Raw genomic sequence first — 70033 nt, 5'->3', positions numbered from 1 at the left:
CTAGCATGAGCTTAGCCTAGGTAGGTCACTTCTACCCCAAAGGAAAATGTAGACCTCGTAAGCATGAAGGTATGTGTGTAGAGCTGTACGCACCCTTGTACATGCACCATGAGAACAACCTGACAGTGCACTTCCAGGACAAATGAAATAACTCCCCACAATCCTGGTCACATAGCAAAATAACTACAGACCTTAGCCTGTGGCTGCTGCCCTTGGCAGAAGATGAGGAAGGAAAAAAACCTGGTGGACATTTGAGAGCCCAATCCCCCCTAACTCCTTTCCTTTGTTTGTTCCCTGCTGTTGCCCTGGGTTTCATATCACCTCTCTTCCCATAGGGGAGCAAGTGGGTGAGTCAGTGCTGGCCTGCTGGGTGAGCTGTTAATGTAATTTCCTGGCTGATGTATGAGTGTGTGCATCTGGGTTTCTGACAGTGGCATCAATCACTAGCTATTCCTCTGGGAAGCGGGTGCTTCAAAAGTAAAATTGCAATCATACTCCAGATTTTGTAAGAAGGTTCTATTCCTCTGTGAATACAGATTCCCCCAGGGTTGGAATGGAAGTCAGGTAACAGTATTCACTGAGTGGACAGCAATGTATTAGGCAGCACAAAAAGCAGTCATCCTCTGTCATGTGTCTGCAAGGGAGAGAGTTTTAGTACAAAGAGAAAGCACACCCAACCACCAAACACAGACACACACTCAAACACACACACACATGTCCCTCGGCTGAACAAAGCAAATAATTAGACCTACCTCAATTTTGAGAGAATATTAAGGGCTTGATAGGGTAAGTCCTTAGTGGTTTGGTTGACCAAAACCATTTTTAAAAAAGGTATAAATCAAAGGTCATCACAACTGTAAGACACAACTGAATCTAACCTTTCTGCTTCTTCCCAAGTATCTGAGTGCTCTCAGTGTCTTGTACTAGGCAGAATCTAATGTGCTCATGAAAGATGACCGGGTCTGTGCCCTCCCAGACCAGCTTATCTGAGCATAGAACTGAGCTTTCAGTTCGCCACGTTGGGGAAGGGGGATCTGGAGACTGAGGTCTGATGGGGAAACTGTGGAATGGGAGGTGGGAGGCCCCTGAGTTGGGCAGGGGGGAGTGGAGTGGTGTAAAGTTCACAATGAGGACTTTCTGTATGATTCAAGAGGTTTGTGTGGGTCTTTGCAAACAAGCTGCAACTGAAATGACTTTCTTTTCTGTGGATATGATTTTCTTTTGCAGGATAAATGACACAAAGGATGCTTTTTTTTAAGGAGGAGATATTAGACAATGTCACAGGGTTCCAGTAGAGAGAGATACAACTTCTGCTGATGTGAAAGGACAGAAATGGAAGGGAGGGGCAAGGTGGCTGAGGCCAGAGGCCAGGGAGACTGTCTAAGGAGGAGTTAGGAGCAGGGCCAGGTCTGCAGAGTGAGTGATAAGGAAGACTAGACGGGAACAGGAAGGGACTCAGCGTGGAGAACTGGGCATCTGGGAGAGGGAAGCCAACAGGCTCAGTTTACACGACGGGAAGAGAGTGGAGTCAGTTTTGACCTAAGCTGATTATCAGGTAGAGGAGGAACAGCGCCAGGAGGTGTGGAGTGGGAAAGGGGGAGACTGAGGACCGGGCTGGCCTCGGTCAGTGGTGGCTCAGCCTGGAAGCAGCTGCAGAGAGAGGACCAGACCCTGGCACATCCCCACAAGGCTGCCCAGAGGGGCCCCTCGTCTCCCCAGAAGCAGGCCTCTCCCACTGACGCTTCAGATCTGGGAGAGAGGGAAGTGCCAAGACTGGGGGTAGAAAGGCAGGGAAGAAGCAGCAGAGGAAAGTGAAGAAGGGAAAAGAGAAACAAGAGACAAAGAGGTTGTTTCCCCCCAATTTTAAAAACTTTGTGCAGATAGCAAAGTCTCTTCTATATACTGGTACAGCTGCAGGACCCTCATAATAACGGGGGTAACCAGAGGTTCCCTCAGGCTGGCCCTGGGCTAGTTTGCTTTACATAAATAGCCGCCCCTTAGGGAGTTACTATTCTTAGCTCCATTTTTCCTATGAGGCCTGGAGAGGGTCTGTAACTTGCTCAGGGTCATCCAGGGGAATGGGTTGCTGAGATCAGAATAGTCCAGAGCCTGTTCATTTAACCGCCCAGCTCAGTGGCTGCCCAATTCACAGACTCACCTCTTTACCTCTTCATAGGTTCTGCTAATTCAGTACAGCCAGGACCTCCGGAGCTCCATTCAGACACACTTTCTCTAAATAAGTGTTGACTCTTCACTAAGCCTCTAGACTTGCAGAGTATAGGCAGTCCCTGCTTCTTTTGTCTTTATATCTTAAATACTGCTCCTAAGAGGTTTAAGTTTTGGGTTTTGGTTTGGGTTTTTTTTTCTTTTTTAATTAATAAAGAGGGAAGGGAATCAATGAAATTTATCTTTGGAGTCCTACAATTCTAACTTTGCAGCCGCCTCATGGAAGAAGTATTTGCATTGTTCAAAGGATACCGAGAAACTCACTATAAGATCACATTCTGTAAGGATTTTAGTACAGGGCACCTGTCCTGGCTTTCTCATTTAGGGGTGAGGGGTAATTACTCAATCAGTAGGGATCCCCCCTTATAAGGGATTGTCCTACCACACTCCCCACAAAAGACAGCTTGTGGCAAAACTCAGCATCATGCTGCACGTCAGGGGAGCAGCTTGCCAGGCTGGGCCCCAGGACAAAAGAGCTCATCAACCAGCTTCCCCCCATCAGATTTTTCCTCCCAAAACAAGACACGGCCGACATAGTCTTAAGACTTAAGAGCCACTTTATTTTAAACCAAAGAATGTGCTTGCACAAATGCTACTTTGAAAGCATAATAATGCATAATGAGAAGTTTTTGCCTTTTGTTGAGATGGTTTTCTGCTCCCCCTGCCTCTAAGAATGATTTTCTTTCTCCTTTCTTATCGCAAAGGCTCGGAACAAATGCTCATTGTTATTTGAAGAGAAAGTCTCAATCTTCCAGTGCCCTGAAAAAGCTGCAAGTGTGGGATATTAGCATTATCTCCAGCTGGAGACAAGCTTGAAAACACCAGACCTGGGCTACATTGAGCCTAAGGCTGGGGACTCCCAGAACCACAATTCCCAAAGGCCCACTTGCCCTCTGTAGTCCCTGCCCCTCCCCAGCTGTTGGGCAGTCCCTGGTCAGATGAGTCTCAGCCCTGTACCCTCCAACAGGGCAGAGGTTGTGGGCAGATTCTGCCTGAGAGGCCTCCCCCACCACAACTCTCAGCACCAGGGACCCTCAATGGCGGGGAGGACCCAGCAGGACTGAACTGCTGAGCAGCCATGTGATCCAGGCCAGGCCAAGCATCTGCAGGTGGGCCCTGCTGCCTGCACTCAAGGCCCCTGTGTTTGGGATGGATGCAGCTGCAGGATTCACTGTGGAAAGGCAGTGAGAGCTTTACTTCTGAAAACAAAACAGGAAGTGTTTCATCTCTGCAAAAGCCAAGGCAAACCAGGTGGGTCACTCGGACAATAAAAACACTGGGACAAAGAAGGACTTTAAAATTTTGAAATATCAATAGAGCAAATAAAAGTAATAAAGATATGGCTTGGAGAAGGCAAGGGAAGGGGGCCATAAACACTTCCCCCTCTCCGCAACCTCAACACCACTGCCCCAGCCTGAACACTGCCCATTGCTCTTTTCCACACCTTCTCTCCAGTTCCACAGCCTCACCTCTGCCAACCACTCTATTCCCCAACCCAGAGCCCAGGGAAATCTGCTGTACTGAAAGGGGATTAAGCTTTGATTGTAGAATAGTTCACAGTCTTTTTCTTAAGATGTGCCAGAACTGCAAATAAGATAGTAAGGAGTACTCAAAGAGAAATAGTTATTATAAAGCCCAAGAGCATGAGAATCACTGCCTCTGAGTTCCACTAACAGTTTCTGTAACTGCCTTCCTGTGCCCAGTCCTGGTGGTGGTGACTAGTTGGGGTGTTTGGAAGAACCAGAGTGGCATAACTAGAACTTGAACCCAGATCTGTCAGAGTCCAAATTCTGCTCTCATTGCACTGGGCTCACTCTTGCTGGACTGGCTGTGGCCAACGTCCTGTCACCTCTGCTGCCCACAGCTAGCTTTCGTGAGGTTCTGTCTACACAGAACCCTAGCGGTGCCTTCGCCCAGGAGAGTTGATCTCAGGGTTTGGAGGAACTGACCAGTAGCTCTGACGAGTAGTGAGTCAAGCTGTGACCAGCCTGAGCTGTAGAATTTTGAATCCAGGCTCACCTTGGCCTGCCAGTGGCCCTCCCGGTCTGCTTCTCTCCTACGTTTGTCTGGAGAACAATTTAAAGGGCCACTCCTACCGCTACCACCCACCATAGGTGATGACTCTTGGTATTTCAAAGTCCCAGAGGTAAGTGGCAGAGCCAGTCGGCACCCACACAGGCACTGCCTCTGAGCACTGCTCCTCCCCCCACCCCAGAGCTTTGGAATTTTCTCTTCACCTTCCCAGGCTAAGTAACAAATCCATTAACTACTGCCCTAGGGGTAGTATTTGCAAGTATCACTGTAAAGCAAGAAAGCCACAATACAGCAAACCAACTGCTTCGACATCCATTTCCTTCTAAACAGCAGAGCAACCCCAGGGGCCCTGGGAGCATCTGGGGGAGCAGACCAAGCTCCACATGACTGGTTGGAGAGTAAACCCCACTGTCCTGTGTGCCCAGCAGAGAAAAGGGGGGCCCTTCTTTGTAGCCCACATCAGGCACATTACTCTTCTAATTATTATTCATGAAAATAGTCTCGGATTCTTTTTCAAGTTGTAAATGTTACATAATAAATTATATTTTGGGAAGAAACACAAAGAAACCTTAGTTTTATTCATCTGGAAATTGGCAAAATGAGTGCAGGAACACCTCCCAGGGAAATGTTCTCTGTGCAGGGGATTTTAACAGGTGTTAATATTTTCTTCCAGGGAACGGATTATATTAAGGTTTATATGAGCCTGGTGATGGCAGAGAGTTCGGGTCCCTGAGGTAGTTCATATTTTGAGGTAATGTTCTGTAAGTAATAAAATGTGGATGCTCTAACTTTCTGTTCTCAGGGTGTTCTGTGGGGAGAGGGAGGCTGCTATTGTCCACACGACACCTCGACCTGAAGACTGATTGCCTGATGAACTAATATACGCCAGGGATCTTTGATTTCATGGTGTGCGATGCTCTCCCTCTACTCCCTTCCCCACAAGTGTTGCTTCAAGTACTCCACGTGGAAATTCAATTTTATTATTCAAATTAGATGTCACTATGTTAAAGTAACCGTTAGCTGCAATACCAGGTAAACACTAGTATCTCAATGGCTTAACACAATCCAAGTTTATTTCTTGCTAATAGACCATGTAAAGTTCAGTTGGTGATAATGGATAAGGTAGGCAGTGCTTCTCTTCTATGTAGTCCTTTAGGGATCCAGACTGATGTAGGCTCTCTGCCATCTTCAGCACTTGGCCTCCAAGGTTGCTATGGCCTCAACATGCAGTTGGCAGACAAGAAAAGAGAGTATGCAGATCATATGGGAGAATTGTAGGGGCCTAACCTGGCATAAATTCCTTCCCTTCAATTCCTTAGGCCCCAAGTCAGTCGCATGGTCCCTTCAAATGCTGGGGATCTAGGAAATGAAGTCCCTGGCTGGGCAGCCACTTCCCAACAACAATTATATTTCCTTCCTATAGATTGAATGTCTGTGTCCCCCCAAAATTCACATGCTGAAACCTAATCCCCACCATGATAGTAGTTGGAGGTGGGGCCTCTGGGAAGTGATTAGGTCACGAAGGTGGAGCCCTCATGAATGGGATCCTAAAGGAGACCCCGAGGGCTGCTCTGCCCCTTCCACCATGTGAGGACTCTTCCAAAAGGACACAGCCTGTGATCCAGAAAGCATGTTCTCCTCAGACACTGAGTTTGCCGGAGCCTTGATCTTGGACTTCCCAGCCTCCAGAACTGTGAGGAGTAAATTTCTGTTGTTTATAAGCCACCCAGTCTATGGTATTTTTGTTATAGCAGCCTGAATGGACTAAGACATTCATGAGAAAGGAGCACAAAACTTCGATGGACAGCTAGGAGACCAGAGAATGAGCCAATGCTACTGGGTCCCTCCAGATGATTTGCCATCAAGTGAGTGTTACACGCTATGTGTGATGATATCTAAATTCAAAGGATTTTTTTTTTTAGCATACTTCATAATGACCTAAAGGAGCTTTCTTCTCCATCTCTCCCATTCCTTAAGTCCTACCTCTCCTAGTACTTGGCTGATTTTTAGCAGAAAATAATTTCTGTGTTGTGCCACTGCTATCCAGTTAGGCTTTACCTAGCACTAGACACTATGCCCTCTACTAGACACATCAAAAATATCATCGAAAGCCTCAAATAGCAAAGTGGGTTAATGGTTCACTGGAGAATCATAGAGGCTTCAGCTACTGACCAAATGGGTGAGTTCCCATACCTGCAGATCACAAAAACACTATCCCACTGATTGAATCCATTTGAGGAGAGCAGGTAATTGAAGGAGACTGCTCTGACCAAGAGACCTTGATTCCAGTCCCAGCCCTCCACCAACTAACGGTGAGATGTCAGACAAGTCACAGCCTCTCTGGACTTAAGCGTCCCCATCTGTAAAATGAGGACTTTGGACTAAGTGAACTCTAGGGCCACCTAAAACTACCCATTGTCCATCTATGTTAGATGGTCCCTGTTCCAGGTGCTATTGCTATTGTCTTCCCATTTCCTCCTCATATATAACATGTATGTTTTATATATATATATATATAATCAACTCAGATATATCTTTTTGAGAGGTTTCAAAGTTAGCCTTAAAGTTTTTGGCACTATTTCTACATGAATGCAATGTGCTTTTCAGGATGCATGCAAGTGAAATTCAACACAAACAACACATTTTGATGGTGGTTTCTTTTTTTCTAGAGATAATGTCAATGTCATGATTTTTCTTTGAGTTAATGACATGACTCCTTCCATCCAAGTTCTTCCAAGCAGTGATTTAGTGCAAATTTAATGTAGATGAAGCATGCCCCAAGGTACACTCACCTTGTTATTAGTTTCTGAAAGAAACAGATTGACCTCAATTTTGAGAAATTAGTTAAATCAAACCTTAAGACACATACATGGGATTACTACAGAAGCGTCTGATGTAGCATAGTAGAATTTTATCAGGTGTGTACCTAATATCCTGGAATTAAACTAATTACAGGTAGAGGCAGGCAGTAGGAGATGCGAAATTGGAGGGACAATGAAAAGAAAGATGGGGGGAGCAAAAGAATGAATAATCACAAAAATGCTAAGGGAGATGCAGGAAAGAACAAAGAGCAACATAAAGGGTAAACATGTAGGAAAATCTAAATAAATAAAAACCAATAATAGTAATGTCTCATGAGATTTAATATATAGAGAGAATTTAAAATGCATTACAGCAATAGCATACATATTGAAAGCAGGTAAATGGAAAGTATTCTAACGCCCTTCCATTTCTGAGGAAGAGGTAAAAGTACCAATTTATATTAAACTTTGATAAGTCAAGGATGCATGTTTTAACCTCTAGGGTAACCACTAAAAGGATATTAAAAGAGTGCATTACTTCTAACTGAATGGTGGGGGGTGGGTGGAATCATAATAAAAAATAGTTGATCTAAAAGAAAGCAAGAAAGAAGAGAAAGACAACAAAGAACAGGTGGGACTAATAGAAAGCAAATAGTAAGATGACGAATTTAAACACATTTATTTGTAGTGTTATTGTCAATAGAACAAATGCTCCAATTAAAAGAAAAAGATTTTCAGATGAAATACAAAGAAACAAAGTCCAACTAAATGCTGTTTCAAAAAAACATCTAAAATATAAGAAGGTAAAAAGGATTAAGGAAAAGCTATGTCATGCAACGAAAGGTAATTAGCTACACTGATATGAAACAGCAAATGCTTTTGTAAAACAAAAATTAGTGTTAATAATAGAAAGGGATATTTCATAAAGAAGGAAATTTAACAGTAAAATTCTAAATTTGCATGCACCTTATGAAGTACCCTATATGTAAAGCAAAACCTCACAGAAATAAAAGGAGAAATAGGCAAATTCACAATTATAATAGGAGATCTTTAACATACTTCTCTCAGAAAATACAATAAACAAATTTCACCTAAGTAATATATATATGGAACAGCAGAGCCAACAAATGAATACAGAGCATTTTTTTCAAGGGCACATGGAAATACTTACAAAACTTGACTATATGCTGTGACATAAAAAAAGTTTCAGAAGACTTCAAAGAATGATAACATATAAAGTATTTCTCTGACAATAGTGAAATACAGGTGGAAATATTTTTAAAAAGACGACTGGAATATCTACCTATGTTTGGAAATTAAGAAACAGACGTGTAAATAATCCATGGATCAAAAAAAAATCAGAAATCACAATAAAAAGTAGAAAATATTTCAAATTCAATGAAAATTACTACATATCAAAATTTGCAAGAGGGGGGCTTCCCTGGTGGCACAGTGGTTGAGAGTCCGCCGCCAATGCAGGGAACACGGGTTCGTGCCCCGGTCCGGGAAGATCCCACATGCCGCAGAGCGGCTGGGCCCATGAGCCATGGCTGCTGAGCCTGTGTGACTGGAGCCTGTGCTCTGCAACGGGAGAGGCCACAACAGTGAGAGGCCCGCGTACAGCAAAAAAAAAAAAAAAAAAAAAAATTGCAAGAACTCCCAACTTCTGGTAATTAACATTATTTTATCAGACTGACCTTTTTGCCAACAGCAATTCTAAACTGCTGACAAGATACAAAAAAACCAAAAAACCACCCACCCACACACATAGCTCTTTGAAGGCAATAGCAAACAGCTGAACAGCTAAAAGCAGGCAGAAACTACAGGAGACGAGACCCTAGAATGACAGGAATCAAACGGGGTAAGAACCACATTTATCTGGCTTTTCCCCTGAAGGAATTCCCCCAGTTCACAACAAAAAGGGGATTGAGGTCAAGCAGAAAGCAGCTGTGTATTGGACTGTGGAGTAAGAGACTGGTTTTCAGGAATGACAGAGCAGCTGAAAATGAAAGGGGGTAGAAAAAGGAGAAACAGTGGGAGAAGCCAACAAAGCCAGTACCAAGTGCCCTCAAATATTTGGCTGACCTCTGAACTATGTATGCACAGAGTGAGACTCCAAAAACCCTGGTAGAAAGAAAGAGCCGGAAGGCTGAGAGAGCAGCAGAGATATAAATTGCTGCCGAGTGGGAGAGAGTTTGAGTTGAGGTCCTACCAAGTTAGAGGAGCTTGGTAAACACTTCAGACTTCCCACTGAAACCCCAAAAAGGCCACACCTTAACACTAAGGATCACACCCTCTTAGGATTAAGGAAGAAAACAAAATACATCCACTCCAACAAAGCCAAAAATCAAGCCTCCACAATCAAAATGAACTGCCATTAATTCAACTGCCACCTAGAACAAAACTCAGCACTTCAGTGGAAGACAACAGAATCCAGAGTCTTTTCAATGCATCACTTACAATGTCCAGTATAAAATATAAAAATTAATAGACACACAAAGAAGCAGGAATATGTGACTCACCGTCAGTAATAGTGTCATGTTGAGCTATACTGAAACCTGAGGCAAAAGGAAAAATCAGAAATAATGATCATGTTTATATTTAAAATTTTGATATTTTATTTATCATGGATTTTTACAGTAATTTTGATTTTAAAAACATTAATTCATATAGTACTTATCTTGATTACTAAGTTTTTTGACATCCCTTTAAATTTTGCATTCAAGGTAAATGTCTCATTCTCACCCCAGTCCTAGTCCTGAAGCCAACAAAGGATAGAAAACAGAATCATAAAAATACTCAATACATTTCTTGAAAACGCATTAAAAAGATGAAAGAAGGAACAAAGACAGGACAAATAGAAAACAAATAGCAAGATAACAGACTGATAAACTTAAACCAAACCATATTAATAATCACATTATATGTAAGTTGTCTTAACATACAATCTGACAATTTAGTCTGGCAGAGATTGTCAGTCCGCATAAAAAATTAGATCCAACTACATGCTGCCTACCAGAAAATGCACTATAAATATGAAGACAGAAGTAGGTTAAATATAAACGAATGGAAAATTACATATGTAGGGGAGGTAAAATTTCTCCTCAACCCTCTTAGTATTTCTGGCTAGGACTGACATAAAACAGATTAATAGGAGAAAAGCATACAAGTTTTATTTAGTACTTTTTCACATGTGCATGGGAGCTCCCACGAGAAAAATGAAGACCCAGAGAAGTGGCAGGGCCTAAGTGCGTATATACTAGGTTCAACAAATTGCGGCAATTGTGGAAAAGTAAACTGTTTGGGGAGACTAAAGAAAGATAAGAATTATTTTAACGAAGTCTATTTGTACAGATTTCTCTCCGCCTGGACTCCTCATCTCTGGTAATAAGAATGTTTCTTTTCTCCTGGTATAAGGAGGGTATCTTTCATGTGGGAGTTTCACGCCTGCTTTCAGGAAGAAAAGGGAAGGTCAGAGCACCCTTCTTGCACCTGCTGTTTTTTCAAGTGCCTTTAGTTCAAAATAATCAATATATCAAAGTGGCATGTTTTGGGGTGGCATGTCCTGAACTCCTTCACGTGCCATGTTAACACTAATCAGAAGAAAGCTGTAGTAGCTATACTATTCTCAGACAAAGTAGATTTAGTGCAACAAATATTGCCAAAGATTAAAAGATAATTTCATAGTGGTATGGGGTTAATACACTGAGAGAACATAACAATCATAAATGTTTATGCATCAAAATGAAATGAGCTTCAAAATAATATGAAGTAAAAGATGACGTAACTAAAAGGAGAAACAGACAAATCCACAATTATGATTAGAGAGTTCAATACCACTCTCTCAATATTCGATATAATAACTTCACAGAAAACCATTAAGGATATAGAAAACTTGAATGCTGCTATCAACCAACTTAACCTAATTGACATGTATAGATCCCTCAACTCAACAGAAGAAGAATCCATATTCTTTTCAAGTACATATTGAACATTCGCCAAGATAGAACATATCCTAGACCATCAATAAATGTAAAAGTATTCAAATCACACAAAGGATATTCTCTGACCAAATGGAATTGAAATAGAAACCAATAACAGAAAGATACATGGAAATCCTCCAAATGTCTGGAAATTAATAACACACTTCTAAATAACTCATGGGTCAAAAAAATCAAAACAAAAGTTAGAAAGCATTTTGAACTAATTAAAAATGAAAAGACAACACATCAAAAGTTGTGGGTGCTGAGAAGCAGTACCTTGGGGGAAATTTATAGCAGTAAACTCCTTTGTTAGAAAAGACAAGAAGTCTCAAATCAATGGGTCAGTTTCTACCTTAAGAAACTATTAAAAAAAAGAGCAAATTAAAACCAAAGTAAACGGAAGAAAAGAAAGAGTAAATATCAGGGCAGAAATTGGTGAAATAAAAACCAGGCAACCAATGAATATTGATGAAACCAACAGCTGTTTCTTTGAGAAAATCAGTAAAATCCTTGGTGTGACCTGAATCCCTCTAAATTTATTGAACAGAATAGAGTCCAGAAATATATCCACACATATATGGTCAATTGATTTGAGACAAATGTGTCAAAGTAATTCAGTGATGAAAAGATATTTTTTCAGCAAATGATGTTAGAAAAACTGCACATCTATATGCAAAAAAAAAAAAAAAAAAAAAAAAAACTTCTCTCACACCACCTACAAAAATCAACTCGAAGTGGATCACCAACCTAAATGCAAATCCTAAAACTATAAAACTTCTGGAAGAAAACACAAGATAAAATCTTTGTGACCCTGGCTTAGGTGAAGACTTTTTATCAATAGACAGTACACAAAGAAGCACAAAGATTTCTGTTTTCAAAAGTCAGCATAAAGAGAATGAAAAGACAAAGCCACAGATTGGCAAAAATAATAAAATAATAATAATGCAAAACAAATATCTGATAAAGAATTTGTATCTAAATACATAAAGAAACCATATAAATAATGAGAAAAACGATCCAATTTAAAAACGGGCAAATGATTTGAATGCTTTACCAGAGAAGAGATACAGATGGCATATAAGCACATGAAAAGAAGTTCAACATCATTAGTCCATTTTCCAGGAAAATGGAAATTAAAACCACAATGAGATGCCACCATATACCTACTTGAATGGCTAAAGTTAGAAAAGGATAATATCAAGTGCTAAGGAGGCTACAGAGCAGCTAAAACTCTTAGTATTGCTAGAGGGAATGTAAAATCGTTCATGCACTTTAGAAAACAGTTCAACAGTATAATATAAACTTAAACATACACTTACCATACAGCCCAGCCACCCCAGTCCTAGGTGCTTACCCAAGTGAAATAAAAATTTATGTTGACGCCAAAACCTGGACATAATTACAAATAGATAAACTGAATTACATCAAAATTGAAAACTTTTGTGCTACAAGCGATACCATTAAGAAAGTGAAAAGACAAACCACATAACAGGAGGACATTTTTGCAAATCTTATATCTAAAAAGGGACTTGTATGCATAATATATAACAAACACGACTCGATAATAAAAAGACAATTAATTTTAAAACAGGCAAAGAATCTGCATAAACATTTCCCCAAGAAAATGGTCAAAAATCACATGAAAAGATGTTGAACATCATTAGTCTCAGTATCAAATCAAAATCACGATGAGCTATCACTTCACACCCTAAAGTGTGAATTTTAGCTAAATTATAATAGACAATTATTAGCTAAATTATAATAGACAATATCAAGTGTTGGTGAAGATGTGGGGAAACTAAGACGTTGATGTTGCTGGCAGGAATGAAAACTACTAGTAACAGAAGTGTGTACGTAAACAGCAGCATATCCATTTGATGGAATTTATTCAACCACTGAAATTCATGCTCAGGAAATGTTTGACACAGAGAAACATGGTGAGTGAAAATAGCAGGGTAAAGAGTGCGCAGCCAGAATGATCTCAACTGTGGGCTGCAGAGATGCCTGCAGAGGGGCTGTGTGCTGTAGATGGGGAGCTGGAAGGGCTGGGGCTTAAGGTGGGCTGGGAGGGGTGGGCGGTGAAGGGGGTGGGTGGAGTGTGATAACTCGCTTTGTCTGCAGGTGGTGGAAGCATTCATTCTTGGCCCCTGCCTTGCCCCAGGTGGCGCTCAAACTGCTGTACTCCAGCCAGTCCTCGAAACTCATCCCCTGCTGGGCTGTGCTCAAAGCTCGCAGGTGGCACCAGGGCACTAAGGGGTGGCTTGGGTGGGAATTTCATCCCTTCCATTATCTTCATCAGCTTCCCCCACCTTCAGCCACTACAAAAACACATACAATTTAAGAGACTAGCAAACACAGGTTCAAAACAAAGACCCTGATGGATTTGAGAACCCAAATGGATTGAGAACCCTTATAAACAAAGTCCAGCGTTGGTACTCTGGGGGTAACTGCGTTCTTCTGCAGGTTGCATCTCCTCCCAAGGAGCTCAGGGAAACCGGTGACAGAAGGGCAGCTCCCACCCAGAACTGCAGCTCAGCAAGAAAAGCCAGAGGGTGGGGAAGAGCCCAGCGGGGCGCCGGGAAACCTGCGTTCTGATCCTAACTCGGCCCCTCAGCAAGTTATTTCTTCTCTCTGGGTGTCAGTTTCCTCTTCTGTAAATGGAGACTTTCCTAGTACCTCGGTGGGGTGTGGCTTGTGCTAAGGCAGGTTGCAGGGCCGGAAGCAGCAGGTGCCTCTGACGGCTGCCTGCAAAGTTCCCCACACTGTGGGCCTCGGTGCCCCCCTTGTTGACGGGAGGAATGTGGCCACCGCCCGGCAGGAGTCAAAGCGCAGGAGCCAGGGCTCGCTGGGCCCGGCCGCCGAGCGGAATCAAGCCGAACAACAGGCAAAGGCGTAAGCCTGGCAGAGGCGGGGCGGGCTTCCAGTCCCTCCCCCGGCGGTCACGTGGGAGGTCACGTGGTCACACCCGGAAGCGCGCCCGCGGGCTCCGGGCAGGCTGGCCGGTGTCAGGCTACTACGCGGTACGTGGGCCTCCCGCACTGTCCGAGGGCCTCGGTAGTCGGTGGGGCTTACTCCGGGACCCCGGCGCTTCCCTCCCGGAAGTGGGGGCGTCTCCACCTCCAGCCTCACCCACCCGGCGTGGGGCCGTGGGCCCGTCGCCTCACCTCTTGGAGCCAAAGTTACTGCAGCTACGAAGTGGGGCAGTAGTCACAAGCCGGGCCTTCTTCCCAGGGTATCTGTGAGGTTCGGGGGACTTGGGGGTGAAACTGCTGCATAAACTGTAAAGTGCAGGGCAAACTGGAAGGCTGCCATTCGGCGGGCGCGCCCTGCAGGTCCTCACTCCTGCGTCCTCCAGCCCATCAGGGGCAAGGACGAGGCTCTGAGGGTGTGGGCTGCTGGCAGGCAGGGGCGGCGGCCATAGGGGCAGTTTGCTGGGAGGATGGCGAATATGGGCGTGGGGGCGTTTCCCCAGGTTGCCCCGGCGCCATCTGGGGCTCCAGTGAGTCCTGTGTTCCTCAGAGCAGGATAGAGAGAACAGGGAAATCAGAAAATAACCCCGGTGAGGTTTTCTTTCCAACAACCTTGTGGAATAAAAGTAGAACCTAACGTCCACTGAAGAGCATTTCCATTTTTCTGGGAATATGGTCAATCATGCCGGTGATGTAGTGAGTCTCATGTTGCACAAGATGCTGAGCCCCTAACAGCCCTTTCTTGTGTCTTGTTTGTTTACAATGTTTGGTTTCCTCATTAAGCTAAAGCTTTATATTGTTCCTGCTTTTTATCATCAAAATATGAGTGATTCTGAAACCAGTTTAGTTCACCTGTTATTTGAGGAGGGGAAGCTGGGAAGTAAGAATAACAAGCCCCCACCCCACCTCTGTGTAAGAAAGTTTGCTAGGGGTGTGTCTGCCTGGTTACTCCCAGGCTCTCACTAGAACCCTGGAGGGAGGTGGAGCCAGAGGTTGAGGCTCAGAGAGGTTTAAGTGTCTTGGCAAAGACAAAACTGGAACCGGCTCTCCCCTGCCTGTTGTATTGCTTTACTGCCATTCATTGCATTACCCTAGGATACCTCCTCTCTTCCCCAGGACTGCTTTTCTGTCTCCCTGGGATGTGCTATGCTGTTTCCCAATAGTCATTCATAGCAGGCTTCCCGGGGCTGCTCAGGGTGGGTTTGCTAACCACACCATGGCTCAGAGTGACCCACGGGGAAGTGAGAGTGCTCAGAAGGAAACAGTAGGTGAGAATTAATGTTTGTGGACACCTGCTATGGCCAAAGGACTGTGTTTGCCGGGTTCATGTTCATTGTGGGAGGGCAGGGGTGGGCAGAATGTGGGCACTTGGACACCCTCTGGCCGAGGGGAGTATGTTCTGAGCAGAAGGCCTTAGAGCCAGAGAGAGACCTTTGACCACTCCGTCCTTCACCAGCTTGTCCACTCCTGGGAACAGGCAGCAGCTGGAACGGGAGCCTCTGCTTGCCCTCATGACCTCCCTGTTTTAAGCAGGACCTGGGATGCTATGCTGCTCTCCATGATCCGGTCACCGAGTCTGTCTACCGCAGCCCTTTCTGAATCTTTGGCTGTCTGGAAGCTCCGCTGTGCTCCTTGCCAAGGTAGATGATCCTGCCTGAGATGGAGACAGGCAGCACCCACCCTGGGGCTACTCAGGCTCTGGGAGGTGGACAGGGTGAGGTAGGCAGTAGACTGAGCTCTCGCCGGCTGTGCAGAGTCATCTCATCTCCATCCCCTATCCCAGCTCTGCATCCTGATGTCAACTTTGCCTGTTCTGTCCGTCCTCCCTTGCATCCAGGAGGTCATCATGGCCTACCAAGTCTCTAAGCTACACCTCTTGAATCAGCCCCTTCCTCCCCTGGCCTCCACCAAGGAGTGGACCCACATTACCCCACACCAGAACAATAGCCTCTGTAACCTTGACCCCACCCATCCATGATCCACACCCTTACCAGCCTACGGGGGCTCCCTGCTGTTCACAGCCTACGGGGGCTCCCTGCTGTTCACAGCCTCCATTCTACAGCCCACTGTTCTCCAGCCCATGCACTCCCTTCCCGTCAAGCCCACCTGCCCTCGTCCAGCAACCTTTCCTTCACACTCCGTCGCTCTCCCAGTCTCTGCCTAGTGTTTAGCAATTCCGTGGGGATAGGATACATTCTTTGTTTTTCACTGTGCTGGAAACACCATCAAGCTAGGTTCTCAGAGTTAAAGTTGATAAACCAACTAGAGATTTGGGAGGAATTCGGTAAGTACCACTAAGCTGGTCACGTAGGGGATCCTGAGGATGTTACTGAGTCTGAGACCTCGAGATGCTATGATCCTGTTGAGGAAACTGGACATCCACCATGGAAGAGTTAGAACAGAGCTTCCTCATCATTATCATGTCCTAGCACATGGGTGATGTGCTCATATCTGTGTGACATGCTGAGGTATAGGAGAAGGTTTGAAGCCCCTGACTGGAGCAAGCAGCTGGCCTGACAGCTCTGGCTTCACCAGGCATGGTCAGGCTTCCCTAAGCACTGAGAAGATCAATGTCTTGCTGCATCTCACAGGGCCAAGGCCCAGCTCTGGATTAAGAATCTACCAGTTGGTGAATATGAAAACACATTGTATGTAGTCAAGCATTATAATGTGTGGCACAGAGGGTACATGTGTGGGTGCTGGGGAAGGAGGTCCGGAAGGGCAGGAGATACTGGTGCAGGTGGCTGAGGAAGCAGCAGCTAAGCAGGAGTGAGAATGAGCCGTGGCCAAGGTCACATAGCCTTTGTGTTCACCAGAGCAGGAGGAACTTGTGAATCAAACTCGTGTAATACTGAACCCGCTGCCTGTGGGCTTTGAAGCTCGTCCTCTGGAACTATTTGTGACTTGAGGAGAAGCACATTTTTTCTGGACTTCCTGGAGGGAGGTGCACCAGCCGCCCTCCATTCCAGACCAGGCCCTGACTGCCTGTCCCCCTTGTACAGTTGACCCCGTGTTCAGATCAAGAGCTGGGTCCTTCCTTGCCTTTGGTCCCAATAGGCTTGTGGTGGGTCTGATGCTGTGTTTAGAGAGGCCAGATAACACAGGAAAGAGCCCCAGCCTTGGCATTAGACAGGCCTGGGTTTGGATCCCACTTCTGTCACTTAAAAATAGGAGTAACTGAAGATTCCTGCTTTGTCCAGTTGCTGTGAGGGTGCCGCAGAGTAACACCAGGAAGGCCCTCGTGGTGCCTGGCACACAGTAAAGGCCAGTGGGTGTTTGCGGGATTATGATCCTGTGTATTACTCAGGCCGAGCCTATGGATGTGGGGCTGGGAGGTGACCTTGACCTTGCTTCTCCCTGGCAGATGAAGTGCGTCTTGGTGGCCACAGAGGGCGCGGATGTCCTCTTCTACTGGACGGACGAGGAGTTTGAAGAGAGTCTGCGGCTAAAGTTTGGGCAGTCGGAGAATGAGGGAGAAGGGGTGAGTGCAGGGTAGGAGGGACGGATGGGAGGGAACAACCCAGAACTACCAGGAGGCAGGAGAGCCTGTCCACCCGTCCTGGCCCAGCCAGAGGGATGAACACGGCATTGTGTGTGGTCCAGCGCCCCTCACACCTGCGCACCCTTAGAGGTCAGCCCTTGATGCTCTCCAGGACAGTGACCCACCCCCCACCCTATGAAGAAATTTTCATTTCCTTCATGACTAATGATTTTGAGCATCTTCTCATGTGCTTATTTGCCATCTTTATGTCTTTAATGAAATGTCTGTTCAGATCTTTTGCCTAGTTTTCATTGGGTTGATTGTTTCTTATTATTCCTACTGAGTTTTGAGAGTTTCCTAGATATTATGGATGTGTCCTTTTGTAGATCTATGCTGTGCAAATATTTTCTTTCAGTTTGTGTCTTGTCGTCGCATCTACTTCACAGTACCTTTCAAAAAGCAGAAGTTTTTCATTCTGATAACTCCATGTTACCCATTTTTTGCTTTTATGGATCACACTTTTGGGTGTCATATCTAAGAAATCTTGGCCCAACCCAAGATCACAAAGAGTTTTCCCCACATATTCTTCTGGAAGTTTTATAGTTTTAGGTTTTATATTCAGTCTAATGATCCATTTTGAATTTTGATATGTGGTGTAAAGTATAAACTTTATTTTTTTCCATATGGATATCCATTTTAATGCTTTAATATCACAACTCAGAGACAGTTGTCATTTTCACCTAGATAATTTCTGCTCTACATTCTAAAGGAGTAATTTATCTTGAAATTTTTTCCAGATTAATTTTGGATTAAAAACTTTTTTATTGGGGATGCAGTAGACAGTCCTTGCATTTCTGCAGCCACACAGACTGGTTGCCTCTCAGTGCCCTTCCTGCTCCCGTGAGCCTGGTCATCAGCCGGACCAACTCCACATCAGCAAGTTAGTTCACCTCGACATCACTGATACTCTTTAGGAATGATACAGCATTTCAGAGATCATAGACATTTAAGTGGTCTTATTTAAGCTAAAAAACAGGTCTATCTGTTAGGCTCTTTTATTTTTTAGCAGTCAATATGTATAATTTTTTTAATTAAGAATTTTAAAGTATTTTAGTTCTTAAACCACTATATCAACTTGGTCAATTTAAGAGGCAAACTATTTGATAGTGTTTCTCTTCCTCTTTATTAAAAACCTCATAAAGGAACAAACTCCTGATTTTCAGTTCCTAAATGACTAAGGTAAAGGAAAAAAAGTCTTCAAAGTTTTATTTTTCAAGTATCCAATACTTTTTTTTCCTGATCCTATAGATAATGTGAACTAATTGTAGAAAATTTAGGAAATAACATAGAAATAGTTTTTAAATGACCCATAATTCTACTACCCTGAGCTATTAGCTCTTCAATATATTTTCTTTGGGTCTTTATCGTTTATAAATAGTTGGGATCCTACCACACTTACAGTTTTATTTCCTGTTGTTTTTTTTTTTCACTTCCCATTGTAGGAAAAGCATTATTCCATTTTGTTAAATATTCTCAAAAGCATAAATATTAATGGAACATTATATTCAGTCTATGAATAAATGTAGCATCATTTATTTAACCATTTCCCCAGTACTGGACATGTACATTGCTTTTAGTTTGCTATAGCTATTGCTGTAGGGAACATTTGTGCTTGAATTTTTTTTTTTAATTTATTTTATTTATTTATTTTTGGCTGCGTTAGGTCTTTGTTGCTGCGCGCAAGCTTTCTCTAGTGGTGGCGAGCGGGGGCTACTCTTCGTTGCGGTGAGCGGGCTTCTCATTGCGGTGGCTTCTCTTTTTTTTTTTTATTGGAGTATAATTGCTTCACAATGGTGTATTAGCTTCTGCTTTATAACAAAGTGAATCAGTTATACATATACATCTGTTCCCATATCCCTTCCCTCTTGCGTCTCCCTCCCTCCCACCCTCCTTATCCCACCCCTCCAGGCGGTCACAAAGCACTGAGCTGACCTCCCTGTGCTATGCGGCTGCTTCCCACTAGCTATCTACCTTACTTTTGGTAGTGTATATATGTCCATGCCTCTCTCTCGCTTTGTCACAGCTTACCCTTCCCCCTCCCCATATCCTCAAGTCCATTCTCAAGTAGGTCTGTGTCTTTATTCCTGTTTTACCCCTAGGTTCTTCATGACATTTTTTTTCTTAAATTCCATATATATGTGTTAGCATATGGTATTTGTCTTTCTCTTTCTGACTTACTTCACTGTGCTTGAATTTTATCCCACATCTCATTATTTCCTTAGGATAAATTCCTAAAAGTAGAATCATCGATTCAAAAGCCATTCAAAGATACTGTACCACTTTATAATCGCACCAAGTAATACAGGAGAATTCTCTTTACACTCTAGCTACACAAAGATTATAATTTCCCCCAACCAAAAGAATTCTTGCTACACCTATATCCCTACAGAAAAAGCTACTACTTTTTTTTTTTTTTTTTTTTGCGGTACGCGGGCCTCTCACTGCTGTGGCCTCTCCCATTGTGGAGCACGGGCTCCGGACGCGCAGGCTCAGCGGCCATGGCTCACGGGCCCAGCTGCTCCGCGGCATGTGGGATCCTCCCAGGCCGGGGCACGAACCCGTGTCCCCTGCATCGGCAGGCGGACTCTCAACCACTGCGCCACCAGGGAAGCCCAAAAGCTACTACTTTTAAAGTGAGTTGCTATACACCATCTAGGTTTTCAAGTGACACTTCTATTAATATAATTGGTTCGTGATGGTTCAAGAAAATTGTCGTACATGAATAATTCAACCAACGTTTGCCTATGTGAAGGGATATTCATTCAACGAATACTAATCGAGAATGGACTGTTTACAGTGAACATAGCAACATGACCCGGCATTTGTGGAATTCAGAGTCTAAAGAAGATGAGCCAGGTGGCAAATAAGCACCATGGGTTTATTTCACGGGTGTGGGGTGGGCAGGCTGGGGTGGTGTGGCCTGGGGGTGGTCAGGAGAGGAGCTGCCTGAGCGGGGACCTGTCACAGGTGACTGACAGCCTCCGCAGCAGTGGACACGGCGCTGGGCTCCTAAATGTTGAGTCTGTGGGAGGAAACGACACCCCTCGTGACGCGGACCCCCTTGTATTTTAAGTGCCGCACAGTACCCCTGGCTGCTTGCCTGTTCTTCTCAAGGCAAGGTCTTACTCAGCTCCTTGTGTACAAGTTAAAATTAGGACTCCGCTTTCTCCCTGTTTCAGGCTCCTGAGATCAGCATGGGGAAGGTCAGCTGTCTCCTCCTATCTTTTCATTCCAGTGTTGAGAACTTGAGTTATTACCATTCCCCTGGCTTTATCCCATTTTTATTCCCAGACCTTCAGCAAATTTGTCCAGTTTCTTTTTGGTTTTGTCTGTTTGTTCTGTTTCTTATTTGGAGGTCAGAGAGAATGGATGAGTGAAGAGATTATAAAAGTAAAAGCATACTTGTTACTGAAATAGGGAAAGTACAGAAAGATGTAAAAACTGGGGGGAGAGATCATTCCTGATCCTTCTCTTCAGAAGTAATAACTTTAATAGTGTGAATTTCTCATTGGTTTTTCAATACTTTGTTTGTTTTATCATTTGAAAATACAGAGCATTCACAACCATTTTTTTAAACATTACATCGTATCATAGGAATTTTCCATGTCACTGAAACACTCTAATATTTTACGTGCTATATATTCTCCCATCATTCAGATGTACTGTTGTTTATTTAACTCTTTCCCTGGTACTGGACATTTACATTCTTTCCAGTTGCTTCTACTATAAATTACGCTGTAGGGAACATTTTTGAGCATGTATCTCTGCCTCATCTCTGATTATTTTCCTTAGGATACATTCCCCAAAGGAAACTTAACTGCAACAAAGGGCACGGACTTTGGTACACATACTGAACTTTCTTAGAGCTGGCCAGCTCTCTATTAAATGCCCCAAACATTCCTCTGTGGAAATGTGGCCTAATTCCTTAACGTTTCCTTCTAGAATCAGAGCCTGAGCAGCACAATTAGCTGCCTGACCCTTCCCAGCTTTCCTAACTACTACCCAAGTCTCTCCCTGTCAGGACAGTGATAGCCTCCCAGGTGGGTCTAAAACTATGGAGCCCTTGATGGCAAGGCCTGGGTCTTGTCCATCCCTTTCTCCCAGGGTCTGGCACACTAAGCAGTATTGTTCTCTATCCCCTCTTGCAGCTTCCCGCCCTGGAGGACCAGCTCAGCACCCTCCTGGCCCCAGTCATTATCTCCTCTATGACGATGCTGGAGAAGCTCTCAGACACATACACGTGCTTCTCGACGGAAAATGGCAACTACCTGTACGTCCTTCACCTGGTGAGCATGCGGCCCTGGGGCTCGTGTTCCTCTTCCCTCGGCTCCTTGGGCAGTCCACACGCCTCTTCCTCATCTTGAACCTCAGACTCTTTTAGAAGGCAGCAGCTGCATCTTAACAAAATCCCCTGGGACCTGAGCCCCCCTCACTATCCCCAGCGATCAGGGGAGGTGAGGGGGTCCCCTGGGGCTGGCTGACGCCCACCGACCACTGTGCCTGCAGTTCGGAGAGGGCCTGTTCATCGCCATCAATGGCGACCACACTGAGGGCGAGGAGGACCTGCGGCAGAAGCTGTGCGTGCTCAAGTACCTTTTCGAGGTGCACTTCGGGCTGGTTACCATGGACGGCCAGCTCATCCGAAAGGAGTGAGTCCCCTGGGTGCTGTGCTGAGCCCCTCTCAAGGCCAGGCAGTGCGCGCCCAGCCTCAGTGAAGCTGCCTGTCACACTCTGCCCCTGGCCTCTTCCTGGGTCTCTCTAGCTGGCTGTTGTCACGTGTGTGTGTGTGAGAGAGGTTGAGAAGTGAGACGATCTGTTCAGGCACCCACCTTTCGGTTCCGTGCCCATCCCACTTGGCTCCACAGAGAGGGCAGAGCCCGACACGCCCCCTCTGTGCTGTGTGGGCTCCCACGGGTTTGGGCATGTCACGTGAGCTTGCCTGGCACTGGCGGTGATGTCAGGCTGCTCCTTTGGCTGAAGCTGGGGACAACCAGCTTTTTTATGGATCTCCCCTGCTCTGCCCCCAGGCTGCGGCCCCCAGACCTGGGGCAGCGTGTGCAGGTGTGGGAGCACTTCCAGAGCCTGCTGTGGACCTACGGCCGCCTGCGGCAGCAGGAGCAGTGTTTTGCTGTGGAGGTGACTGCTGGGTGCGGGAGTCCTCGGGCCACAGAGATGTCAGGTCAGAGGGGCCAGGCAGCGTTAAGACCATGTTTTGACACCACCCTCCCCTCCATGAGTGAGGGCACAGGCAACCCCTCAAGCCCATGCATTCCCGAGGGTTGCTCTTTCTGGCCACATGCTGGGCTGGGCACTGATGGGCCTCCCTATGTTAACACAGCTAGATTTTGGATAAAACGGACTTTTTAATGCAGTTTTTGGGCCCTCAGTAAATTATGGATATCTCTGAAGATAGCCCCCTCCACTCTGATCACCCCCCAAATTATATTGAGCTGAAACTAGAGTGGAAAGTAGTGAAAAATAAGCAGAGCTAAAGGCAAGATTGCCTGAGTACAGATGATGGTACCAACACTACAACCAGAAAACTAAGCCTTAGGCCAACAGCGACAGGAGAGCTGAACCTGCAACTCCTACTTAAGCCCAGACCTGAGGAGTAAGGTGGTCGTCAGCAGCACCCCCTTGCTCCTTGTATAGACAAACACAGATTCTCTCTAAATCGGTGATTCCCACACTCGTGTGCATCAGAATCATCTGGAGGACTTGTTAGATATAGGTTTCTGGGCCTCACTTTTCTCATTCACTGTGGGGGTCAAGGGTGGGAGGCTCTACAATGTGCATTTCTAACTAGCTCCCAGGTGATGCTGGTTATGCTGGTCTGGGAACTACATGTTGAAAGCCGTTGATTTTGAGGACAGATTAAGAGCAAACAAATATGAGCTCACAGTTTAATAACAGTCAGATGCACCAGAGAATAAGCCACCATGAGTAGGAGTCAGGGAAATCAATCACCAGCAGATGTAGATCCCAAGGAGCTTGATATACTAGAATTTTTAGGTACAGGACATAAAATAACCAGGAAATATTTGAAGACATAAAAGCTAGGGAGAAACCCCATATAGATGTTTTAGAAGTGAAAACATAATTGTTAAAATGAAAACCTTAAGGGGTAGGTTAAATAATAGTTGAGACATAGCTAGAAAGAGAATTAGTGAACTGGAAAATAGATCAGAAGGAATCATTTTCACACCCCACTCCTTCACTTTTCCAGTAAACATATAGTACCTCCCATATGCTAAGAGGTGTGCCAGGCTCTGGGAATACAGTGATGAATAAAGTCTCTGCCCTTGAGGAGAAATCAGCCATTCATATGTACTAAAAACAATAAAGTATACTGGGTGCTGCCAGGTTGGGTTTCTCAAAATCCATGGTGGCACAAAGGTTGGCGTGATCAACTCCTTCTGAGGCATCAGCAAAAGGCTTCTTGTAGGAGGTGACCTAATGCAGTTAAGATAAAATCCACAGTCCTTACCAAGCCTATAAGGCCCTGTATGATCCACCACTGCCTGTCTTGCCCCAGCCTCATCTCATGCCTCTGTTGTCCTTACTCACCATACACTGACCACCTGGGACTTCTTCCCATTTCAGGGGCACTCTGTGTTTAACTCTGTCCAGTGTGGTAGTCATTAGCTACATGTCTCTGTTGAATATTTGAAGTATAGTTAGTCCAAATTGAGTTATGCTATACCTGTATAATATACACTGGATATTGATGACTTAGGACAAAAAAGGAATGTCAAATGCAAAAAAAAAAAAGGGGTGGTACCAAAAAAAAAAAAGAATGTAAAATAGGATTATTAACTATCCCATTAATAATGCTTTTATACCTTATGTTGAAATGATAATATTTTAGATGTATTAGATAAAATCAATTATTAAAATTAATTTCACTTATTTCTTTTTACTTTTTAATGTAGTTACTAGAAAATTTTAAATTACGTGTAGGGGTTGCCTTTGTAATCAATTAGGCAGCACTGCTCCAAACTCTGTCTCCACCTCAAGGCCTTTGCATGTGCTCTTTCCTCAGCTTGCGGCATTCGCCCCCTCCCTCCTTCTCTGACGGGGTTTCTTGTTCTCTAGATATCAGTTTAAAGGTCACCTCCTCAGGGCCACTTTCTTTGAACACCCTACCCACTTAGGTCTCTGCTCTTCTTCTCTAGTCCAATACTGTATATTTCCTACACAGCAGTTGTTAGCACTTATTTTATCTCTTTCTCTGCATATTGTCTGTCTCATCCACTAGAGTCTAGTGACCACACCAAGCCCCAGAAGGGCAGGCTCTGTGCTGGTCCGAGCCTCCCTGTTCCCAAGCATCTGGCACATGGTGTGTGCTCACTGTGGCCTGAGTGAATGTAATGCCAGCCTGGGGCTGGAGCGGGAGGTGTGGGGGTGATGTGACTTCCTCTCCCTGCCCGCATGCCCAGGCTGTGGAGCGGCTGATCCACCCTCAGCTATGTGAGCTGTGCATCGAGGTGCTGGAGCGGCACGTCGTCCAGGCCATCAACTCCAGCCCTGGGCGGGCCGGCGAGGAGGCCCTACACGCCTTCCTGCTTGTGCACTCCAAGCTGCTGGCTTTCTACTCCAGGTGAGCCCAAGGGCCCCGGCATGGGCTGGCCCCGAGGCCCTGGGTCCCCTCACCTTCACCCTTTCTTATTCCCCCTATCTGAAAAGCACCACCTCCTGGGCCAGGGAAACCTTCCAGACCCACCTCTTCCAGGAAGCCTTCTTAGATTCTTCAGTTCTTCTCCCCCTCTCAGCTCACTTCCTTCTCTGAATTATTTCTTCCTGGAACACTGTCTCAGAATCTTAATTTAGGGTTTCTCAGAATCTTAATTTAGGGTTTCCTGATATGCTGTTACTCGTCCCTGGTGGTTTTCCACTGGTAATTTTTATTTTTCAATACAACCAAGTTTTATTTTTAAAATGGATGAGTTAACTAATTTTGTACATACCTTGTCTTTCTCCAGAAAGGATGAAGTCAGCTGGCACATTTGTAAACTCCTTGAGGGCAGGGATCATGCTCCAGACTTCCTTAACTTACTTGCCCCTGTCCACTGCCACCTGTGGGCTGGGGGCAGCGGGCACATGCTGACCTGCTGCCCATTCTCTCCGCAGCCACAGTGCCGGCTCCCTGCGCCCAGCCGACCTCCTCGCTCTCATCCTTCTGGTGCAGGACCTCTACCCCAGCGAGAGCACGGCGGAGGACAGCGACACCCAGGTCTCGGGGCAGCTCTCTGGGCAGCAGGAGGCCTTCAGGAAGGCGACTTGGAAAACCAGTCTGGAGAGTGCTGGGCAGGCTGCTGGGGTGACTGTGGTTTCCAAGTCACAGTCCTGGGCGTGTGGTTGGGCATGACTTTTTTCCAGCTGCTTTCAGATGTAAGGGGAATTCTAGAATGCATGTAGTTTAGTGGGTTAAAAGTGCAGATTTTTGGAGTCCCAAAAATAGTCCCAACATAGTCCCAACTTTACCACTTAGCTGTTTGCTGTGCAAGTACTTACCCATCTGAACCTCGATTCCCTTATCTGTGCAATGGGACAGCGATGGCATCTACCTCTCAGGGTTGTCATGAGGAGTAAAGGAGACAGTTTACCTAGAGCCCAACAGTACCTGGGGTGTAGCGAACACTCTCAGTAAGTGCTGGCAGTGGTTTGGGTGCCAATGTGTTGGACTTTCTGGAATTTCTAAAATTGAAACATCCCTGGAAAGTGAGGGCGCACACCCAGGGCTGCACAGTGGAGTGCGCGCAGGGGCTGGCGGGCACCCCCCCCACCCCGAGGGCTGCGCTGTGAAGTGCAAGAGGCAGAGGAGCCAGGCAGGCAGCTCTAACTAGCATCCCCGGACCTGTTGCAGCCTTCCCTACGGAGGCCCCTCCGCAGCCAGAGCATCCCCATGCAGGAGGCCTGGAGCTCTTGTTCTGCAGACCCGACCAGGAGTTCTGCAGGGACTGTATGTGCTGTGTTCTGGGGAGGGGTGGGAGGGAGGGGGGGAGGTGGGGAGGGTCGGCCTCTCCCCAGAGAGCAGGGACCAGGGTCGAGCCCCCTGGGAGAGCCTCTCTGAGCCCTCAACCCAGCTGCCCCTTCTCCCTCCCAGGAGACAGACAGCCTTTCCCTCCCTGAGGAGTATTTCACACCAGCTCCTTCCCCCGGGGAGCAGAGTTCAGGTGAGACCTGGAGAGGAGGAGGGGCACGGGACAGGGATGGGGAGAAGGCAGATAGGCAGCCCCGGGAGAACCTGTCTTAGGGTTCAGTGGATCCCGACGCCCTGTAAGGGCCCAGGCACAGACACCCAAATTCCTAGAACCCAGGACACTGTGTGCAGCAAACCCTCTGTCTACCCTCCCGGCTCCAGCTTGAATTCAAGGACTGTTAAGGCCACTCAAATGATCCCTAAAATTTTTTATGACAAGTTGATTTCATTTAAAAATTCATTTCTCATATATGTGCTCTCTGCCTTCTTTTTCTTTTTTATAATTAATAAGTAATCAAATAATTAAGTAATAATCATTTTATTTCTAGTATAGTGATTTAAAATATAAATAGTCTGTATGGTTTATAGCTTACCTGCTTTTCCAAAGTATGTGGGCAAACGATAAAAAGAAACGAAAAATTTTGGGAATATTATTAACAAAACAAAAAAGGAGCCTGGGACCATGTGCCAGTTCATCCCTGCTTGTCCATTTCTCTGTGGCCGGGATCATAACTGTCCTGGGTTCTCTAAGCTCTCTACGAGCCCAAAACACGTCAGAAAGCAGTACTTTGGGGTAACGGCTGGAAGTTCCATTTTCTTCTCACTGCTCCCTTCCCTCATTCCTCCTCCTGGCCCCTTTCTCTCAGTAGTTTGTTGTTTCATGCCTCAAAGCTGTAAGTAATGCCTGTTCCACAGTGCACGGAACTCACAGCTTACAAATGGGTGGAGTTGCATTCATCCATTCGTAAGTCAGGTGTTTGAAACACAGACACAGGCTTCCCCAGAGAAACATGATATAAATGATAGTTATTTGCAATGAAATACAAGAGAGCGCTATTATTACAAGCCTACAATATTTCAAATATGTGGTCAGCTCAACTGGTTTTTGTGAGCTGACCTAGGAAAGGAAATCTAGTTCAGTTCCCAGCACATAGTAGATACTCAGTTAAAGTTTGCTGATTGACTAAATAAATGGGGAACTGTAGACTGTGTGTGCTGCCTCCCAGTGAAGAGGCACCGTTATAGCCAGGGAGGGGCCTGAAGGGTTAGAGAGGGCAGAAACAAGGAGGGGATTGGGGGCTGAGGAGGGGGTTGAGGGACACCCCCCACCACTGCCAGGTACACGTGCAGAAGCTCCTCCCCACAGCCCACTGGGGCGGCAGGGAGCCTCTATTCCCCGGCCCAGGCTGCTCTAGCTCTGGGACCTCCGAGCTCGCCCAGCTTGGGATAGGATGAGAAGGGGGAGTCCCCGGCTCACACTAAGTGCTGTGCGCTGCTGATGGCATATGGGGCCGTCTCTGCTCTCCTCCCCTGCTGACAGCCTGTTGGGCCAGTATTTACATTTTGCCATTATTTATGTTGTTATGTTAATACCTATGGCCTGCAGGTAGCACAGTCTGGCTGGATGAGGGTACTCCTCCCACTGATGATCCCCATGTCCAGGTGAGTTTCTCCTGAGGGGCTCGGGGGTGGGGGGTGGGGGGTTGCCCGGGGCACCAGCTGATCTGAGATGCTGCAGTGAGCACTGGGGACTCTGAGGGCTTCTCCTGGGGTGACTGTCCAGCCACGCTGGCCTTCCTCGTGCCCTCTCACGGCTGGCCGGTCAGTGCAAGGGCGGGGGGAGTGGTGGATGAGGGTGACCGTCTCCCTCCCTCTCCCCCTCCCCCAGACACCTGGCCTCCACTCCTGAGAAATCCCCACCCTCACGGTTCTTGGGAGTGAAAGTCCAACTTAATTTTTAATGTTTTCTAAAATGAGAAAGTAAATACGTTCATTGTAGAAAAATTGGGAAAAACAAAAGTAAAATATGGAAAAGGAAAAAAAATCACTGTCAAATCCCAGCCCCAGATGTTAACTACTGTTAAGATTTTGGAGTGTTTCCTTCTAGTCTTTCCTGTGACTTTATATGTGCATTGACACATACACACACAACATATATATTTTTTCTTTTACTATATTTGAATCCTGATGTACTTCATTATTCTTTCTTTTTTCTTTTTTTGAGCATTTTCCCATTAACTAGGCACTCCTCAGCAGTGTGGTTTTTAACAAGACTGTTCAGAGTGCACTGCGTGCGTATGTTATTATTTATTTAGCAAATTCCTGGAACAACCAGTGTGTTGTATGGAGTCTTCTGCTGTTATCGTAAGACTATAGTGACTTCCTTATAGAGAAGTTTTTGTGGCATCCCTAATGATTTCCTTAAATCTGCTTTTGCCCGTAAAGACTTTCTTACTTAGAGCCCTCGTAAGGCTGGAGTGTTGCTCGTTTAGCCCTGTTATGCCTCACTTGCCCCCCTGGAATGACTGTCAGGATGTCCTGAAGGTGGTGAAATGACAGGTGTTAATCAGCTTTCAATGCCTGGTGTACAGAAAGCTGTAGAGGAGCCTCCTCCCCTTCATGTCACCCACCCCGGCTGCTTTTCCCCCCTTTCCTGTCCCTTCTTACCACCCGCTACCCCCACGTGGCATCCAGTCCTGACTCTCGGCAGAAGGGCCCCGAAGATGTTGAGAGAGAGAGGGGCAGCAGGACGGGAGCTGCCCGGGCAGCCGCAGCGGAGTGCAGGGATTTAGGACCTGGGATTTCTTGGGGCCAGAAAAGTTTATGCCTCATGGTTCACAGGGAGGACGGCAAGCGGGCAGCCGTGGGTGGACCCGATGTGGGGAGGAGGCCAGATGGCTGCCCACCCCTTCCTGCTGACAGCTCCTCTTCCTCCGCAGATGGCTGAGGACACCCTCCAGACGCTGGTCCCTCGCTCCCCAGGACCCTCCAGCCCCAGAAGGATTTTCCTGGATGCCACCGTGAAAGAGAGCTACTGCCCCATGGTGCCCCACACCATGTACTGCCTGCCCCTGTGGCCAGGCATCAACATGGTGCTCCTGACCAAGGTACGAGCACTCCCGCCTGCCCTGGCAATGCCCTAGCCTAGATGCCCACCCCACGGCTGCCCCTGTCTGCCCTGCTCTTCTAACCTTAGAGCCCCAGTACGGCCCTGGCCCTGGCCCTGTACCAGCTGCTGGATGGGTTTTCTCTACTGGAGAAGAAGCTGAAGGAGGGGCAGGAGGCCGGGAGTGCCCTGCGGTCCCTCCCCCTCGTGGGGGACCTACGCCAGAGGATGGACAAGTTTGTCAAGAATCGAGGTGGGCAAGAGCTTCAGGTGAGACGCAAGGGCTGGACACCCCGCCTTAGGGAGAGGGGGCAGGGCCCATTCTGTCCACAGCAGGTGAGGGGCCCTGCCCCACCCCACCGTGGGGTTGTGGTCCTTGTTTCCCCCATTAGGAAACAGGAACAGAAACTTACAGCAGTGGCACTTGACATTTCCAAAACGTTCTTGTGTGACGAGTTATAGCTCCCATTTTTCAGATGAGGAAACCCGGGCTCAGATAGATGGTGATTTGGCCAAAGTTACTGGACTGGTGAGCAGTGGAGCCAGAGCCCAACTCGAGGGCTCAGCGACAGCCAGCGGTCTGCCCGCCACACCCCTCACCACCTGGCTGGTCTCAGACGTGCAGGGCACAGGGAGGCCGCTGCACCCGCAGGGGGCGTAGAACCCAGGTTGGGAGATGACGCCAAGACCCTGGGACAGTGCATGAGCAGAGCAGGAAACGGGGCACAGCCCAGGCCGGAGCCTGCGGGGAGCTCTCAAGGGTAGAACGCTGGGCTGAGATCTGAGGCCACTCGTGTAGCTGGCAGGGCTCGAGGAACTGAGAGTCGTTGTGCACGGAGTTTGCACTGGTCTGAAAACGAGCAGAGGGATTAGAAGAGGCAGAGCAGCCAACTGAGGCCCAGACGCAAACTACCAGTCAGTCCGCCGCGCTCAGCATCTCTCCGTGCCCAGCGCACTCCAGTGAGCGCGTGTTAGGATGCAAAGCTCCCCTGAGGGGGGTCAGCACCCCAGCTCTTGCCTGCGTCCGCCCCTCCCTTGAGGCGCCTACCTGTCACTCTGGCAGCATTGGTGTACGGTGTCTGCCAGCGAGGCAGTGAGCCCGGTACTTGACACACAGAAACTGCTCTTTAAATAAATGCCTGCTGAATGAGTAGACTGGTGTACAGTGGGGTGCAGGGTGCTGGGGGACCTGCCAGAGACCTAGCTTGGCTGTGGATGGCAGGTGTGTGCTGGGCCTAAATAAGCCATGGAGGCAGGGGGCCTTTCGGAGCCTTTCAGAGCCCAGTGTAGGGTGTCCCCTGGACCTCGCTGTGGGAATGTTGTCAGGAAGCTGCCTGTCACCTGTCCTCTTTACAGAGCACCTGGCTGGAGTTCAAGACCAAGGCCTTCTCCAGAAGTGAGCCCGGATCATCCTGGGAGTGAGTGGTGGGCTCTGAGGTCAAGGCGGGAGTCGTTTGGACAGAGGAGCAAGTTTCCTCCAGGCCCAGAGGGAGAGGATGCTCAGGAAGGCGCTTCTGAGGGCCCAGGGGGTCCTGGGAGGGTGGGTCCAGCCCACGGATGCTGAGGGGAGGCTAGGAGCAGAGAGGACAGTGATCAAGGAGCAGCGCCTGAGGGCCCGACACGACCAGCAGAGGCCCGGCTTCAGCACCGACTCAGTGTGTGACCTCGGGCGAGTCACTGCCCCTCGTTTCTCCATAAAATAAACCATGAGGTTGGATGAGATTCCAAGTGCTCAGAGCACACGTCGGGGGAAAACTGGGAAGCTGCCTCCTGGCTCAGTGAGGGCCAGGGTGTGGGGCATCAGCTGTGCTGTACATCCGTCCAGGAGGAGGGTGATCACAGGGGATGGGGTACCATCCTGGGCGTGCCTTCCTAGGGCCCTTCCGGCTGTGACATCTCACCTCTCTGTGCCCAGGCTGCTTCAGGCATGCAGGAGGCTGAAGAGGCAGCTTTGCGCCATCTACCGGCTCAGCTTCCTGACCACGGCTCCGGGCCAGGGAGGCCCCTCCCTGCCCCAGCACCTGCAGGACCAGGTCCAGATGCTCATGCAGTAAGTGTGGGTGTGGCCCCTCGGTAGCCAGGGAAGGAGCTGGGGCGCACCTGACCCCAGCCCTGTTCCCCCTGCTTCCTCGGCAGAGAAAAGCTGGCAGACTGGAAGGACTTCCTGTTGGTGAAGAGCAGGAGGAATGTCACCATGGTGTCATATCCTGATACCTGGCCCTGAGGAGGCCTTTCGGGACTACCTGCCTCCTCCACCCACTTACTTGAAGGGCTGCGGCTTTGGGGAAAAAGAGCATATATTTCACCACCTCAGCTTCCTTTCTCTGAAGAAAAATGATAGGAGGTAGTGTCCCAGGGGCCTTTTCTGTAGGAACGCTCCACAGCGGGAATTTCAGAAATTCCTGCTCTCCCACAGTTACTTCTGAGAGCCTTAGGGATCGTTTATGTCGGCGTTGTCCAGCCAGCTAAGTGGCAGTGGGTCTCCCACGAGGGGCAGGGGCCTGGGGTTGGGTAGGTTTGAGCGGCCGCGTCCTCCTTCTTAGAGGTCACAGTACACAGTGGCGCATGAAGGCTCTGAGAAGGCCTGCAGTAAATGTGTTTATTTGTCCCCATTTAAAAAGCCACCTCCAAGGGCTTCCCTGGTGGCGCAGTGGTTGAGAGTCCGCCTGCCGATGCAGGGGACACGGGTTCGTGCCCCGGTCCGGGAAGATCCCACATGCCGTGGAGCGGCTGTGCCCGTGAGCCATGGCCACTGAGCCTGTGCGTCCAGAGCCTGTGCTCCGCAATGGGAGAGGCCACAGCAGTGAGAGGCCCACATACAGCAAAAAAACAAAAAAAAAAAGCCACCTCCAAGACTTACCCTTTTATTACAGAACTAATTTTACCAAATACTAATTTTCCCTGGAACTTTATATGAAACAGCTTTTTCTGTATTAAAATCTCTAAAGGATGTGGCCTCCTGTCTCCAGAGACTTCGGTCTTCAGTGCGCAGGTGAGAAGGCTTTGCTAGCCACCGGCCACTGCCCTTCCTCTCAGATGGGAACCTTCCAGCCTCTGGAGATGAAGTGTAGAGGTGAACAGGATCACGGCGAGGCGTGTGGGTGGGCGGCCAGCCAGCCTCACTCTTTAGCTCTATAGCTCTGCTCTCATACCAGCCGCAGCATGTGTATCATTTAAACTCATCCCGCATGAAAATGGTAAAACCTGAACATACCGTGTTCCTGTTGGGACCAGAACTCCCTGCGTTAAATGTGCCAGAGCCAAGGATCCATTGTACTTGCATCTTAGACCTTCTCAGGGTTGGAGGTTCGACGGTAAAGAGAGACCTGGGAAAGAGGGGGATCCTGGGGGCGGGGGGCGGGCCTCGCTGGAAGCCTAGGTCGAGGGCAGAGGAGCTCCCTCCCTGGTTCTGACTTAACGAACACCTTAACTCAGACCCTCACCTACCTGGAAGACTTCCCAGGCCTGGTGCATTTCATCTACGTGGACCGCACCACCGGCCAGATGGTGGCCCCTTCCCTCAGCAGCACTGAAAGGACTTCATCGGAACTGGGCAGGGGGCCCCTGGCCACCTTCGTCAGAACCAAGGTAACCTGGCCTGGCCCGGGCCCTCTCCTCGCGCATCAGATGGGGTGTGCTGACCCCTGCCCAGAGGACTAGCCCCCGCCCTCGGGCTCCCGGGAGGCTCTGAGCACCCCCGCCAGAACCCTTTACGGCACTCTTCCTGGTGTCTGCACCCAGCTCTTTAGGCTTCTAAGAATAGTGCCCATCTTCGTCACCCCAGGATGCCGGTGGGCACTCAGGGCCACCTTCCTGGGTGTGTCAATGTGCCTGGAGCAGCAGAGTCTGGGCAGCGAGTTCAGGGGAGGAAATGGCCAGGGCCTAACTCAGTGCCTGGCATAAGTAAGTGCCCGATAAGTGTTGGTTGAGTTCACTAAAATAGAAGACACGTGGGTTAATCAACTTGAGTATCAGAATGTAAAACTAGGTGGTTTCTACGAAGAAAACCGTCTCCAGGGGTCCTTTTCTTTGATTCATCTTCATAGCAAACTAGTATTTTTGGTGGGGAGAACAGAGGACCTCTGCCACTTTCTAAAAAACTATACATTTTTATATATGTTGTGTATCCACATAAGGTGTATCATAATGGTTAAAACAAGATCCTGACAAAAGGCCCGATGGAGACCCAGCTCTGCCCCTCACTAGCCGTGTGGCCTGGGGTGTTATGAAGTCTAAGTTTCAGTTTTCTTATCTGTAAAAGAGGATAGTAACTCTAGTGACATCATAGAATTGCTGCAGAGATGACAAGTGTATGAGATGATGCATGTAAAATACTTAACACAGCATGTGGCACAGATGTAGCTGGAGTTGGTTGAGCATTTCCTGGTACCATCCACACCGGCATCTTCATATCCTTCTGGAGATAGTTGGGGTTATCCTGGTACATTTCTCTTCGTTGTTTTTCTGTGCGGTTTGTTATAGTTGAGATCATTCTGTGTAAGCAGTGTGTTTACCACATTTTCACTTCACTTTATATCTGGTGCATTTCCTCGTGTCATTAATTCTTTATCAGCGTGATTATCATCAGCTCCACAATAGTCCATCATGTGAACGTAACATCATGTACTTAGCCGTTTCTCCAGTGTTGAACGTTTAGATTGTTCCCAGGCTCTTGCGGTTGTAAATAATTTCTGCAGCACATACCTCTGGGCATACATCCTTGTCCTCATCTCTGATTATTTTCTCAATATGGAATCCCAGAAATGGAATTACAAAGTCAAACGGAAGGAGTGTTTTTAAGGTTATTGATACATGTTGTCGAATTGCTTTTCCTGAAAAACAGCAAACCTGTGTATTTGTTTGCAGATTTCATTAGACACTGCGTTGTGGTTAGGTTTGGAGTAGCTCCTGTATGCCTGCCACTAAGCTTTTTCTAAGCTCTTTGGTGAGAGCGCAGCAGGCCTTTCCAGGCCCTGGGAGGTGGGAGAGCAGAGCTGCCCCTGCTGCCAGCTTCCCTAGAGCAGTTCACAGGCAGCGTCAGAAGTCCTTGAATTAGGCAGGAGAATCTCGCGGAGGGGACCTGAGGCACGTTGTCCCTCGGTCACTGTGTTCCCGTCGGTGCCCTTGGTGAGCCCTCGTTCAGACTTCGCCCTGGAGCAGAAGACGTTCCTGGACCAGGGCACTCTGTGCGTTCAAACACTTTTCCAGCAACTTTCTGGCATAGAGCCTGTGCCAGAGATCCTCATTCCTGAGGTGCCCAGGTGAGTGGCTGGCCCTCAACAGCAGGAGGGTTCCAGGGGGCCACGCCCTCATCTTCTCTTAAGTCCCTGGCTCTGTTCTGGCCTGAAAGATGAATCTACTCTTTATGGCTTATGTGTATAGTAAAGGTACATAAAATGTTTATACGTACATTTTGTCGTCGCAGTAACTGGAGGGGTGGGTAGTCCATCCATGCATCCATCCATCATCCATTTATTATTAAGCTCCTGCTTTGAGCCAAGGCTGGGCCTGGACACTAAGGAAGAAGATGAGCAGGAGAGGCCCCTGGCCTTCCAGGAGCTCCTCCCCTGAGTGCTTTTCTCCCCTCGGGATTTGAGGGCCTGAGCCCAGCCCCTACAGTGGGGAGAGGGCCGCCCCACAGGCTGCAGAGACGAGCACACTCTCCTCTCCCCAGGTCTGGTCTCTGATCCAGCTGGCGCGCAGATACCTGCAGAAGGGCTACACCACGCTGCTGTCCCGCGAGGGGGACTTCTACTGCTCCTATTTCCTGTGGTTCGAGAACGAGATGGTGGGTGTGGCCAGCCCGGGGCAGGGCAGTCCTGAAATGCTTTCTTTCCCTGTGACTCTTGGATCCTTTTCTTCTGGATTCTGTTCAGTCTGTGTCTCCAGCTCTTCTTGTCCCTGGTGGAGCTGACAGCTAAGCCCAGCTGGTTGACACCCAGAACTCAGGTCCCACTTGCACTCAGGCCCCTCCACCCCATTCTCTGAAAAACTCATGCCATTGATCAAGGCAGCATCCAGGTGACATGTGAACAGACGTGCGCCCCGCGTGAGCAAGGCCGCTCAGCCCGCGCTTCCTCAGTGGTGCTTCAGTGTCATCAGCTGCACTTACAGAGCCTGGCTCCCTGTTCCCATTGTAGAGGCTGATAAACCAAAGCTCAGAGCAGTTAACCAACCTGCCCAGGGCAAAGCTAGCAGGAAGGCTGAGAGCTCTTGGCGTCCGGCCGTGTTGGCCAAAGCTCACTGTTGCTGCAGTATGAGCACAGGTCACGGGAGTTTGTTATCTGTGTCCTCCCACCCCCTCTCGCTGTTGCTCTCTCTTACTGTCTCGCTCTGTGTCTCACCTCTTTCCTCTGCTTTCGTTTCCTTTTTCTCTTTTTGTTTCCTCCTCACTTGTCACCCTTGGCCATCATTCCAGCTCTCTGAGGGCCACTGCTTCTCCCTCCCACATTCCCTTGGCCCCCCGTCCTGTCCTTTCCCCTGCTCGTGCCCTGCCCTCTCTCTGCCCCTGTCAGCGAGCCCTCCTTCCCCCCTTCCTGCGCAGCGCAGTGCAGCCGTCGGGGGCTCTCACTCTGTTCTCACGGCCTCACACCCGCACAGCCCGTGGGATGGTCGGGGCGGGTGTCACTGACCCCATTTTGCAGATGGAGACACTGACGCCCTGAGATCAGACACCATGGCCAGGGCCACCGAGGTCCTAGGTGATGATGTCAGAACCCAGGCTCAGCTCTCCTGACCTGCAGGCTCCTAACTTTGCTCTGTGCCCGCCTCAGAAGCACCCAGGATGTGGGTGTGACTATCACCTTAGCTTCTAGGAAGGGACGGTTGTGTGTGTGTGTGTGTGTGTTTAGCCCCACAGGGCAGTAGGCTGTGGTGCAGGGAGACCCAGGTCTGGCTACACCTGGGCCACCACCAAGTCCTCCTCCTCCCCCGTGGGGCGGGCCCGCGGGCCTGGTGAGCACAGCGCCGCAGGAGCCCTGTGAGGGCGCCTGGCACACAGTGGGAGCCCAGCAGAGCTTGAGTCCCGTCCCCACCGTGTCCTACCCTGGGAATATCCGTTGCTTTCACAGAGAGACTTGGCCTTTGGTAACGCTTTGTTCTTCATGACACGTCCCCGGGTTGTCCTCCCTCACGTGTGCCTGTCGCTGACCCAGGTCCACTGGTTGATGGGAATGAGAGCTACCAGGTGCCGGGCACGACGCTCGGAACTTTACATCCATGTCTAATGTTCTTTGGGAGTTTATTCTTATTCCCGCTTCACAGGTGAGAAGACAAGGTAAAAAGAGGCCAGTGCATTTTCCCAGCACCAGGCACACGCCAAGCAGGGCTGAGCCCGGCCTCAGACCGAGTATGTCTGGCTCAAGCCCATGCTCTTCCCCCCACGCCCACCGCCTCCCCACTCAAGATGCCCTGCCTCCTTCCCCAGGGGTACAAACTCCAGATCATCGAGGTGCCTGTCCTGTCCGATGACTCGGCTCCCGTCGGCATGCTGGGAGGAGACTACTACAGGTGACGCTGACCCAGAGGGCCCTGGGCACAGAGGGGAGCAGATGATGGGCGATCAGTGCCAGTCCCCACAGAGCGGGCAGCCCGTCCTTCAGGAGCGTCCCCCTGAGCCTGTCCCCCCTTGTTAGAAGCTCCTCAGAGCCAGGCATTCAGTGAGAGGAAGAGAGTGGGGCGCTTGTTGGGGTTCTTGCCCTTCTTGCTGCTGGCACATCGAGGCAGCATTTGCAGGCATCCCTGCTGGGCTCCTGAAGACCTTCCCTGCCGGCTCTGTGTGCCCCATAGATGGGGCCCTGCCATCTAGTGGACCCCATTCCAGGATCAGGAACCCAGAGGGTTGGGCCGTGGCGGCCTGGGGCTGAGCCTTGTGAGTTTGGGTCAGTGAGGGGCAGGGAAGGCCTCTCTGGCCCAGTGCCGGGGCCTAGTGAGGTGACCTTGTACCTACGCAGTGCCGGGAAGGCCCCTGGCCTGGCTCCCTCCTGAATCCTGTCCTCCTTCCCCCTCCCTCCCCCAGGAAGCTCCTGCGCTACTACAGCAAGGGCCACCCGGCTGAGGCTGTCAGGTGCCATGAGCTGCTGACCCTCCACCTGTCGGTCATCCCCACGGACGTGCTGGTGCAGCAGGCCGGCGAGCTGGCCCGGCGCCTGGGCGAGGCCTCCCGTGTCCCCCTGCTCTAGGCCAGGGTGGGCTGCCCCCGTGCATCTGCCCGTGCACCCCCATTCTCCAGGCCCACCTGGCTTGCAGACATCCCCATGGTGAGAGCCTCCTCCTGTGCACGGCAGCCTCCTGAGGATGGCACAGTCCCCAGGGCGGCCCCAGAGTTTCTTAAAGAAACTCCACTTAGACCAGCCTCCACTCTGGGTAACGAGCAAACCCCCAAATCCTTCCCTCTGAAGGGAGAGGAGGGCCAGAGGGTTTCTTTGGTCTCTTTAGAACAGGCAGTGGCTGTGAGCTTAGACCCGGGGCAGCCCCTCTTTCGGAGCTGCCTCTCCATTTACCCCTAGGAGACAGAGGAAGTCCCCACTGCCTGTGGGTGTCTGCTGTTCTCAGAATAGAGAAAGCTTCCCAGGAAGCCGTTTCCCTCCCCAGGTGAAAGGAGCTCTCCTGGCTGGGCTGAACTCCAGCTCTGCCACGCCCCCTCTGCGGCTCTGGGCAGGTTTCCCCACCTCTCAGCCTGTCTCCCCACCTCTCAGCCTGTCTCCCCACATTCAGAGTGACCCGTCTCTCCGGATGGTCGTGGGGCTGCTGGCTGTGCGGCAGCCACTCAATAAATGCTGGTTATGGCTATTGTTACTGTTCAAGCCCCTGGCCCTTCTCGGTGGCCTCTTTGTGCCCTTCTTGGTTCTTGGCTCTTGCCCCAGCCTCGCCCCAGAGATTCGTGTCACTCAGTCCAATGGATCCCAGGCTTTAAGGTTTTTCAAAGCTTCTCTGGGGGTCCTGGTGTGCCCTGGATTGAGAGCACTGCCCCAGGGGTACAGCCCTTCCTCTAACCTGAAAGTCCCCCCCAAACAGACACAAGGACAAGAGGCCGTCAGAGCCCTGGGACTTGGGGGCATCCACTGCTCTGGGGCCGAGAGGCCACAGCTGGGACAGAGGGAAGTGAGGAGGCAGAAGTACACAGCGCAGCGAGGCGGTGGGTTCGCGTGTGACGCCAGACAGCAGCCAGGCCTTCCCTGCCTTCAGTCTTGAGCTGAAATTCATGACAGCAGACTGATCTTTCCTGTTAAGTGAACAGCCTGCCGGGACGGAGGTACTGAAGGAGCTAGAACAACACCGCGGCCTGAAGTCCGCAGAAGGTGGCAGTGAGGGACAGTCACGAGGTGACTGGGACCGCCTTCCTCCTTAACATCATGACCTTATGGACAGGAATTATGACATGATCGTGGAAAGTACGGAGGAGCAGAAGGGGAAGACTATGTCTGGAGGCCACTGCTATGGAGGATCCTCGCTCCTGTCACCTGATATGTTCCCTTCCCTTTTAGCAGCTGCGTGATGTGACATGTCTAGTTTAACCAGTCCCCCTAGTTTTTCAATATTATAAATTACACTGGAGGGAAGATGCTGACTCGGATTTTAGCAGAGACACACACGGTGTAAACTTTACGTGGCGTGTGGAGGGGTGTCTGATTCGAGAGTAGAAGTGTCCCCAGAAGTCCCTCTTACCCAGAAGCGACTTTCCATATACTCTCCTAATTTTGAGATGCACTTCTAATAACGGGTTTCTAGATGTCAGAGCGGTACAGAAACTCCCAACCCCTAGGGTGCTTTTTCCTATACGGGGAATGTCCTAACCAGTGGGCAGGGAGCAAAAGAGGCTCCTAATTCAGGACAGGCCAGAGGAGAGTAAGCACAAAGCCAAAGATATTTACAGATGCCGTCTTTAATCCTTGAGGATTCTTGGAAAATGGGAAAGGTACCAAAACACAGAAGAGAAATGTTCAGGCCTTCAAAAGAAAAAGGCGATCCCCCAAAATCACGAGGACTGAACTGGCCCCCAGACCTTTCCAGCTGTGCAGCAGTCTGAGAAGTGGATGGCGTTTAAGCATTTGGATGGCATTTAAGCAAGGACGTGGGGCTCTCTGGGGGCTCCAGGGGAAGATGCCCCGCCCCCACCCCCACCCCCGCAGTGTTGCTGAGGCCCTGGTGTCGGCAGTGCGGAGGGCCTGCCCCAGAGGCCTTCAGGCAGCGGGTCCCTGAGCCTGCTGTGGGCATAGAGCAGTTACCCCGCTACAAGCTGGAGGGACGGGAAGCTGGAGCAGAGTCTGACCCAAGTCCCTCTCTTTACTTGGATTCCCACCCCCAACTCATCCGGGACCTTTAATTCCTTAACTAGAAGCAGGACAGCACAGGGGAGGAGACGGGCCTTTGGAACACTCATTTGCACGCTCACACACACACACGCACATTCTCCGAGCCTCAGTGCCCCTCGTCTGGGGCTTACACGAGGGGCTGCACGACCGTGGTCAGCACAGAGCCTGGCACACAGGAGCCCTAGAGAATTGGCAGCACGGTGGTTACTCTCCGGAGGCCTGGAGGCTCAGGACTTCTGCGTGGTTAACAGGCGACCTCCCGTGGCTCGGCCCGGTGTGGACGGGGCCAGGCTGGGCTGTGGGCAGCTCAGCGTCCCCTGTTTAGTCATGGCCCAGGGCCAAGTACGTCAGCTGGGCTGCAGCTCCTCCTCTCTTCCTGCTTTCTCCCTGCTCCTCCCCTGCCTGGAGAGACACGAAAAGCTGCTTGCAAGCAAATTCTTGGCCTAGCCCGGGGCAGAAATGGCTGCAAGTGGCCGAGGGCTCCGCAGGGCCGTGGGCGCCTTTCCCCGCCCCGCTTGGAGACGCGCTCACTCCGATGCCAGGGGACGTCTGAAGCCGGAGTACGATGCAGTGGTAATAGGAGCAGGTAAAGTGGTCTGGGCCGGAGCTGAGGGACTGAAGGGCAGCCCTGCTCAGAAGCCCCTGGCGTCCCTCTACTCTGGCACAAGCTGGCCAGGAGTTGGGATGAGAGCAGTTGCTGGTGTGGAAAGCCCACCTGTCTGCGAGCAGATGCCGGGGTTCTGGGGTTGGCTTTGCTGTCGACTCACTGTGTGGCCTGGGGCAGATTCTTGCCCTCTCCGGGCTTGAGTCTTCCCATCTAGAATGACCAGGGAGGACTAGGTGAATTCAGGGGTTTCCATGTATCTCCTGTGAAATTAGCTAGTTGCCACCATACTCTTGGAAGGCATATGGTACGTAAGGTTTGGAAGGAAAGAGCCCTGGGACAAGAAGTGTGAAATCCAGCTGCCCCACGTGCCCTGAGTTCTGGTCACCACCACCTGACCACTGAAACACCCCGCCCCCCACCAAGGACACTGCAGTTGCTCCATAAAGTGGAGTTAGGAAAAAATAGAAATGAGTCCCAGAGATCCTCCTGCTTATGCACAGAGGGTGACAGCCCCTGTTGCCTGCCCTGCCTGGGCACGTAGGAGACCTGCTGCTGTGACCCTGCTATGCTTTGCTGAGCCCCAGGCTGCAGGGCACCTGATTCCACCGCGAGTGTGTGAGGCTGCGAGCCAGGACCAGGCTGCCTTTCCTCGGGGCCTCCCACTCACACTCACACACAGCCCCAGTTTCAGCTTCTGACATGATTTCCAACTGGGTTTATACAGAGCGACCATGACAGGCCTGGAAGGACATGCTCATCACACAGCTTTAAAGCTGTGTCCCTGTTCGGGCATTTCTTCATTTTTACCCCTACAAAGAGCAGTCATGTGCTGGCAAATGTTTACTAGTCACCTCTCCAGGGAAAATGTGTGCATATATATCCATACATAAGTTTGTTATAAATACGGAAGTAAAAGAAGTGTAGCACACAGTTTTGCAGATAAAAAATACAATACTGGGCTTCCCTGGTGGCGCAGTGGTTGAGAGTCCACCTGCCGATGCAGGGGACACGGGTTCGTGCCCTGGTCCGGGAAGATCCCACATGCCGCGGAGCGGCTGGGCCCGTGAGCCATGGCCACTGAGCCTGCGCGTCCGGAGCCTGTGCTCCGCAACGGGAGAGGCCACAACGGTGAGAGGCCCGCGTACCACAAAAAAAAAAAAAAAAAAAAAAAAACTCTAAATTCCAGGTAGCCAATCCATTCTTACCAAGTACCTGTGACTTCTGCCAAACTCAGTAACCAACCTGTGGTTGCAATTTGACAAATGAAAATAGTTCTGAAAAGAATGTTGTTTGATATTTTTATTTAAACAGCAGAAAGAAAGTGAAACAAAGATTTATGTCTGAACTTCACGCCTTCCTCAACGACGGGAATGACTTTGCTCAATCAGATAATGTTTTTCGAACACTGGAAGAACAGTTCCTCAATTTTTTGCACCATTTCACAATGTAACAGCTACAAACACAAGTTTAATCTACATTATTAGCAGGTTCTCCATCACTTTCTTAAGTCTAACAACCAAAAACATAATAACTCAAGCCCTGGTGTGTAATGTTTGCAGATTTCCATAGTGTGAGTACTCCCACTGTGGCCTTTTTCAAAGTACCAATATGATGTCACCAAAGGTGAATTTGGGAGAGAGATGCAGCCAAGAATCATCATGTAGCATGGCCCCTCTATGGGTCTATAGAGGTAAATAACCGTGAAAGCACAGCCAACCGTTAAAGCAATGTAAAACATTTAGGAAGGGACAAGCTTTGAGTATTTATTACCTTTGTTTTTAATATAATTATTTCATTGTAAGTTGATGTAATTTAATTTTTTACCAGGGGCTGCGTTTGACAACTGTCACCAACTTCCAGGGCTGGGGGACTCCTGCTCCAGCCCCCACTGACTGGGCTCAGGAATTGGAAGTGCCTCCCACCTTTCCTGCCCTTGGTGACAGCCCAGCCCTGCTGTCTCTTGACAGAGAGGGTTGATCGTAGGTCCCCAGATACCTGGGTGAATTGCCACAAGTGTGTGAGTCTCAGGCCTGAGTTTTTCTTTGACATTGCTTCTCTAATTGCTGGTTTGAAGGCATTTCCAGCCTGAGTGAGGAATACAGTGGCATCTTCTAAGATAAAGATTATCTCTGCTCCCTGAAGCCACACTGGGAACCTGGGAGCCACCTTAAAGAGGACCCTGATTTAGTCATTTGACTAACTTTGCCTAAGAATGACCCAAGGAACTAGTTAAAATGCAGTTCCTGGGCCCCCTACCTGGTGATTAGGATTCTGAGGAAGTCAGCACATCTAACCAACACTTGGAATGGATCTGGTGGAGGCATCTGCAGCCCACACATTCAAGAACCCACGTTCAGAGCAGCTTGTCTCCAGAGCTCCCCCGTGCCTGCTGCATGAGGAACCCTGCAGTCTGGCCTGGAGATAAGCTGAGCCTGAGCCCGCAGCTTAAGACTCCTTCAGGGGGAAAGGAGAGGTCACCAGAAGCTGCAGGAAGGCTCAGCCAGGACTGGGGGTGGGGGAGTGGGGGAGGGCAGAGGAACTTGGGCTGTTGGATCCTTGACCTTTGCCCTTTGAGGTTTGTTTGTGCATTTGTGGGCTTACATGTGATGACTGAACTGGACCTTGTTGCCTGGAAGCTTTTATTAGTTTTCCAAGATTTATGATCAGCACTGATTAAAAGGCATCTACCTTTTATTGTCTGCTAAGGGACAGGTGCTTCACGTGCATTACTGGTTATCCTCCCTTCAACACTGCAGGTCGGGCAGGCCCTCTGTTTTTACACGTGGGGAAGACAGCAGAAGCCAGGATGAGCCCAGGACAGTCTGCCTTTAATTTGTCATATGTATTTGAGAGCAGGGCTTTCCAAATTTCAGGTTGCAATCCATCCATTCATGATTCCCTTCCATCATATTTTTGAAACTTTCTTAAGAAAATTATCAAAAACATATTAAAAATAGTACTAGATCAATCAGCATTTTTAAATGAAATATAATCAAGTAGATCATCACATGCTTATCACATGATGATTTAATATTAGTTCCTGAAACTTTTGTTTCTGTGAAATACATTTATTTGTGTGTTGGGGGGGTGTCAGGTCACAGAGTAAAATGCATTTCTTCCTCAGATCATGGTCAAAGAGGTTTAAAAAACTCCGTTTCAGAGATTCCTTTAATGGATGATAAATTGGCTCAATAACTTCGAAAATTCTGGCAGGTCTCTATGTGGAAAATGTAAAACAAAACCAACTCAGCCATGAGAAATCCATCATGTGGGTCATTGCTGCCTCCTATTTGTGGATGTTTGTCAGTTTAATGGCTGAGCCGTTTATTAGAGTCAACGCTGGGTTCAGGTTGCTGCTCAGAGAACATAGTTATCTTCTGTCATCTTTGAAGACTCAGAGTGACTTCCCACCACCAAAGAGAAGCATGTGCCATGTGTCCCAGGGGAGGCCTGGCCCCCTTCCCTGAAAGCAACCAGGGCCTGTTCTCTGCCCATCGAGGACTTCTCCAGCTGCTGCATTTTATTCTGAGACTAAGGAAAGGGGAGGCCCCAACCCCAGGGCCCCATGTGCTCGGCCTGTGGGTCTGAGACCACCTGCATCAGAATGACCAGGGAGCTTCTGTGAAGTGCATCCTGGTCCACGCCCCCAAACTGCTGAGTAGATTCTGGGGAGGGGTTAGGGAATCGGTGTTTACCCGAGTTCTCATGTGATCCTGAAGCTTCTCAGAGCTGGAGAGGCACTTGCTAGCAGTGGGTTTGGTGTGGAACATGGGATCCCAAGCCAAGTTTCAGGGCTCCTACCCCAGGGGCAGCCTGCCTAAAATTTTTGGAAAGAAACTTTATAATAGACAAATCTGCCCAGTCAGCTGGTGCCCCTGAAGCACGCTGAGCTACTCTAGCGCACGTCAAAGCCGTATGTGTTTCATTCATTTTGAGCTGTTCCTGTTTTATTTGGGAAACACTGGGAATTGACGAAGACGCCCCTTCTGGGGCACTGTTGTGAGCCACACTTGGGCACAGCAAGCCATGCCTGGCAGCCAATGTCCACAGGACCAGCACTCACCTGGACGGCTGGTGATCCCATGCCAGCCAGGGACGCCCGGCATCATCATACAGCCTCGCCTACCTCTCTTCCCTGATAAGTCAACTGTCACACTACCTCTGACAGTCCCCCGCTCATCCCCAAGTGCCAGAAGCCCAGCAATGCGAGGCTTCGTGGGATAGTTTTCATCTAATGACTGTGGATTTCTCCTTGTCCCCACTCCAGCATGAGCCACTGGCCAAGCCAGGGTGACAGGACTTTTTTCAGTTCAGGGCAAGAGCCAGGGTTTTCTGACTCCCCAAAGACTGGTGTCTTACAGCATTGAGCTAGATGCTGTTCCATCATCGAGGTACAGGTGAGGGGGCCCCCAAGTTCTGCTACCTCTCCAGGATCTTCATGGGCATGGGGACAGGGGTGGGTGGCCACACTCCTCAAGGAATGTGTCTGTCTGCCCGCTGACCACTGTCGCTTTCCTCCCCCCTCCTCCTTCTCGTTGCAGGACACAACGGGCTGGTGGCTGTAAGTCCCTCCCAATCTGCCCCGCTCCATTGGTCCCTGGTTGTGTGGTCCTCAGCAGGAGTGTAAGGAAGCCAGCAGGATGAAGGCTGAGGGGGAGAAGGAAAGGCCGGCTAGTCCTCGCGCCCTGGTGCTGACCAGCGGCTGGCTCGAATGGACATCTGCAGTAGCTAAGGAGGATATCAGGGGCTCCCTTGTTCTCCTCTCCTTAATGCTCATAGGTTTCCCCCATGACCTTTCAAAAGCGAGGTGATAAATAGCTGGTAAAGTGTGTAATGGGCATAGCCTGGGAGGCAGGTTGGAGTTTGTGGGGTCAGGTAACTGGGGCTGGGGGGCCTTTGACTCCAGATTGTGGGGTGTCCTTGTGTACAGACCCCATGTTCCCCAGCTAGGTTTAGGCCAGGTACCAACCTGGGGAACACAGCAGCTATACACGGTCCAAAGTGTGCCCTGGAGACAGCAAGGAAGCCGACCTAGCAGAGGAAGCAGGGCCCTGTCCCAGCACAGGTGGCTTCTGGGTCCCAAGCTGAGCCAGGCCAGGGTTACCCTAAGGCTGTGCTTCTCAGACCGGAGTCCATATACCCCTAGGAGGTAGCACACAGTGTGTGCTAGAGGGGTTCAGGCCACAAGCCTAACATGGAGCATCTTCCTGAAGCAGCGGCTGCTCTAGATGATCAATGCAGGGGGCTCAGCAACATGGAGAGCCAGGAGACCTGTGTTAAGTCTTAAGACTTTCCCTGACATAGCAGTTTTACTTGAACATTTCACAGGGGACATTATTTAACTCAACCGATCAGTAATTTAAAACATTGATTTTGTATTAATACCAACGTGAGTTTGTCCCCAGCTCTGCCACTTTCCATTTGCGAAGGTTAAGGCGAGTCAGTTTATCTCTCTGAGCCATGGTAAAATGAGAATTAAAATGCCCACCCTCACCGAATTGAGGTGAAGGGAATAGATGATGTGCCCCAAGGACCCGGCTCATAAAGCCTTACACAAATGGTGAGTACGGGGACGCCGTGGGGTGTCCTAGGATAAGAGGTATAGGAGGAACTTACTCTAGGACACGCACTTCGGTTGGCTGATTTGGGGAGAGCCTAAGGAAGTAGGGGTTGGCTCTAGATTAGATACTGTCAGAGTGGGGGCAGCCCTGTGAGCAAGCATCTCAGTAACCGTGTGTGCGGGGAGGGGAGACTAGGGTGAGGAGAACAGTCACCGTGCACACGTAGCATCACTCATCTTGGCCGAGAGGGGGCATTTGGTATTTGGTGGTGGCCCAGTAGACCCTGTCTCTTTTGTGCTTAGACACAGTTATAAAGTGGGCTTTTGCTCCGTCCCATTTTGTCGTGGTGTAGATTATGCCTGTCTGCGGTCATCATTGTGAGATTGTTCACGTCTAGTGGGAGAAACAGGGCTTACCTCTGAGGGCCAGGCCACCTTCTGAATGTCATGTTGGGCTGCTCTTTTCTCCTTTCTCGTTAGGACGTGTCAGGAGTGTAGATTCTGGGTCCAGACCGCCTGGGTTCAGTTCCTGACACCTCTACTCATCAGTTCTATGATCCTGAGCTATTAGCCTCACTGAGCCTTGGTTTCCTCCTCCGTGAAATGGGGAGAATCAGGGTGCCTACTTCTAGGGTGGATTATATGAGATGATGCTTGCACGGTGTCTGGCGCATTGTAGTCGCCAAGCAAACTTTTTAAAAAGTCTGCCTTCAGAGCTACACCATCCCTGTTGTCACCTTGGGGGTGGTAGCTGTAGTGGTGTGAGGACCAGCATTTTAGGTCTGTAGACTCAGGACTAGTTCGGTTCAACAAATATTTATTGATTTTCCACTAAGTGCTAGAGAAAAGTTAATCTCCCCCCACCCCGCATCATTTGTTCCCCAAAATAAGGCTGTGCTATAATCATGGCTTCATTGATTGAACACGTCCCATGTGCCAGGGACCCCGTGTAAGCCCCTTCTAGGGACCAGCTCAGAGAATTCTCACAGCGACCCCATGAAGCAGTCAAAGTGGGTGTTATTATCATCAGCCCCATTTTTGCACATGAGGAGACTGAGGCTGGATGGATTAGGTACTGAGGCCGCCCCAGCAGAAAAGAGAAAGGGGAGTGGAACCTGGGCGGTCTGGCTCAGCACGCACCAGGCAAGCTCACCGTGCTGCCTGCCTCGGGCGACGGGCAAGAGTCCACAGAGGCACCGGACCTTGCAGGAGGGAAGGTCACCTCGGGCTGGGAAGTGGAGGGGCGGGACCAATCAGGTCAGGTCTTAGAGAACACCTGAGGGGGGTGAAAATTTACAGGTGGCAGGGGGAAGGGCATATCAGAGACAGGAACAGCTTGAGCCAGCCCTGTGGTGAGGACCCTGAGAGTGTGGGTCAGCCCCCAGGGGTAAAGGGAGGGCCCTGTGTGCCCCGCCCCAGGCGGCATACCTGCAGAGACTGGGGGTGAACACGGCAGTCTTCGAGAGACGCCACGTGATCGGGGGTGCAGCTGTCACAGAGGAAATAATCCCAGGTGAGCCAAAGAGGTGGGTGAGGGGCGTGGGGGGTGACCACTGGTGACCCCTGGTTACTGTCTTCATCCGATTCATTTTCAGGGTTTAAGTTCTCCCGAGCATCCTACCTCCTCAGCCTGCTACGACCGCAGATTTACACCGAACTGGAGCTGAAGGTAGAGCATGTGTGTTTGTGTGTGTTTGTGTGTGTCCACCTGCTCCATGGCTTGGGGGCTGGGGAAGTGGGCAGTTGCTATTCTTCCCTCCGAGGGTGTGTCTATCTCCCATGGTTTCCGTAGTGCCTGCCCACAAATGGGCTTTGTCTGGCCCACCCAGTGTCTTAAAGATCAGGAAATTTCATACGCAAATCAAACCTCTCGAAGAACAAGCTTTGTCAACATCCGGCCCATGTTCCTACATGCTGTACCGGCTGGCCCTTTACGTGGATTCGGTCCCAGCTCTGCTTTGTCACATCACTTCCCGGGGTCTGTCCGGCCTCCATAGGAAACCTGCTAGGACCCTTGGGCATCTGAGTTTGCGAAGCTGCCTTAGGACCTGAGCTGGTTTCTGCCCTCATTACACATGAGAGCCTGTCACCGTCCTCGGCAGCTTGAGCAGGAAGTCGGACTCGGGGACTTTCACCTCTCTGGGCTCCTGGGCCATTCTGAGGGCATCCTGAGAACTCACAGTCTGCCTCTGTCGACTCCTCTTAGCCTCACCTTGGTCCACAGTCTTGCCCCCCGCCCCTTCAGATTCCTTCACCCCCTCACTGCCTCTTTGACAAACTTGGTCATGCATTCCGGGACCCCACTTAGCTTACCTGCTCGGTGCCCCTGTCACCCACCACTTGGAGAAAGGTCCCCTGTGCCATCTGTATATGACATTGATGGCACTTCAGCACCAACTTTGCCCTAAATTTTAAATTAATAAGACATTAATCCACTGACACCCATTAAATAAATTATTCTTTGAGCCCCGAAGAGAGACACAGAGAGAGAGCACACACCTGTCACCAGCCAGGACTGGATGAAACCCTGCCAAGGCCTGGGAATGGGTCTGTGGACTTCAGTCCAAACCAGACGATAGGTGAAGGCAGTTTTCAGACACACCAATTATGCAGAGTGGCAAGGGTGAAGGGAGGGGTGGGGGTAGACCCTCCTTTTGAAAACTCTAACTTATGAAAGCTGAGGATCACAGAACAGAAAATGTTACATAATTATTCTCTTTATTATTTTTTCTTTTTTAAATAATTTCCTGGGATTTCTTTTAATTTATTTTTTTGGCTGCATTGGGTTTTCGTTGCTGCGAGCAGGCTTCCTCTGGTTGAGGCGAGCGGGAGCTACTCTTTGTTGCAGTGCACGGGCTTCTCCTTGCGGTGGCTTCTCTTATTGCGGAGCACGGGGCTCTAGGCACGCGGGCTTCAGTAGTTGTGGCTCGCGGGCTCTAGAGCGCAGGCTTAGTAGTTGTGGTGCACGGGCTTAGTTGCCCCACGGCGTGTGGGATCTTCCCGGACCAGGGCTCAAACCCATGTCCCCTGCATTGGCAGGAGGATTCTTAACCACTGCGCCACCAGGGAAGTCCATTCTCTTTATTTTTTAAAAAAAGTTACTCATTTGAAAATGGTATTCTGATAGGCTTCCTTTAACTAGCAGCTCCCAAGTGAATTGACTATATCCTTTGATCTCTGATCTTGGGCTACATTAATAGGAGAACGGTGCTCAGATCAAGGGGGGAAGCAGTCCTGCTGCATGATGCACAGAACTAATCCCATCTGGAGTGCGGGGTACCTTATTTTAACAGGACGTTGACAGCTCAGAAGATACCTATAGGAGGGCAACTATTCCTCTTTCTAGGAATATTCTGTTTCCAAAACAATAATAAAGAGCAGTTACTTTACCAGTGTTACATCTCGGGCTACGAGCTTTCATGCTCTGTCAATTTGTCCTCGTCTGTGAGACAAGAGCAAGTAGTGTCCCCATGTTATGATGAGGGAACCAATATTCAGGGGGGTTAAGTTCGCACACTAGGAAGTGACCAAGAACTTGAGCCAGGTCTAACTGACTCCTCCTAGTTCTGTGAGGTGCCGCCACCGTGGGCACCTTGATAGCCACCCAGCTCAGCCTCGTGCCCCTCCAGGCACTTTGCCGATGACAGTGGACCAGGTCACAGACATAAGCTCTTCCAGCAGCTCCGGCCTCGGTAGAGCACGGGACTGAGATTGCAGACTCCGGAACCTAACTGGTCGGTGTTGAATCCCTGCTCTGCTGTTACCAGCTGTATGACTTAGCCTGGTGGTGCCTCATCTTCCTCATCTGTAAGATGGAGATGTAATAGTACCTGCCTCATAAGGCTATTATAGTGGTTGGTGTTTGCTAATCATTAGTACAGTGCACAGGGCACGGTCAGTGCTCAACAACTGTCAGCTAGTATTATTGGGTTGGCCAAAAAGTTCATTCGATTTTTCCGTAAGATGTTACGGAAAAATCCGAGCGGACTTTTTGGCCAACCCAATATTATGCCCATTTGTCAGTTGAGAAAACTGAGGCTCCAGAAGGACCTGTGGCCTGCTACTTCCTATCAGACCTTCCCACTGTGGGCCTGTACCCGATTAGACTGAGCTCTACTTGAGCCAGAGGATGACTCTGCCAACCTGCTTGGCGCCTCACTGGGCCTGTTTTCCAAGTCTCAGTTTCCCCAGCTGTCGATGAGATCATCTCCCAGTTCCATGCACCTGGATAGTAAGCTTGCTTTTACAGTGGCCCCACAGTGAGTCGTGGGATCCAGACAAGGAGGGCAGAGCTTTTGCCCTGGGTGTATGTGGCAGAGGGGAGGTGGTGTCTTTCATCCTGTATCAGCCAGCAGCTGCCTTCCCCAACTCTCCCTGGACCAGCCTTGACCTCATTCAAGTGGCACCCCCTTGTCCTCCCTCCCACCTGCACTCACCTTCTGGCTCCCAACCCCATCCCTCTGCTCCTGCTCTCCTCGGAAATCTCTCCAAGGCAGGGCTGTCAAACTTTCAGGTCCCTCAGAAAAATCTGGGCAACTGGTGGGAAAGTGGTTCTTGCTCAGAGGAACTACGGGTGATTCTGTGGGACTGTGGTGGCCCAGGAGCCAATGATTCTGAAGCAGGAGGACCCCAGAGCGCAACTCTGAGAACTGCACCCCTTAAATCTCCCATTTCTCTGGCCCCTAATGCACGGCTTGTCCCTTCCCAGCAATTTCCACCCAGGACGGCTGTACATGCTGAGAAATCCCATGGGTAAATCAGATGCGATTTTTTTCCTTTTTTTTTTTTTGCGGTACGCAGGCCTCTCACTGCTGTGGCCTCTCCCGTTGCAGAGCACAGGCTCCGGACGCGCAGGCTCAGCAGCCATGGCTCACGGGCCCAGCCGCTCCACGGCATGTGGGATGTGGGATCTTCCCGGACCAGGGCACGAACCTGTGTCCCCTGCATCAGCAGGCGGACTCTCAACCACTGCGCCACCAGGGAAGCCCACGTTTGTTTTTTACAAGAGGGAAACTGCGTGATCTGAGCAAATCTAATGGGGATAATATAATGGTGGTTTAACAGCCCCTTCTTATTCTGACACCACATCATCAAAACCATCAAGAATAACAACGGCTCCCTTTATGAGAGAAAGTCCTGGAATCAGATAAATAAATTAATCCTGTTCAATTATTGAGACTTGAAACAGCCCTTGGGATCCTCTTGGGTCCCTTTTTCGGTGAGGGGAGGTTATTGATTCATTCATTCAGCAAATGCTTCTGAGCACCTGCCCTGTGCCAGGCCCTGGGAGAGGCCTGTGGGGAGACAGCGGCGAGGGAAGGGGGCGAGGCTTCTGCTCTTAGTGAGAGGACTTCAGGGAGAGGTAAGTGCCACCTAAAGAAAGGAAAATAAAGGAATGTGACAGTGAGGAACTGGAGGTCCAGCCTGGACTGGTGACCAGGAAAACCTCCCTGAAGGGGTGACGTTTGAGCTAGCATTCGAATGCCAAGAAGTCGCCAGCCCTGTGGACATCTGAGCAGAAAGCGTTGCAGTCAGAAGGAAGTGAAGGTGGACAGGCCCAAGGGGAAGGAAGGTCGTGTGGCCGGAGGAGACAGTGCCCGGCGGAGAGGCAGCCGGTGGTGTGAGAGTGGGGCAGGGGCCAGAGGAGACAGGGCCTCGCGCGCTGTAAGCAAGGGCCTGCGCTTTATCCTGAGCGCAGGAGGCAGGCAGCAGAGGTGTTAAATCGAGAAGTGGAGTGATGGGATTTATGACTTTATGAAAGGTCATACCACTGGCTAGATGGTGTGGATTGTGGTGGAAGTAGCCGTGGTCGCAGGGTGGTGGCTCAGGCTGAGTCAGGGCGGGGACATGGGGACCAGGTCTGGAGGCTGAGCTGTGAGACTTGGTGATGGATGGGATGCCAAGGGTGAGAGACACAGAGGAACTAGGGACACCACCTGGGTGGGAAAGAGTTCACTGTATCAAGAGGAACCAAGCTGGAAGTTCCTCCAGTTTGGAATCAAAGGCATTCCCCATCTTAGTGTTAGCAAGAGTCCTGCGGGTCTCCCAGCCTGCCCCTACCAATGCCCAGACTCACCTCCACAGAATGCTCAACCGTGGAGATCCTGCCATCTGGAACACCTGTGGCTTGGGGAAACTTCTGCTGTAATTATTGGAAAGATCTCTGTTGGTTTCCTCGTGTTTTCCTAAAATTTCTGCTCACAGATCTCATTTCGGGGGCAGGGGATGGGGGTGGGGAACTTGCTACTCAGGTGACTGTTGAGCAAAGACCTCAAAGAGGTGAGGGAGCAGACCAAGTATCTGGGGAAAGAAGTCTCTAAACGCCAAATTCGTCAAGTTGCACACATTAAATACATACAGCTCTTTGTATGTCAATTATACTTCAATAAAGTGGTTTAAGAAAAAAGAAGTCTCTAGCGGGAGCAGTAAGTCTTATCTGTGGAGGTAGCACAGGCCCTTTTTGTTTTATCTCCACCTTCTTTGAAGAAGTAAATGTACTCTTGGAAAGTTCTGTGTGCAAGTCAAATATTTGTAAATCAAATCATATTTTCAGTGCATCAAGGGAACTTCCATTTAAAGTGACCCTGGAGTACATGAGTCTGCAAAGTAAATAAGTTGTTTCTGATGTGAACGATTTATCCACCTTGTAAATATGGATTTTCACATGACCGTGGCTTTATTGTGTCTTTCTCAGTTTTAATTATTATTTCTGAAATGGGGGCATTTAAAGACTAACACTGAGAGCCAGGGCTTTGGAGTCACAGGGGTGTGGTTTCAAAACCAGGATCCACCTCCCCATGTGACGCTGGACAAGTTATTTCACTTCTCTGAGCCTCTACTGTTGCATTTATACAATGAGGATGATATACTTACAGAGCTGTTGTGATGTAACCATTGTAAACCCTAGTACAGTCCCTGGCACTGGGTAGCGTGGCGTGGTATGGTATGGTCTGCCATAGGGTGCCTGGGCAAGAGGGCTTTTTATACACTTGTATCAAAAATAGGAACCAGGAGGGCTTCCCTGGTGGTGCAGTGGTTGAGAGTCCGCCTGCCGATGCAGGGGACGTGGGTTCGTGCCCCGGTCCGGGAGGATCCCACACGCCACAGAGCGGCTGGGCCCATGAGCCATGGCCACTGAGCCTGTGCGTCTGGAGCCTGTGCTCCGCAATGGGAGAGGCCACAACAGTGAGAGGCCCGCGTACCGAAAAAAAAAAAAAAAAAAAGGAACCAGGACCACAGGCCTTGGGAACCTGCATGCAGGTACCTAAGTGGTCACACAGACACAATCAGAGAAGGGTTATGGGCAGATCCCTTCAAATGTTACCTGTGCTGTCTGTGTTCTGCAGAAACACGGGCTGAGGCTTCATCTTCGAAACCCCTACTCATTCACACCTATGCTGGAAGAGGGCACAGCGGGCAAGGTGTCCAGGTCCCTTCTGCTGGGCACAGACATGGCAGAAAACCAGAAGCAGATCGCCCAGTTCTCACGGAAGGACGCCCAGGTAGGGAAGGTGACCAGAGACTGATCTCCTCCATCTCAGCCTGGTGGCCGCTCTTGAAAAAAAATGGGCTTGGTTGGAGTTGTCCTAGAGCAGGTTGTCAAAGGCCACAAGGGTGTGGACAGGCCACTTCATCCGCCCTAGGAGGGCTCCAGTCTGTGCCAGCCTTTGATCTCAGGCACTGCAAAGAGAAGGGGTGGAGGACAGTTGGTTAAGACCAGTGAACACTGGAGACCCTCAAACCTGTGTGTGTTCAGCCTGAGGCCACTGTTCAGGTGGCCTCCACCTGAATTTCAAAAGGGAGTCCACTGGTATGTCCTTCTGTTCTATGTGCTTTCTACCTCTCCTGCTTTCATACAGGATTCCAGGTGGTCATCAATATTAAAACACATGAAGGCCAAAAAGAAGAAGGGGAGATAGAGACAGTTAAGGATAGAACACACAGGGTCAGGAATTTAGGACAAGAGCATCGTAATACATATTCATTTATTTTGGCATCATCCCCTGGCAGCCCAAGGTAAGAATGTGTCCGTGGTGGTGAGCAGGTCTGGTGAAGGCGAGTACACACATCAGATGGAGGAGGCACATTTCTTTTCCTAGGATTGCACTGTGAGGAATTTGCTGGGTAGCTTTGTCTAGATGAGTCGTTGAATGTAACGGGCCTGGTGTGATTGGTTTTACAGATATAAAAAGATTCTTTGAATGGCCATTTTTTGTACCAAGCCTAGATACAAGCTGAAGGCATAGCATTAACTCATATCTTGGTGGAGACATTTTTATAAGAAGAACCTGGGTTAACCAATCCATGTGTGTTGCTTTTTGTTGTGTTCATCTAGTATTGGGTAAAACCAAGAAAACCACAGACACAGCATCTCTCTTCAGCCAGTGGTTTCCAAACACTGGCTGATGATCAAGTCAACCAAAAAAAAGTGCTTTTCAAGTGATTCTTTTGTGCAGTGAGTTGGGGTCCACTGCCTACACCCTCTGCTCCAAGTCCTGCTTGTCTCAGATGCACTGGAGAGGATTCAAGACAAGGCCAGGTCCCTGGGCTTAGAGAGCAGTGGCCTTGGCCATGTGTGGCCGTGGCCCTGTGTGCTGGGGACCACAGGAGCGGGAGGCAGAGGCCACATCCCACTGTGGAAAGTAAGGAGCTGAATTCTGGTTTTGTCTTTGCACGTTGTCGCATTAAAGACCTACTGCAGAGAAAGCTGTTTACCTTCATTTTAATCAAGATTCTCCAATGTACTTCAACACAGAGCTTTTCTCTGTGTAACAGTTGTTAAAGTTCCATGGGTATATCCATGAGTCTAGATGAACCAAAAATTAAAAGCTCTCAGCTGAGAATTAAGATAGGGCCTCGGGTAGCACGGGTGCCCATCCTTGCTCCTGTCGCCCATCCAGGGAGGGGGCTGTGGGGGTCATAACCAGGCTGTCGAAATGGATTCTGTTGCGGGAGGTTGTGGGATGAAGGGATGCAAGTTTCTGTCCCTGCTGACGACAAGAGGATGCAAGAGATTTGCAGCCCAGGAAGGAACAGTCAGCATGCTGGAATACAGGCAGAGAGATCTTACTTTTATCAGTAAGATAGAGAAAGACAGGACAGAGAGGAGACACTTTTACGTGGTTTGTGGTTTATCACAGAGACCACTTCCTGGGATACTTGAGGTTTCCGTGGCTGACGACCGGTCTTGGCCCGCCTCAACCCCCTTGCCCCTGCCACTACGTGGTGGCCCTCCTACTATCCAGGCTCTCTCTGACCCCCCCTAGTACTGACATCAGCACACAGACCTAGAACTGGGAGTAACTCAGCACAGCCAGGCTGAGCCACACTGGGCGTGAGGCCTGAGGAATCGAGCCTCAGCTGGGGGGCAGCAGGCCACATGGGGCAGCTGGAGGGCCAGGCATGGGGACAGTGTCTTTGTGGGATTCTAGGCAATGGGGCCTTGACTCGGAGCTCTGTTCCAGGCCTTTCCCAAATATGAGGCCTTCATGAATCGCTTGGCGTTAGCCATTGACCCTCTGCTGGACTCAGCCCCGGTGGACATGGAGGCCTTCCAGCGGGGCTCCCTGCTGCAGAGGCTCAAGTCGCTCTCCACCCTCAAGCCCCTGTTGCAGGCGGGTAAGTCCAAGGGCAGGCATCTGGTCATGATGAGCACCTTCATGTGATTGAGCCCATTTTCTCCTCAATTGGACGTAAGCCTGAACCTCCAAGGCAGCCTGCCAACTGCCATCGATTAATAGAGGCCACCTGGAGCACTTTTTTTTTTTTTTTTTTTTTTTTTTTGCCTAGCCGCTCCGCGGCATGTGGGATCCTCCTGGTTCGGGGCACGAATCCGCATCCCCTGCATCGGCAGGCAGACTCTCAACCACTGTGCCACCAGGGATGCCCCCACCTGGAGCACTTTAAGTGACAAAGTTTTAGGATGGCGTGCTCTAAAAATAGAGCCTGAGCCAAAGGCTTATGTGCAAGTAGTTCATTTTGAAGGGGGATCCCAGGGAAAGGAGGGGAAACGGGAAAGAGGGAGAGTCGATACCAGGGTGCATTACTGAGCTGGCCACCACTGTGGCTGATGAGGTCCTTCCCTCTGAGAAGCCTTAGGAAATGCACATGAAGACATGCCCAGGAGAGGAAAGGGGAAACATTTACCCATTGGGTTCTGTCCCCCAGTGGTCAGAGGTTGCCCCCTGGGGTGTTAACTCCCACATGAGGCATTAACTTCTGGGTTGTGCATCCATGGGTGCCAAGTGGGTTCCCGTGGGTGTCCTGTCATGGTGCCAGAGAAGCCCCAGGGAAGAAATGAAGAGGCGCATCTTCAGGTCTGAGGTGGGATGCTGTCAGGTTGCACTGTGTGAAGCTGACCAGAGCCTGCACGGAGCTCGTCACCATAGGCATGGCTGGAATAAGAGATGGGGCCAAGAGAGTTTGAAGAGATGCCCCCATACAAGAAAGATGCTAGATTATTGGGCTCAGCAAGAAAAAACTCTGTGATGAATTAGTGATGTCTGCCGTGGGTATGAGAATGGAAGTTTCTTTTCACCAAGCCTGCTATTATTTTCTACCACTCCTCTAGGGTACAAACACCAGTTTAGCTTCTATATTCTAGAAAAGTACTGCATCGGTTAGCTGTGGTCACAAAATTGCTGCATAACAGACTACCAAATTCCAGTGGCATATAAAAATAAACATTTATTTCTCAAGTGTCTGCATGGTTCACCTGGTCCCAGCTGGGCTGAGCTGATCTGGTCTGGTCTCATGCATGTGTCTGTGGCTGGGGCAGCTCTGCTCCAGGCATCTCTAATCCTCTTCTTGGAAGCCACAGGTTAGTCCAGGCGTGGCCTTCTTATGTCAATGACAGAAGCACAGAGGGCAAGCCCCAATGTGCAGGCCAGTTTCAAGCCTCTGACTGCATCACATCAGTAAACATTCCACTGGCCAAGCAAATCATTTGAGCCCAGAATCAAGGGGCAGGGCGGTCAACTCAGCTAGGGAGGGAAGCGGTGCCGAGTTACATGGCAAATTGTGTGGACACGGGGAGGGGTGAAGGGTCAGAGCCAGTAGAATCTACCGCAGACGCCAAAAGTAGACATCGCCTCCCAGATTACCAGTCCAAGGAGCGTCATACAATAAACATTCATGTAGTAAACATTTATTGAGCATCTGCTATGTGCCAGGCACCAAGCTGGGCACTGGGGCTACAATGCCTAGGGTTCATGACCTCTGCCTTCAAGGTCCTAGTGCCCAGTTACTCTCGGAGATAGCTTGAATCAGTATCAGAGGAATGGATTAGCCAAGCTGCTGCCTCCCAGGGCACGGCCTTACAGAACTCAAAGTAGGGGAATAAGATACAAATTAAAAATTGCCCCAAAATAATTCTAACAGATAAAATGTATTAAGTGCCTGTGTAAATGCTTTAGAAATGCTCTACATACTTCGTTTAATCCTCACAATAGCTCGTAAGGGTACAGAATATTTTGTACTCCCATTTTACAGGTGAAGAAACAGGTGCAGAGACATTATGGATCAGAGTGCTCCCTTCTTGCCTGTCTCGGTTCACATTTTATGGATCTCCTCCTTTAGGTCGCATCCTGGGAGCCCAGCTGCCCCAGTATTACCAGGTCCTCACAGCTCCAGCTGTCAAGGTGAGGGGCTCCCCAGACTCAGGCTGGACCTTGCAGTGAGGGGGCCTCTGCTCCCGAGGTAAGCCCCTCTCCTGGCTGTCTTGCTGTCCCAGGTGCTGAATCAGTGGTTTGAGTCTGAGCCTCTAAAAGCTACTCTAGCGACGGATGCTGTGATTGGAGCCATGACAAGTCCCTACGTTCCGGGCAGTGGGTGAGTGTGGCAGGTGAGGTGGGGCAGCAGGAGTGGAGCCGATTGCCCCACGGGAGCGATAACTACCGTCCCTTGAGCTCAGCCAGCGAGCCAGGCAGGAGCCAAGCACTGCACACAGGATTCACTTAAGCCTCAAAGCAACCCCTGAGAGCCGTGGTTCAGAGAAGGGAAGTATCCCTCCCAAAGTCACACAGCTAGTAAGTGGCAGAGCTGATTTCCAGCCCAAGTTGTCTGACCTCCCCCCAACCCCACCCCAGGTTTTCCTTCTTAGCCACTACTCCCTACTGCTTCAGTAGAAACACCTCTGTCCTGCTGCCTGTGATATCTCAACATGAACATCTTCTTCCCTATCATCTATCTATCTATCTACCTGCCTACCTACCTATCTACATACCTATGTATCTATCTATCTACCTATCTACCTATCTACCTATCTATCATCTCTTCCCTTCCCACAAAGCCCCGTTGCCTGTCCCTCTCCCGCAGATCCTTTCCCTGGCTTCCAGGACTCGCACACACACAGATACCTTCACATGGATGGGAAGCTGCCTTTCCCCTTGTGAGTGGGGTGGGGGTGGGGGGGTGTTGACAGCCTCATCCTAGAGGGGGCACTCAGACACAGTGAAGTGTGTAGTTGAGGTATGATTTAATGAGCCCCTGTAGGAGCAGGAATGGAGGGGTGTGTGTGTTGTGTGTTTGTGTGTTTTGTATGTGTGTTGTGTGTGTGTGTTTTGTGTGTGTGTGTTGTGCATGTGTGGTGTGTGTGTGGTGTGTGTTTTGTGTGTGTGTGTGTGTGTGTTGGGATAGAGGATGCTGCCAAGTCTTGGACCTTTTCCAGTGCACCAGAAGATGCAGCTAGAAGCTGTCAGTGTGGCTTATCTCTCAAGGGATAAGAGCACACTTTGGAAGTGGTTTTTCAACACACACTAAGCCAGCCCCAAATTCCCCAGGGCCATGGAAAAGTGGGAGTTGGCAGCAGTTGCAACATCTTGGCCAAGATCAACCAGCCAATTTGGATTTTCCAGCTGGGGCCTCTGGTCCTTTTCTCTGTGGGTGTTCAGGAGGCTTAGCTACTGCCCAGTTTGTGAAATGGGCCTTTAAGTCATTTGTTTTTTCATTAATTCTTTCAATAAATATCGATGGAGCACTTGCCTGGGGACTAGGTCCGGGGACACGGTAGTGAATGGGGTTGAAATCCTAATGGGGGAGGTAGACACAGAGCAAGGAGTGGACTAGAGAGCTGTGGGCACTGTGATGGTGGGACAACGTGGTCCAGGCTCAGAGAAGCCCCCCATGAGAAAGAGATGTTTCATCCGAGACTCTAAGGACAGGAGGAATTAGCCAAATAAAAGAAGAGGGAGGAAGGGGCTTCTAGATTCTGGAACAGCATGTGCAAATGTAGGAGCTGCAATGGATTATATGATCTATTCAAGGCACTGAGAGGTTTGGCTTAATAGGAGTGCGGGGTGTCGGGGGTGTGTGTGTAGGGAGGGACGAGGCTGACGAGCAGGCAGGAGCCCTGAAGGCCGGTTTTGGAGACTGGCCATCACCCTCAGAGCACCGACAAGCCAGTGAAGGCTTGAAAAGAGCTGAGTGACAGGAGCATAGCTGAGTTTTGAGACTGGGCTCCAGGTTCTACGTGGAGAAAGGTCTACAGGGAAGAACGAGTGGGAGAAGTGGGTCCAATTAGGAGGACGTTACTGCAGCAACTTAAGAAAGAGAAGAGAGTGGCCTGGACCAGGGAGGAAGCAGCAGGGAGTGGGGCCTTGGAAAGTTCTTTGGGAGGCACTCGACGATGTAGGTGGTGAGGGCCTAGTAAGAGGCAAGACTGACACCCAGTTTTCTGTTGGAAACTAAAGGTGCCATTCACTGAGATGGAGAAGACTGATGGAGAAACAGGTTGGGGAATGGGGACAAGGGGATGGGTTCAAGATGCCTGCCCAAAGCCATGCCAGTGGAGACATCTGTGGGTAGCTGAGCATACAGGCTGGCACTCAGGAGAGAGCTGGAGAGGCAGGTTTGGGCATCGCTACCACATTGTTGGAACCAAAGCTCTGCCCCCAGACGTTTACAGGGGGAGAGGATGCAGAATGGGAAGCGAAGGGCTCTTGCAAGAGTCTCGAGCTCATTTAAAGGATAGTCAGACAGGGCTGGATGGGGGCAGGGAGGGGCTGAAGATACAGGATGGCAAGGACTCTCTGCACCTAGAACTCTGAGGAGATTAAACCCCACCTCCAGCCACTGATTCTGATGATCTGTCCTCAGGTATGTGTTACTCCATCACGTGATGGGGGGTCTGGAGGGGATGCGGGGGGCCTGGGGCTACGTCCAGGGCGGCATGGGTGCCCTCTCCGACGCCATCGCAAGCTCAGCCACCGCACACGGAGCAAGTATCTTCACTGAAAAGGTGAACAGCCCCTTTACCCCACCCCAATTTTTGGCAAGGATCTTAGATTAGAACAAAGTCTCAGATTTGGAGGGTCCCTCATTTTACTGACGGACAAGGCCGGGCTCAGACTCGAGGAGCTCGGGCTCTGCAGCCTGTACTGCTGTGAACAAGGCCCCAGTTCTTCTGCCTACCCCCTTTGAATTCACAGCCACTATCCCGCATTTGGGCTGAGCCTTTGCATTGGAGGGGTGGGCTAACGCCTCACCAGGAGCTGCAGAGAATCGGGGCCGGGGTTGACGAGGCTGTGAGTGCCTAGGAGCAGCATGGCCAGCGGAAATCCCCCGAGACTCAACCTGCATTTCCCTGCCCGGGGACCCTGGGGGCTCCTTCCCGTCGCTTTAGACAGTGGCCAAGGTGCAGGTGAGCAGTGGAGGGCGCGTTCAAGGAGTCGTGCTGCAAGACGGCTCGGAGGTAAGGAGCAAAGTGGTGCTGTCCAACGCGTCGCCGCAGATCACCTTCCTGAAGCTGACGCCACAGGTGAGGCTGGGGGTGGAGGTGAGATGTCTGCCTGGGGTTGGAATGTGGAGGGGTCAAGGGGACCAGGGCCGCATCAGGGTGGGAGATGCGAGGGCCAAGTCCCTCCGGATGTGGGGAAATCTGTCTTCTCTCCTTACCTAACGGGCAGGGAGCAAAGAGCAAAGAAGCCTCACAGGTGAGGGGAAAGGGCCGGGGACGTGAGGTGACAGAGGCCAGGCAGTTAGCAATTGGCAGAGCCAGAGCTAGAACTCAGGTCTGACTTTCAACCCAGGGTTACTTCTACAGCCTTCCTACTATCCTGATTTCTCCCCTCTAACCAGCTCTAATTCCACTGTTTGTGTCAGTGATCTGTTGCCACATGAATGTTGCATAACAACCACACAGCTTCTGGGCATATAACAAGAAATACGGATTTAGTGCACAGAGCGGTAGAAATCAGTTAGTTGATCTTGGCTGAGTTCAAGTGATCTGGGCTCACTCATGCGCTCCTCCAGCAGCTGCGGGTCACTAGTGGGCCCTGCTGATGGCCGTGGCTAATCCAGCGGTCTCTGTCGGAATGTCCAGGATGACTCAGCTCTGCTCCGTGTATCTCTCACCCCCCGGCATGGTAGTCCAGATCTGGCAAAAGGCAAAACTGAGCAAACTCAATCACGCAAGTGCTTCTGTTTGCATCCTATTTGCTGACATTAGCTTTGTCTCATGGCCAAGCTCAGTCACAGTGGGAGGGCAATAAAAAGGGGTGTGCGTACAAGGAAGGTTGGGGACTTGGGACAGTTTTTGCAATTGATCACACCTTCCCTCTCTCCCAAACATATGATAATACGTGTATGAGCATGGAGCTCCCAGCGATTTGGGGACTATTCTTGGGGACAAGGCACCACTTTTTCTGAGTGATTCCACTAATCAAATTCAGCAAACATCAGTTCAAAAGCATCTTGAGACAATTTTGAGATCATCAAGACTTCCAGGAGCTTACAGACCAGAGGTGAAAGATGCTGCAGCCCACGGGCCATATCCGTAGCAGGAGCTGGTGTGGGCCATTTACAGCCAGGACGCTGGCAGACTGCAAAGGAGGAAGTGGTTAGCGCTGAGCTGGAGGGGTCCAGGAGGGCTTCACAGAGGAAGTGGTTTGGCCGAGCTCTGAGAGAGGGAGAGGGTCTCCAGCAGTACAGGTTGAGGGACCAGTCTGAGCAAAGGAGTAAAGCAGCCCCCTTGGGGCCTTGGCCACCCCCAGGGTAGAACCTTCTTCTTTCAGGAGTGGCTTCCTGAGGAGTTCGTGGAGAGAATCTCCCAGCTGGACACCCAGTCGCCTGTTACCAAGATCAATGGTAAGAGGCACACCAGATCGTAGAGCTGTTTCTTTTGAGGTTATCTGAGTGAGAAATCTCCATGTCTGGGAAAGACTGACCTGCATCATCATCTCTATCCCCCGGCCCCCAGCCTGCCCCCCAGTTTGAAGGTGAAACACTTTTTCATACTTTTTCCTTCCAGTCCACCATGCGGGTGAGCAGGGGATGGGTAGAGATAGAGGACTCTGGGGGGCTGAGGACACAGGCCTTTGGGCCCTGACCCTCCTCTTTGGTCCCTCAGTGGCTGTCGACAGGCTGCCTGACTTCCTGGCGGCCCCCAATACTCCCAGGGGCCAGCCGCTGCCCCATCACCAGTGCTCCATCCACCTCAACTGTGAGAACACCCTCCTTCTCCATCAGGCTTTTGAAGACGCCATGGATGGCCTGCCTTCCCACAGGTGGAGGCCCTGGAGACACTTGAGCCCCTGGTTAGAGCACAGGAGGTGTGGTGGGATGGCAGAGACCGCTGCTCATTCACCACCCTGGCCTGGGAGGGACCAGAGAGCCTGGAGCCTGCCGGTCTGGCCGGGGACAGGGGCCTGGAGATGAAGGAGCTCCCCGTGGGTGGTCTGGACTGTCCTGGTGGTCACCGAGCCCGTGCAGGCAAACGCCACCATGACCTTACAGAGGTCATAGGCCCGGCCCCAGCACCTTCCCATCTTAAGCCTTCATTTTGTCCCGTCATCTCAGAGTGGCTCCCCAGCCCCTTCCCTCGGGCAGGTGCTGCTCTTCAGGCCCCACCCTCTCTCCTCCCCGTGTCGCACGCAGACCTATGATTGAGCTCTGCATCCCTTCCTCGCTGGACCCCACGCTGGCTCCCCCCGGCTGCCACGTCATCTCCCTCTTCACTCAGTACACACCCTACACACTGGCTGCAGGCAAGACCTGGGATGAGCAGGAGAGAAACGCTCACGCAGACAGAGGTAAGGAGGGCTAGACCGCCCTGGCTCCACAGTGACAGCTGGCCGAGCATCCCGAATGGCCTCTCCTCCTGACTGCCCCACTCAGGGTTAACACCTGCAAGTTCTGTGCCAGGGAGAGAGGAGTACCCAGGGAAACCTAAATCAACACAGTGAGTAACTGCTGGGGTCGGGCCCTGGGCGAAGAAAGCCAAAAAGACATAGTTCCTGCCCTCAGGTTGCTCATGGTCCAGCGGGGGAGACTAACAAACCAATCTTACAGTACAACGGACCGTGGGAACCAAAGGAGGAAGCTGTGAGCCAGAGAGACAGGAGAGCTTTCCAAAGGAAGGGACATTTGAGCTGGGTTTTAAAGGATGAATAGGAGTCGACCAGGCAGCAAAGTGCATTCCAAGCAAAAGAAATAACTTGAGCAGAGCAATGAGGTGAAGAAATTTTTGCATGTTCAAGGGGAGACAAATGTTTAGGGTTGGAGTAAAAAGGTGGGAAAGAGTGGGAGGCTCTACTAGCCTGACACCTATAGGCCTCTGTAATGAATTGTTTATTTGCCTGTGGACTGTTTTTTTGCTTATTGAGGTATAATTTGCATATGAAAAAATATCCATTTTAGGTGTAGAGTTTAATGAATTTAGTAAATATGCCGAGCTGTACAGTCGTAACACCTCTTTCTCCTAACACCATCTCTTTTCCCTGTGTTCGACACCCAGTGTGTGATTACATTGAGGCCTACGCCCCCGGCTTCAAGAGCTCCGTGGTGGGCAGAGACATCCTCACACCCCCTGACTTGGAGAGAGTCTTTGGGCTTCCTGGGGGGGTGAGTACAGGCCTGGGGTCTCTCGTCACACTCTCCCTGTACCCCGACTCCCTGGCATGCCCACTCGGCTTTATCTTGTCCCTCCACACCCAGCCTTCAGCAGGAAGAGAGGACAGAGGCAGAGACCACAGCAGAGAGGGGAAGAGACGCAGTCAGGTTTAGGCAGTGAGCGAGGAGTGAGGAGAGGCAGCACCTGCTGAGCAGGTCACCGGGACTGGGACTGCGGCCCTTCTGCCTGGATGTCCATGTCGGCCCCTCCCATCTGCCTTTCTTCAGAGGGACCTCCCCTCCCCCAGGCTGCATGTGCTCACACTTCTCTTATCAAAAACTCACTGGTGGCACAGTGGTTGGGAGTCCGCCTGCCGATGCAGAGGACGCGGGTTCGTGCCCCGGTCTGGGAAGATCCCACATGCCGCGGAGCGGCTGGGCCCGTGAGCCATGGCCGCTGAGCCTGCGCGCCCGGAGCCTGTGCTCCGCAGCGGGAGAGGCCACAACAGTGAGAGGCCCGCGTATCGCCAAAACCAAAACCAAAACCAAAACAAAAACAAAATTCACTGAGCCTGGAGGCAGGGGGATGGGTCAGGAGGCCAGATCAAATACAGCAGTGACTATCTTCGCGTGGCTATTGAGCCCTTAAATGTGGCCAGGCCAAAATGAGATGTGCTTCGAGTATAAAATGCACCCCAGATTGCAAAGACTGAGTACAGAAAAATGCAGCATGTCTCATCAATAATTTTAATACCAACCACGTGTTGAAATGATAATAGTTTGGATCTATTGGGTTAAATTAAATATATCATTTAATTGGGTTAAATTAAATACATTATTAACATTAATTTCACCAGTTTCCTTTTAAGTGTTAATGTGGCTAGTGGAAAATCTAAAATTCCATGTGTGGCTCCCATTATATTTTTACTGGACAGCGCTGGTCCGGATAGAGAGTGAGAGAGGCCAGGCAGTGGGAAGGGAAGGGAAAGGAGGCGGAAGGGTTGGGCAGGTGGATTGAGAAGTCTTGATAAATGTGCGTGTAGAGGGCGGGTGGAGGGGACGTAAAGGGTCCACCTGAAGGCCAAGGAGGGGGAGGTGACGCCATCCACGGAGGCAGGGAAGACTGGACAGGAGCCGACTTGAGGGAAGAGGATGAGCTCAGTTTGGGACACGTTGATGGGGCAGGTGAAGGTCATCCCCACGGTGACGTCCAGCAGATGTTGGTCTTGTCCAGACCTGCCCCGCAGGTGTGCCCTTCCCCCTCCCCCACACCTCCTCCCTCCTCGGCTGGTCTGACCCAGGCCAGTGGAGCAGAACCGCGCTCAGCTCCCAGTATCCATCTGCCATTTACTGTGACCTTGGAACCCCAGGGCACAAGCTCAGCTGGGTGTCTTGGCCAAATAAACACGTGCCAGCAGTCAAAATAAATCAACTTCCTCTATTTTTCAAACAGAGTGAGGGGGATTCATAGTCCACAGCAACATCTTTAAAATCTCCCTTTTCTTTCCCATTCAGTTTCCTTACCCTCTGAAGATGCTCCCCACCCTTCTTCCTTCTTGAAAAATGCCTCTAGGAAACTTCACCCCCAGCCCTAGGACTTGTGCCTATTCTCTCTCTTCCCCTCCTCATTCTGCAACCCAAGAGCCCGAGAAAACATCCTGGAAGGAGAAGAACCTTCCTTGGAGAACAGGGGAGGGGAACGGGGTGGAGAATCTAACACTCCTATGTTAACGACTGTGGCCCTGCCTCCTGCAGAATATATTCCACTGCGCCATGACCCTGGACCAGCTGTACTTTGCCCGCCCTGTGCCCCTGCACTCCAGCTACCGCTGCCCTCTCCGGGGCCTGTATCTCTGCGGAAGTGGGGCCCATCCGGGTGAGTGACCCTCGGTCCCACTACCCTGTGCGGGCATCGAGGGCTGGCAGAGGCTTGCAGACAGGGGAGCAGGGTAAACAAGGGGGGGGGTGAGAGGGAGGGAACTCCCAGGAGCACAAGCCATCACCCACGTTGAGAATTCTCTGGCCACAACCCTCGGGTTAGCTCACCTCCTCCCCACGAGGCCTGGGGACACGTCCCAGTGGAGGCATCTCTCCAAGTTCCCATGGTGGGTTGTGTAAGACCCATGCCTCTAAATTCCCCATCCGTATTTGAGACCAGTAAGGATCGGCAAAGTTCAGTTTCTCAATTTTAAAATTCTTCGCTGCTCTCCTCCCAGGCCTACTGACCCCACGGAAGCTCATCTCATATAGATGCTTCCTCTGAGCTATGTGGGCCCCGGCCCCCCAGACAGGGTCCATACTTCCATGACTTCCTCTCAAATCCTTAATCCCTCATTCTAGTTTCACGTGCTGGGAGTCTCGCCATCTGGCCCATTGGCTCTCAGGCTGGGGGTGGGGGGGCAGTGGTGGAGGCAGGGGGCCACTTGCTTGGACCAGGCACCTGGCCCTTCCTGCACTGATGTAGGGGAGTCCAGGATCTGTCTTAATAATCATCCCAGGTGATTCTGATACCCACGGCCCCAGCATCACCCTTCAGGCATCCCTGCTCTGCTTTGTGGCTGGTGCCTCAGCAAGTCCCATGGGGGGACGGAGGAGTGGGAGGGAGGTGAGCACAGCTTTGGTTCATGTGAGACTCCCTTCCAGGAGGAGGTGTCATGGGAGCCGCTGGACGCAATGCAGCTCACGTGGTCTTTAGGGACCTCAGGAGCATGTGACCCCAAACCAACTCTGACCCAGGAAGATGAATTCACCCTTGAGATGTTAAGTCTCCATTGGATCAGCTTCCCAGGATATGGCTTGAGGCAGGCGAGTCCTCAAGGCTCAAGCCACTATTCTAGAAAAAACGTACAAGTTACACTGGGTCCTAGTTAACCTTGCATCTATGGCTTCTTGAATGAACTGGTTTTGTTTTATATCGATAGTTTGCATTTTTCTGTGTATTAGTACAATAGGTAATATGTAATAACCGGATGGGATAAACTTGTCTGGAGTACCCAGTAATCTCACAGCATCAGCTCCAAACAGTCCGTCTGATCAACAAGCATCCTCTCCGCACTGTCAGGCCCCCTCTACCAGCTGATTGAAGGACTGCCCTGGGGAGGCCCAGTCTACTGCTGTCACATTTCTGGCAAACTGTATAAGAAAGGACCCAATTCCCCAGTGCCCCACAAAGTCACCCACAGGGGCCTTGGCCTGAGCAGTGCATGGCCTCTCAGGCTGTCAAAACTGCCAGAGTCAGGCAAACAGCAGTCAGGGTGAGTGCAAGGTGGGTGTAGCTGAGGGCCATCTGGGGACCTACATTCCCAGCTCTGGAGATTCAACTGCTTACTTCCCATGAGCGAGCCATACCTGTCACATCACTAAAATCTTTCCACATAAACCTATGTTATTCTGAAGTGAGTTGGGTTGTCATTCTTGATCAGAAAGTGTCACACAAATGTCCCATGGTAATCCAGCTTCTTCCATCCCAGCAGCCAAGGCCGTGGTCCAGAGCCCCCATCAGCAGAGGAGGTGCAACGTTCCCTGGGGCATCACCTCCCTGCCTTTCCTGGGCAAATTTATACAGATTAACAAATACCTGCCTTATTACTTAACCTCGATAAACCCAGATTTGTTATCTGTAAAGGAATTGTTTTAAAGATCAAATAAGACAATAGATCATGGTTTAGTCCACTATGTGGCACAAGATAAGCATTTGGTACACGGTGGTCTTGCTGCTGATATTGTTGGTGGAGATATTATTGTCATTTCTGGATTCTGCAAAAAGCAGTCTTTTTGACATCCTTTTTTAAACCAGGCACCAAACTGAAACCAGCCCACTAGAAGCAGTGTGACCAGGGCAGAGCAGAGCCATCTTTGGGTCCACCAAGCTCTTCCCACAATAAGGGCTGTCAATCTTGTCCCCTACCCCCGCGTCATGCAGCATTGGTACAACTAAATTTTTGAGCTTGTTGAAAATTTGGTTTTGGTCTGGTTTCTAAGATTTGCTTTTCTCAAAAGACTTGCCAGGGCCCAAGAGGGGGAAAATGTAAGGAAGAAAGAAAGAAGGAAGGAAGGGTGGGAGGGAGGGAGGGAGGAAGGAAAGCTATGGGGTGAGGGCAAGCACATCCATCCCTAACACTAGCTTAAGGAGAGCAGAATTGAATAACAAATAGGAACTTGTGAAATCCCAGGGGCCTGGGGCAGGTCGCGTCAGACTCGGTCTTTCAAAATATTATTATTTTTTGTAAATAAAAGTTACAAATGCTTAGTGTAGGAAAATTTTTAAATATAATAATCAAGAACATAAGACTCAAACCTAATCTTACCTGCAGAGATCATCAGTCACCATTTTACAATATTTCCAGCTAGTCTTACATAATCGGAATCATATTCTATATTCTACAGGTGGGTTTTACACCTTTCTTTCCTTCATTTTACTTCATGGCATGAGCATTTTTCAGTCTCATAAAAATTCTTTGACAACGTTCTTTTTAATGGCTGCCTAATATTCTCTTGTAAGGGTTATACCATGACCTACTGGGCTGGCCAAAAAGTTCGTTCAGGTTTTTTGACTGCTCTTACAAAAAGCCCGAACGAACTTTTTGGCCAGCCCAATATTTGGGGACATTGAGTGCTGTCTTGGCTTTGATTGCTACATAGCACCAGCCGAAGGCTGGAAAGCCTCTCTTTTGTCATGTCCACTCCAACTCGAATGACTCACTGTCACACCTACCAGGGTGTAGCTGTCGTCCTGGCAAACATTCCCTCTGAAGGAGGAGGAACTTGGCTCCAGGAGGCTGGGGGGTGGTGAAAGAGCAGTGTTAACAGTGAGGGGGAGAAATTCCCGCTGTCTGGTGACTTCCTGTCTCTGTCTCACATCTCTGGAAGATAACATTTGGTTCCAGCTGAGATACAGGATCGGGTCTGGCCCAGTGGGGTGCCTTGGCTTCTGCACGCCCCCTACATGCCATCCAGCTGAGCAAGGGGATTGAGCTTTGCCAAAGTGATGACTGAAAATTGGCCGTGGATCAGGCGATGGGTCCCCTGCTGACTTCAGAATGTAAAACTCTTACAAGGATAAATAAGTCAGTGCCATATTGTTACCTGATTTACAGTTGCCTGTTTCCCCAGAGCAGTAGGGAACACTCCCTCTGAGGCACAATCATGCTACACGTGAACCTCAGCTGGTTAAGTCATTAGGCACCGTGGCCAGCGCCTCCTGCTCTGACAGTCCCTGGGTGAAGGTCCAGAGTCTGGGTGAGATGTGAGGTTTACAGCTCCGGGAGGGATTCGGGGATCCTAATGGGAGGAATGACAGATGTGGCTGGCCAAGCCACCTGCAGGCCTTGTGAATGTGCATTTCTCTGACACATGTTCTGTTTGCAAAACGTTTGACCATGCCGAGTTCTATGGGACACTAATATCACTCCCGTGGTAAAGGCAGGGATGCAGCAGGGATGCAGCAGGGAAAGAGGCTTGCCCGAGCACAGGGTGGTGTTCTGTGGAGGAGTGGGAAAACACATGGCATAAAAAGGAGCACAAAATGCAAAATAAAGAGAAACGCAAATGGACAGCAAGTCTGAACAAATATTTAACCTCACCAGGAATCAATTAAAGTCAAACAATCGTGTTTTACCTATAAAATTGAGAAAAATTATTTATAATAGAAAATTACCAGGGTGGGCAGAAAAGACACTCTAGTACACCGTTGGCAGCAGCATAAATTTAAATTTAATAATGAGACTCAAAAGTCAACATCCAAAAGCCAACCCATTTGGTAGGTTATTCAACATCTTGTCATTTAGCCTAAGGAAAATATCAGGGATGTCCCCAAGGATTTAGGTACAGACACATTCATGTAGTGTTATTAGCAATGGCAAAATATTAGAAACAGCTTAAACATCCCCAAATAGAGCATTAGTTAAATTAATCATGGTAACTGCATGTGATGGAATATCAAACAGCAATATTTTTTAAATCATGTTTTTTAATCGCATAGAAAAAAATGCTAATAAAAAAGTAAGATATCGTGGGATCCCAATTTCGTTGATAGAGATAGAGATATAAAGATAGTCGTCTTTCTGTCTCTCTAATATATATGTA

General features: G+C 49.8%; 3 protein-coding genes across 4 annotated transcripts; all 3 read left to right on the top strand.

Annotated features, from left to right (window-relative positions):
* Window positions 1-17377: 17377 nt before the first annotated feature.
* Window positions 17378-26839, top strand: LOC307047793 (BLOC-3 complex member HPS1-like; the record flags this gene model as incomplete). Of its 2 annotated transcripts, XM_079696470.1 has the most annotated exons (8): window positions 17378-17494; window positions 21703-21840; window positions 22061-22203; window positions 22582-22690; window positions 24994-25154; window positions 25685-25787; window positions 26421-26516; window positions 26661-26839. In XM_079696470.1, the coding sequence occupies 8 exons, from the start codon at window positions 17378-17380 to the stop codon at window positions 26808-26810; spliced, it is 1017 nt and encodes a 338-aa protein (XP_079552596.1). In that variant the 3' UTR covers window positions 26811-26839. The 2 variants fall into 2 exon arrangements, with proteins under 2 accessions (XP_079552596.1, XP_079552597.1); XM_079696471.1 differs by lacking the exon at window positions 26421-26516.
* Window positions 26840-27437: 598 nt separating this feature from the next.
* Window positions 27438-38447, top strand: HPS1 (HPS1 biogenesis of lysosomal organelles complex 3 subunit 1; the record flags this gene model as incomplete). Its single annotated transcript, XM_079711889.1, has 11 exons — window positions 27438-27501; window positions 29129-29415; window positions 29477-29644; window positions 29734-29913; window positions 31000-31061; window positions 31559-31693; window positions 31780-31840; window positions 33082-33231; window positions 35318-35431; window positions 37070-37152; window positions 37661-38447. 11 exons carry the CDS (start codon window positions 27438-27440, stop codon window positions 37821-37823), a joined length of 1467 nt encoding a protein of 488 aa, XP_079568015.1. The 3' UTR covers window positions 37824-38447.
* Window positions 38448-40415: 1968 nt separating this feature from the next.
* On the top strand, window positions 40416-66663 carry PYROXD2 (pyridine nucleotide-disulphide oxidoreductase domain 2; the record flags this gene model as incomplete). Its single annotated transcript, XM_079696993.1, has 16 exons — window positions 40416-40542; window positions 45105-45124; window positions 47543-47636; window positions 47719-47792; window positions 53470-53625; window positions 55588-55741; window positions 57701-57762; window positions 57855-57952; window positions 60218-60359; window positions 60744-60878; window positions 62134-62206; window positions 62469-62625; window positions 62996-63150; window positions 63855-63961; window positions 65705-65825; window positions 66593-66663. 16 exons carry the CDS (start codon window positions 40416-40418, stop codon window positions 66661-66663), a joined length of 1746 nt encoding a protein of 581 aa, XP_079553119.1.
* Window positions 66664-70033: the final 3370 nt, after the last annotated feature.

The sequence above is a fragment of the Hyperoodon ampullatus genome, assembly GCF_949752795.1.
Source record: "Hyperoodon ampullatus genome assembly, chromosome: 1".
In the NCBI taxonomy this organism is placed as follows: Eukaryota; Metazoa; Chordata; class Mammalia; order Artiodactyla; family Ziphiidae; genus Hyperoodon; species Hyperoodon ampullatus.
This window is presented reverse-complemented; position numbering and strand designations above follow the sequence as displayed.